Raw genomic sequence first — 72,089 nt, 5'->3', positions numbered from 1 at the left:
AAAATTTCAAACAGCCAAACAGAACAAGAGTCTTTAAAATGTGTGACCTTGGTCATAAAAAGATGCAAGTGAAGGTTGTGGTTTCTTCTCTCCCAAGAACAAGAGGAATGTTTTGGAGATAGGTGTCACAGAGGCAAGCTTAGCAAAAACCCATGTTTTTTTCTAACATCCTTGACCAAAAACCTGAAGTTAAACATCCCAGAACTTGAGATTGTTTGGAATTTTGATCTAGTCTTGATTTCATTTTAAGTGAGTCATGCCAGTGCCAGGATATGATATTTACTATAAGAGCAGCTTGAAATGTCACTGAGATTCTTTGAAGGCCACTGAGCATTTGTAGCTTGAAATTTTGTAGGGCTGTTACTGTTATCATGGTCCTCTAGGGAAATTCAGTGTCTTCATAGGCTCACACCTCTTTCACTGTGGTGTGCAGACTTCTCACTGTTACATTCCTGTCTGTAATGGTGCAGGTACTGCCTGATCCAGGCTGGATCTTGACTTTTCCCTACATGGACATTATTTCTGTGGAATTGTTTCTTTACATAACTTTTACATTTCAAAAGCATGTTTGGAGAAGGGACATGACAAACCTTGATCACAGGCACTATGATCAGGTTGCTACCAATTCAGCAGTGAGACAGAGACTGACTATTCTTTTTTCCTGTTTACAAATGGTAATGAGGGCAATTTGTAAATTATTTATTTCAAAAGGAACATATGTTTTAGTTTTGATATGCTTATCTCTTGCTTGGAGTGGTATTCAATCCTTTTCATAGAGTTAGTTGCTCCAAGTATCCAAGAAGACTCCCTTGTCCCTCTCTAAAAAGAGAAAATAATGTGTAGTACTGTCCCAGCTTTCCATATGCTTTTGCTCCCACACCTTGTGAGCATGGAGATTAAAATGTGTCCTGTGAGTAGACAAATCAGAGAAATGCTGTACTCAAAGAACAAGAAAATGGGAAAAAAATACTATGAGATCTACCATGCTAGTATCAGCAAGATATCTTGAATTTTGAATCAGATAGATTTTGAATTACTGCATTGCTGCATCAGATCAGAGTCTAAGAAGATGGCTGGTGATGTTCAGACGCTGGAACTAGAGATATATTTGCAGGTAGATCAAGAAGAAAAAAAGAGGGTCAGTTCATGACCAGTTTATTGAAGTGATAAATAATTGTGATTTATCCTTCAGGACATGATACAATTGAAACTATTGTCCTCCCACTTTTTGCTCTTGCCTACACACATGTTCAAAAGTCAGAGAAATTTGATGTACCCATTAGTCTCAGCTTTTGCTTACCACTCTCAATCAGGAGGGTCTGACTAGAAACAGCTGCCCTCTTATCCCTGTGGGCTGTTAGCTTCAGTCTTCATATTGACCTCAGCTCTGAGTAAGCATGAAGAAAGATAAGCCCCAGGTGAGTGCAGTTCTGATGGGATGTCAGGACATCTTTTCACAGGACTGTAGATGAAATCGTAGGACTTTAACAGTGAGAGCTGTGGAGTTGTAGCAGGAGGACCCTTTACTGGGAGGCAGGGGGTCCAGGATAGTATTTGAAGGTGTCTTTTTGCTTGCTGAAACACAGGCAACACATTTTCTCTTGAAATCTGACCTTTTTATGATTAGAGCTGTTGCAGATTAGGACAGTGACAATGAGAAACACAAAGAAAAAGCAAACAGAAACACTGTGCAAATCAGGAGGGACAGATGGGGTATTTCCTTATCTACTGAAAGAAATATGAAAAACAGAAAAGCAAGCAGATTAAGATACTTAAGGTCGTGTTTGGCAAAGGTGGTGATACTACTGGACATAAACAAAAGCAACAATTGATAGATGACATACACAATTGCACCATGACGATGATAAAAGTGAGAGATTTGTGAAAGCTTAGTGTATCTTCGGTGCTTCTTCATCATGCTCTGCTCATTTAAGTGCCACCAAATCTAAATATTGAAAACCCAGATGACATATTATTTTGGATATTAGTTAAATCTGTTTATCCTATTATTACCATGGCATTTGCAAGTGTTATCTTTGGGTACCAGAGCATGGATGAATAACTATGAGTGATTTTTCAGTGCTGTCCTATCACTAATGAAATCCACACTTGTAATTAGTTTCATCTAAAGAATAGGAAGTTTCCTCACTAGGCGTTTATGGTTTTTTATTCCTGATTTATAAGGCACTTACTGATGCAGGAGTTAACAGATCAGATAGCTGAATGCCTGGAGTGATAGCACAGACACTGGAAACAAAGCATCTTCTTAATCAATCATCTGTCTAGTGATTTAGCTGGCTTTGCTCCTAAGAGATCACTGGACAGAGAGGTCATTACTCAAAAATGAAAAGGAACAGAAACAGAGAGAGAAGAAAGTGTGTTCATTATTATTTCCTAACTATGCATCCATGCATAGTCCCAACTGCTTATACAATATGAATGACATTATTTGTTTTTCTTGAAGAGTGGCTAACCAGTTTCTGTACTGCTGAATGTCATTGTCTGGGAGGTAAGCATTTCTCTGAGTTAACCCCTCTAACATTTCTCTGTCCCTCTGTGCTACTCTGTGCCTACTTAATCCTGGGAACTATTCATCTTGGATTCAATTGTCTATTGTCTGAACAAAAGATCAGACATCACTTAAGGCTCTAGGGGTTGACTGGCTATTTACAGCATATCAGAAGTCCTTTGGATTTTCATTTTAAGTTTCAGCAGGGATGTGTGGTGAAACTTGTTCACCTTTTAGCCCTTTCTGCAATGCTGGATATGCTTTTTCTCAAATTCTCTAAATCTATTTAACTGCCTAGGACATTAATGCTCAGCATGAAACAATGAAATTATACAAACTATGTTTTCTTTAACAGTCTGCTTAATTCAGTGTATTAAGATTTCTTTTGGCCCTTTGTAAGCAAGGATGGGATGCTCTTTGTAAGGAGGGATGTATGTTTTGTCCGGAACCCAGAATTGTGCTTTCCAAGTTATTTCCAAAGAAAAACTACCATGCTTCTGGGTTCTATTTTGTCTGAAATCCTATTCACTCTTTCCATTCAGGTTTTCTTCTCTTCATAAATTTAATCCTCAGCCCTGGAATTCTCTTCTTATTTTCTTAGTTCCGATGAGAGTGAACAGCTGGACAGTTTTGCAGACTTTGTTGACAGTGCTTAGTTCTTACTTTCTGCCCCCCCACCTCCTTTATTTCAGACAGTCCCTGGCTTACTTTGTCTGGCTACTGTCTGACATGTCAGCTTACACTATTCCAGCTCCCAGCTGTTCTTTCCTTTCATGCTATGGATTGTTCTTTGCATTACAGTCAAACATGGATTTTTATTTCCAGAGGGCTATTCTGTTTTGCACAGCAACCTATAAAATGGAGAAATCTGATCCCAGAACTTTTCTTTAAAGCTTTTAAGTGTGTACATAAACACACATGTATTTGTCCATCTTAAAGGCAATTGCTGTGGCTATGAAATTGAAGCTGTTATGAAGACCCGGGAATCAGTAAGTTCTCGAACTGCTTAAGCACACCATCACATTTCTGATTCTCATTATAGATATTGGCAGAAAATGACTGGAAATATTTTCTGTCAAACATGGTTGCAGTTCCAAAATAGGATACGTTAAGCTAAATTATTGGGATCTCCCTGTTTACTCAGTGTCAGATATTTCTGTGTAAATTTTGCTAGTTAACTATTACTTGTCATTGTCAAATACCAGTGCTGCAAACTTGCTTGGAACTGAGTGACTGAGCTGTAAATGTGACTCCAGCTGTAAATGTTCTGGGATCCAAATTAAATACTACTATATATGGAAAGCAAGATTGTACATTCTTCTCTTGAAAAGCCAGCCTTTATAGCTACTGAAAGCTATCAACAGCACAAACTTTTTTCCTGTTCTCTACCTATCAGTAGAAAAATAGTGTTAGCAATTTTGAGTGGTAAACGTGTTAAATGAACCAGTCTCCATGTAGAGTCTGTTCAGATGTGATGGCCATATTTCATCACATGGAAATTCAGATAAAGTAGAATTCTTTAATCCTGATCTGAAACCACTGATCCTGAAGAAAATTTGGGCAGCTCCAATTGGTGCTCTTTTGGTGTTATCAACACATTCAAATAATCTCGATCTGGGTGCCACAACTGATTGGTCTTCAACACGTCTGCCTGATACTATTTAATTTTCTCTCATCTGGATTCTTCTCTCTCTCTCCCTGGCTCTTTTCAGAGTAGATTGCTAATCTGAGGTTGCTCAAAATAATTTTTTTAACATCCTGAGAGTTTTGAAACAGGCAAATCTAAACAGGCTGCCCAGGGAGGGTGTAGAGTCTCCTTCCTTGGAGGTCTTCAAGACCCACCTGGACACATTCCTATGTGACCTGATTTAGGTGGACCTGCTTCTGCAGGGGGATTGTACTAGATGATCTCTAAAGGTCCCTTCCAACCCCTACCATTCTATGATTCTATGAAATCTACCATCACTGATTCCAAAGGCATAAGTCCCTGCAGTATTAGGAACAAGCTGAAGAAATACAATTACTCATTTTTTGATGCATGGCCTGTGGTAACGGAGCCCAAAGAGCTGTGCATAGGGAGATTGACAACATATTGCACAAGTGACTGCCCAAGTGACTCTGGCATAATCTGAGCTGGTTAGGCTACTTGTGCTTATTTGTTTTCTGATCACTACCTCTGTGAAACATTAAGCTTCTGTGCATGCTCTGACCTATGCACATGCAGAATCTAAGAGGTTTCAAAAGCATTAACAGTAATTTCACAGGCACTGACCACCTGCAGAAGGTTTATGATTTTTCTGGAAGCATCAGCTTTATCGCACATGTCATAGAGCAAGTTTAACATGCCTCTGGCACTTAGGTAACTTGTTGACATGCAGAGATTTGCAATTCTGTGTTGGAGTGAAATACATACTGTACTGTGCTCTTTCAAGCACACATATGTTTTCTTAGATCTTTCCCCGAATGTCTCACATTCACTCACTTATTTATACTGAATTAAGCTATTTATGCTAATCAGGCCATTTCACTATTTAAGAGGTGAGGGACATGAATTGTAAAGCACAGGGAATCCATAACCTATGCAACAACACATGCATCAGTAGCAACAGAGGAGCCACAGTTCTCCTCCAGCCTGGGCTGGCACCATGACCATTTTGGCACCAATTCTCTTCCTCTTAGGGTGAGTTCTGACTCTATGCCACTGATTTCTTATAACACAAGCTATTACAGAAGTATGGAATAGGAGCTTGTTCTGTCTCTCAGCCACCTGTGTAATTTTCTTTTCTTAAACAACCAATGCAGACAAATTTCAATACTCCTTAACAGACACCGGAAGGACTATTTGAAGTTGAACAAAGGGCTATGTCTTCAAAGTGGTTCTTTGTGACTGTGGAATAAATGTCTCTTCTCTGTACCCTTTGTGGCAACAGCCACTTTTGGACAAAGGGCACAAACTGAGATATATGGGATAGACAACTCAGTAACTTGATGGGCAAAAGTAAGTATCCCACCTCCAATTCTCTTTAACAATTGGACTTTCACACTACAAAGTCTCCTAGAGTCTGGTTTTCTAATTAAAGCAACTTTGAGAAGAAAAGGTCCAAACCTTCACCCTGGTATTCTTTTTCCTCCCAGGCTGTACATCTGTAATAGTAGCCAGTCTGAACTTGTCAGAGCATGTCTCTGATATAATGAGCCAGAGGAATTAACTAATTTACCACAGCTGGCTTCGCTTTTACCCTGAAAAATCCTCCATTTAGGTAATGCAGCTGTGAACTTTCTTCTATCACAGAAAGAGACTTAGAGATTAAAAAATGAGAAAATAAGAAGATTGTAACATCCCTTTCACCTCCCTGTCCAAACCTACTTTTGAGATTTGGACACATGGATTTTGCCTTTGAGGATGCAATCGTGGCAGTCATGAGTATCTTGATGTGTTCTCCTGTTTCAAACACAGTTCTTGTGGTGCACTGGAAAATCTCACCTTTTGCCCAGTCTTCAGACAGTATCTGAGGTCAGTAGTAAAGAGCTTTTAACTCACACAATAACAGCTTGAGTTTAAGCTCCACTTCATGGTGTGGGAATGACAAGTGTGGGAATCACACTTATTTTACTGTATTTCAAGAATTACTCCCTGGTTTACACAAAAGGACTGAAAATGAAGGAGATTAAAACTCCTACAAAATCATAATTTATATATTCTGGTATTTAGCATCAGTCTCCGTTAATATTAGAGTCCATCATGAAAGTTCTCCCCAACAAGGTGTTTGAGCACCTTCTTATTTCGTAGCAGCTGTCCTAGCTGCCACCGTGTTTTGTGGGTCATTCAGGGGAGCCCCAGGAATCAACATTTTTCAAAGCTCCTCTTTGACTACAAGCTATATAAGAAAAAAAAAGGTATCCTAAAATAACAGGAGAAGTGATTGTTTATTAGCTGATTTCCTGACAGCTCGATTTGCTGGACTCCACTGGATATAGGCTTCAGAAGAGCTGTGACTGAGACAGTCTGTTGATGGAGTGAGTACTTTATCTGTTTCCTTTGCTTCGTGAGCCCAGAGACATATTCCTTGTGTAAAGTTGGATGACAGGTGTCTTAAATGACGGCTCAATGTGTCTGGGATCCTCATGGCCACATGGCAATACAGAGTTCTCATGGATATGGCTTTTAATGGGCGAATATGGGCCAACAAGGAAAAACGTGGGAACTCCTGATCCTATATGCCTCTTGTGCAATACATAGTAGGAGGATGTGATAGCCTATATTTTGTGGTGTACATGGCACTCTTCAGCAGGATTTTTTGATAGCAAGAATCAACATTCATCTGGATTTCTGTGTCACAAGACAAGAAACTTCTTTGACTGGAGGAAGGCCAATGTCACTCCAATCTTCAAAAAAGGCAAAGAGGATGCAAAAAAATACATGCCAATCTGACTTACCTCCATCCCTAGAAAGGTGATGGAACAACTCATCCTGGATGCGATCTCAAAACACATGAAGGAAAAAATGGTTATCAGGGGGACTCAACATGGGTTCACCAAGGGAAAATCCTGCTTGACCAACCTGATAGCCTTCTATGATGGCTAGATGAGGAGATAGCACTGTGTGGCATCTACCTTGACATCAGCAAGGCTTTTAACACTGTCTCCCATAACATCTTCATTGAAAAGCTCAGAAAGTGTGACTTGTATGAGTGGATGGTGAAGTGGATCAAAAACTGGATAAATGAAAGAGTCTAGAGGGTGGTGATCAATGGCACACAATTGAGTTGGAGGCCTGTGGCCAGTGGAGTTCCAGAGGGGTCGGTTCTGGGGCCAGTCTTGTTCAACATCTTCATCAAAGACCTGGATGAGGGGACAGAGTGTACCCTCAGCAAGTTCCCTGATGACACCAAACTGGGAGGACTGGCTGATTCCCCAGAAGGCTGAGCTGCCATTCAGCGGGATCTCAACCGGCTTGAGAGTTGGGCAGAGAGGAACCTCATGAGGTTCAACAAGGACAAGTGCAGAGTCCTGCATCTGGAAGGAACAACCCCATGCACCAGTACAGTCTGGGGATTGACCTGCTGCAGAGCAGCTCTGCAGAGAGAGACCTGGGAGTCCTGATTGATAATAAACTAACCATGAGCCAGCAATGTACCCTCTTGGCCAAGAAGGCCAATGGCATCCTGGGATGCATCAAGAAGAGTGTGTCCAGCAGGTCGAAGGAGGTTCTTCTCCCCCTCTCCTCTGCCCTGGTGAGGCCTCATTGGAGTCCTGTGTCCAGTTCTGGGCTCCTCAGCTCAAGAGGGACAGGGAACTTCTGGAGATAGTCCAACACAGGGCCACCAAGATAATCAGGGGACTGGAACATCTTCCTTATGAAGAAATGCTATGATATCTGGGGCTGTTCAGCCTGGAGAAGACTGAGGGATAACCTCATTAATACTTAGAAATATTTCAAAGATTTATGTCAAGAGGATGGGGCAACACTTTTTTCTGTAGTGCCCAGCGACAGGAAAAGGGGTAATGGATTGTCATGGTTTGACATGGGGCTGTAAAGCTGGCTCCTGTAAGAAGGTGCATGAAACTCTCCCCAGCTCTGAGCCAGACCCACTTCTGGGGCTGAGCCAATTAGACGCCTCCACGATCACTTTTTAAGAAGAAGCTGGAAGACAAGGGTTCTTCCTGTTTTTTGGGGTTTTTTTCCTTCCTTTTTTTTTTGGCTGCTGGTGGTGCAAGGAGTAGGAAGAGAGAGAGAAGCAATCATGCAGACTCCAAGGTCAGTGAGGAGGAGGAGGAGGAGTGCTGGAGCAGAGACTCCCCTGCACCCTGAAGAGAGGACTGGTGAAACAGAGATTTGCTTGCACTTTGTTAAAGACTCTGTAGCAGGGGCAGTGACTCATTTTGCTAAGGACCCCATGCTAGGGGCAGTGATTCACTTCATTAAAGACTCCGTGCCAGGGGCAGTGTCTATGGCTGGAGGAGGCTGTGTCCTGTGTGAGAAACCCCATATTCACAGAAGCTGTAACTGTGGGGGAGAACCCCTGCCAAAGGAACTCAGTAAAAATATGTCCAGAAGAGACCACATCCCCCATTCCCTGCCCCCCTGAGCTGTTGAGGGGGGAGGAGGTAGATATGGGGAGCAGGGTGCTGGGCCTGAGAAGAAAGGAGGGATGGGGGAGGGAGATCTTAAAGTACTGGTTGTAATTTTCTCATCATCCTACTCTCTTGTTTGCTTTTTATTCTGTTCTGTTTCTTGAAGGTAGTAGGATAAACTTTCCTTACTTTCCTCTCTAAGTTGAGTAGTGGAATCTGTTTTGCCCAGAACTGTAATTGGCAGTGGGTCCTCCTCGATCCACAACAACCTTGGTTATCTTTTTTTCCTCCCATCTCTCTGGGGCCTCTACCATCCTAAGGAGGGTGGGGGTGGATGGAGGGCAGTGAGCAAGAGACTGTTGTGGTGCTTCATTGCTGGCTGGGTAAAACCACAACATGGACAAATCTGGAACACAAAATGTCCCACTTAAGGAAAAACTTCTTTACTGTTCAGATGAGAGAGCCCTGAGACAGGGTACCCAGGGAGGGTGTGGAGGAAAACCTTCTCTAAAGTTTTTCAAAACCCACCTGGACATGTTCCTCTGAGACTTGATCTAAGTGGATCTGCTTGAGCAGGGAGTTTGGACTAGATAACCTTTAGAGGTCCTTTCCAAACCCTACCATTCTGTGATTCTTGTGCAAATGATTTGCAGAACTATTTTGTAGACTTGGCAAGAGGAAGTGCTAAGGTGGCCTCTAGCTTCTGGTGTGGACCTATGTTGAAGTTTCTAGGGTCCAGAAAAGGGCACAATTTCAATTATGAGTATTCTCTGTGCTCCTTTTTCTTTAGCTTTTATTCATTAATTGTTTGCATGGTGGCTGTTCTGAGAGTCCATTTCTCATTATGAGATGAATATAACATAGAGTATTTCCGGATGAAGCTGCTCTCAATTTTACTATTTTACTTTGTATATAATACATAAAACTTAAAGGAAATAAAGAGAGCATGGCTCACTATGTGGCATAAGAAAATTCCAAGCACAAACCGACTGTGATTCAGAGTACCAACCTCCAATGCAGTTGTCTGCCTTTCAGAAAGTGCTAAGTTTAGTAGCATTCAAGAATAGGAATGTCATGTCTTGTTTCACCTTTAGAAAACCTCTAATTCCTCTGTGAGATATGAATTAGAAGTTTGATTTTCTCCATACATTCCCTAAGTAACAAGCTTTCCTACAATCAGTCTTTCTGCCTGTCTACCCTCAAAAGCTAAATATATTATGTAGAATTATTCAGCTTCAAGATAAGTGAGCATCCCACTCAGAATTTCCTGTTTTATGTAGATTAAATCATTTTTCAGCTGTTGATGTGTTCATATTGTCTGAGAAGAGGAGGAATCTTAACCATTTCCCCCATTTCTGAGGAGATGCTCTTAAGGAATGCTCCAGGGATGATGTTCTGTAAGAGACTCACCACTTAATTCATTTTGTTCCACTTTTATGCCAGAAGCATTGAGGAAACTCAGTCTGAAGTCTCAAATTATTCAGATTTTTTTTCTACCAAGAATATAACCATGCAAACACATACAGGGAAGGAAGGAAGGAAGGAAGGAAAGAAACTTCAAGTATTAATATCAAATAATTGCAGAGATATTCTCGTGTCTTTAACACTATAGTTTTCTATTTGCCCACAGCTTGATATGTCCAGAACAGATCCTTGCCACGAACATCTTATCTGACTCTGTAAATGACCGTTGAACGCAAAACTGGTTCATTAAGAAGGATCTTAGACAGGGATGGGCAAACTTTCTCCCTGCTTGGTGGGATATTGGGAATGAGTGCTTCAGGACAATGCAAATTCCTGAGATAGAAGGGTGAGTCCCTACATAGGACAGTTGCAGCCCACATAAACCACAAAAAAGAAAGTTTCCCACGTAAGAGAAATATCTTCCCTCATGAAGGAATTTGCAAAAAAAATAAATGCAAGATCTACTTAATAAGATACAATCTATGAACTGTAAAGTTTCACAGCTTGCTAACCGGAATCTTCAAAATATTTAATCCAATTTTGGCCAGATTTCTCTACTTTTCTATCCTCCCTGATATAATAATCTTAATATTTGGAGATTTTTTATTATAAAACATTTTTCCAGACTTTCTAATACAAAATCCATAAGTGATCCATGCTTACTCACACTGATTCGAACTGTAATTAACTTAAACTTTATTATTAAATGGCACCTTTTCCTGGACACTGTGTTGTACTGCTAGGACTTGGCACAAACAAGGATTAATAGTGATTTTTCTTCGAGATAATGAGTACCTCAGGCAATAGATAAGAGAGTATGAGAACCATGCAGATAGTTAATAAAAAGAATCAAGCTTCATTTCAACTGTGGCAATCAATGAGAAATATAATTTCTCTTCATTTTTATAAGGCTCTTAATTGTGAATGGTGCCTTCTGGATAAGTGACATGACAGGTTCCTGTGATACTAAACTTGATTTAACTTAGTAAAGACTACAACATAAAGAAATTTGTATTGGTGCAGAGATGAAGAGGCAATGCTCTATATTTGCTAACTTATGGATCATGTTGACTCCTCCTTCAGTCTTACATATAATTTATCAAGTAACATATGGGGAAATAGGAGTGTGGACTGATGCCCAGGAAAGACTTAATCTCTGGAAAGTGATAAGAAGAAAATCTCTGAGCTAGGATCTAGACTGTAGCTTGTGGTGATTGGCATGAATGTGCATTACGACATGTCTTGTAGATAAACCATGAGCTCACTGGTTAGGACTTCATTTCACTTCTGGTCACGGAGTACCAGCTACTGGGAAATCCAGAGATAATATCCATTGACTGACAAGATATGTCCTTTTTATGCAAGGGATGAGTGTGTCAGCAGGAGAAATCTGCAATAACTGGGAAAGTTCATGGTGTAGAAACGAAAGCATGAGAATGGGAAGATTTCCTTAGTAGTAGTCCAGACAGAGCCAATGGCCTTTTGCTTAGTGTTTTTTTTTCAGATTTGTGTTCAGAGTAAAAGTGTGCTTTGGAAGAGACTCAGTTTTGGCCATGAACCTAAGGCTGGGAAACCTAGCATGCTGTTGCTTGCTCACATTAAACTATTAAGGTCAGTATTTTTTTTTTTAGCTGGGAAAGCTCAGTTTTCTACATGTAGTTCTTGAATAATAAAATGAGTTTTCTTACACTGTTGAAAATGCTCATAGCTGTCAGGATGAAGAGTGTAGGGGAAGGTCCTTTTGATATATGGCAGGGCTAAAAAAGTGAACATTTATCTATTTAACAACACTTCACAGTTGCCAGATTTACACACACATTGTATTTAGCCCAGTAGTACAATTTATAACTCTGCTTTTGGACAACATAATTCTTTTCCTCTGCTAGGAGAAAACCATATCCAGGGGAAAAGGCAAGCTTCCTTTAAAGATCAGTTAGTTGTTATGTGAAATGTCTAATGTAAATTTAGGAACATTATTGATTGTGTTATTAATATTTGTTTGTCACTAAACTTGCATAGAGAATTATTCTGCAGCTGACTTTTTTATTTCATGTAGGATATTTGGGACTATATTATGAAAAAGTGCTTACATGTCTTGCATGAGACAGACATCCAGTGAGGTTCTCAATACCAATCAACGATTTGGAAGTACAGCTATAGGAACCAGCATGCTTTTGTGGTTTTAAATGAGTGCTAGCAGCTTCTCTGAGTTGTTAGGCAGCTAAGGATCTTCCAGAGCTCTTCCTGTGGTCCTTTATCTGGTACTCCAAAAGCAGCTGTTGTAAGCCGTGCTTCATGAGGGGCGTAGACAGCTGTATGTCTGAGCTGTTTTGGAGGAGAAAAAACATGGGAAGAGGTATAGGAAAGAAATTTCTAGAACCAAGGGAAAATGATAGAACCATCTGAGGGCACACAGGTCGATTCCTAAGAGGAAAGAGAAAGGGAAAAAAGCAATTAAATTAAAGCGTTTTTCAATTTTCTCAATCTGAGAGAGCTAAATCCAGCAAGTGTCTTGGATACATTGAAACAAGTAGTACTTGTGCAGAGGTAGGCCAGGACCTCAGATCCTACTTGGATCCTCCTGAAGTAGGGTAGGAGAGGGTGAGACAGTGGTAACAATTGATTGTATTGTAAATTTTATGTACTACTCCAAAATACTCTTGTAGTTTTTTTTGTGCCGGGGTTTGGTAGCAGAAAGCTACAGGGGTGTCTTTTTTGAACAAAGAGCTGCCAGAAGCTTCCCCTGTAGCTGACAGGGCTTGTGTCAGTCAATTCTAAGATGGACTCACACCTGACCAAGGCCTGGCCAATTAGTGATAACGCCTCTGTGATTAACGTATCCGCGAAGGGGAGGAAGTTGCTTCTCCGTTGCTAAACTGCAGCAGTGACAGGAATGAGAATGTGAAAACATCTCCACAGACACCAAAGTCAGTGGAGAAGAAGGGGGAGGAAGATGCTTAGGCCCTGAAAGGAAGACTCCCTTGTGACCTGTGGTGAGGACTATGGTGAGGCAGCTGTGCCCCTGCAGTCCATGGAGGCCACCAGGGAGCAGAGATCCACTCTCAGCCCATGGGGTGAATGCCTGAAGGAGGCTGTGACTCCATGGGAAGCCCACCCCAGAGCAAGTTCCTGGCAGTACCTGCGAGCCTGTAAGGGAGAGAGGAGCCTAGGCCAGAGCAGGTTTGCTGGCAGGACTTGTGACCCTGTGAGGGACTCAGGCTGGAGCAGTTGGTACCTGAAGGACTGTTCTCCCAGTGGGTGACCCACGTTGGGGCAGGGTGTGAGGAGCTGCCTCTGTGAGAGGCCCCATGCTGGAGCAGTTCATGAGGGACTATCTCCCGTGGGAGGGACCCCACAGTGTAGCAGTGGGAAGTATGAGGAGGCCTCCCCCTGAGAAGAAGCAGCGGCAAAGTCCATCTGTAACAAACTGACTGTAACCTCCATCTTCTGCGCTGCTGCGGAGGAAGGAAGAAGAGTCCTGGGAGGAAGGAAGGGTGGAGGGAAGTGTTTTAAGATTTTATTTTATTTCTCATCTCCCTGTTTGATTTATTCATTAATAAATCAAACCATTGCTTCCCAATTTGAGTCTGTTTTGCCCATGACACTAATTGCTGAGGGATCTCCCTGTCCTTATCTCAACTCACAAACCTCTCATTATTTTTTTCTCTCCCCTGTCCAGTTCAGGAGGGAAAGTAATAGAATGACTTGGTGGGTACCTGGCACTCATTACCATGAGAATGGGATTGCTGTGAAGAGTCAGTTGGTACTGAGAGTATGTGGGGCATGCTCTAAGACGCAGAATCTACCTGGTCTCAACATTCTGCTCAGTAAACGTGACGAATGGAGAGGTACTGGTCTCAGTGGTTTCTGATTCTTGTCAGCTTTCCAACAGACTTGCTGAAGAATTGGTGGCTGAGCTGTCAGGAAATAAGGTAGCTCTCTGATGTCTGGAGATTCACTAGATCAAGCTATTTCTTCTTGGTGTTTCATTTTCAGTTAGCCTTGTCATCTGATGAAAACAAAGCTCCTAAATGGCATAGACAGGCGTGCTTTTGTAGAAAAGTTCAAGAAAATACTGCACTCAGAGGCATGGTATATCATAATCTGCTCCTTTTCAGTGCAGAGGAGAACAAATTTGCTTCAGACAGTCTCTGGCCTAAGTCAATTTCCTAAATAGTGTCTCAGAACTTTGTACAGAAAATGATATAAAAATGAGTACAGAAAATCATATCCCTTTGTAGGAACAAAGTTTCTAAGGGCCAGGTTTGTGAAGGTGGTTAGACAATGATGTAAAAGCATCTAGATATCTAGAGAGATTTTCAAGAGCTTCTAGTAGTGTAAGTTTAATTTAGAGTTAGAGAACCTGTGCACTTTGAAAGTCTCAGCAGATGCCTTTTTGTGTCTTAAGGGACCTTTGTAATTCTAGCTCTCCAGGGCTAGAGACATTTCACTCCATTCTGCTTTGTCTAAGTGTAGTTCTTCTGCTGTTACACTGGACTAAATGTTTGTGGAGCCAACTGTATGCTGTTCTATCAGGAAATACAGTAGTGCAGTTGCCTTTCTTAAAGATACGCTTCACACAAATGATAGCTATGACTTAAATGCACATCCAGGTACCACTCAACACCTGAGTTTCTGTACAGTCATATCTAACACTGCTGAATTCACTCTTTTGATAACTGATTTAATAAAGAGGCAAAACAGAAAAGCCCCTTCAGGCTGTGAAGATTCTTTAAGGCTAAAATTACTTGGGTGGTTTCCTCAGAAAGAGAAGATCTCAAATGAAAACTAAATGACAGGTTTACTTTGATCTTGCATTTTGTCTGAGGCATTCTGAATCAACCCCACAAAATGAGACTTAAATGGGATTCCTCTAAACAGTCATCATAGCCTCTTAATTCCAGCACTAAGCTACTAAATGTGAAATGGTACAGATCGTATAATTGCAGCCAGACATTATAAGCAATAATTATCTGTAGTCTGTTACCATACTTCTGTTGTAACTTTATACCTCATTGTAGACCTTCTGTCTACTTTACCTTCCACAAATGAGCAGCTGTGGTAGTAAACTACTCTGAAGCCTTTATTTCCACACCCCGTATTGACATGATTAGTTAGGCAAACTTACTTAATACTTAACCTGCCTGGATAGTTGAGTGAACAGAAATGTTAATACTGGCATCATGTTTACTGTGATTAATCCAGTCTTTCCTTCAGTATCAGTATTTGCCTTGGGTTTGCAGTTTTCTCTGGAATCCTTCAAAGATGTATGCCCTATGCTAAGTGTATGTATCAAGTCTTGTTGATTATTATTCAGTGTGACGGTAGGATGACTGATAAAATAAATGAGGAGAATAAATACCAGAATTAGTTTTTAATTTCTTTTTCCCTTGATTGCTCTCACTGTGTGTTTGAAGAGGCATGAAATTATGGTAGCTCTCCTGTATAAAAAATTGCCAGGAATTTGCATGGATTCACTTGTAGAAGAGCTGTTCTCACAAGACCTATTACAAAGAGAGAGGAAGGCAGGCAAACACTTCAGAAGCAAAAGTAGAAAATGGCCTCATTCTTCATTATTTTGTCTCTAAGCATTCACGTCAAATGCTTTTCTGGCAGCATAGAATCACAAAATCGCAGAATCTCAAGGGCTGGAAGGGACTTGAAATATCATCTAGTCTATCCCCCCTGCCAGAGCAGGACCACCTAGAGTAGGTCACAGAGAAACTCATTCAGGTGGGCTTTGAATGTCCCCAGAGAAGGAGATTCAACAACCCATCATAGCAGACTTCCAGTGCTCCCTCACCCTCATAGGTAAGAAATTCTTCCTTGTGTTTCTTTGGAGTCTCTTATGTTCCAGCTTGAACCCATTGCCCCTTGTCCTATCTTTATCTGTCATTGAGAAGAGCCTGGCTCCTTCCTCCTGACACCCACCTTTTACGTATTTGTAAACATTAATGAGGTCATCCATCAGTCTTCTCTAATCTAAAGGGCCCCAGCTCTCTCAGCCTTTCATCGTAAGGGAGATGCTCCACTGCATAATCTTTGTGGTCCTGTGCTGAACTCTCTCCATCAACTCCCTGTTCCTATTGAACTGAGAGGCCCAGAACTGGACACAATATTCCAGGTGTGGTCTCACAAGGTCAGAGTAGAGGGGGAGAAGAACCTCTCTTGATCTACTAATGACAGCCCTTCTAATCCATCTCAGGATGCCACTGGACTTCTTGGATATGAGGGCACATTGCTGGCTCATGCTCATCCTACCATCCACCAAGACGCCCAGATCCTTTTCCCCTACACTACTCTCTAAGGGTTCATTCCCCAATCTGTACTGGTACATGGGGTTATTCTTTCCCAGATGCAAGACTCTACACTTATCCTTGTTGAATTTCCTTAGATTTCTCCCCGCCAAACCCTTCAGCATAGTTCTAGCAACATTTATAACATGTAAACTTTTCATACAGATCATAGAATCACAGAATGGTAGGGGTTGAAAGGGACCTTTATAGATCATCTAGTCCAACCCCTCTGCAAAAGCAGGTACATCTAGACCAGGTTGCACAGGAACATGCCTAGGCAGATCTTGAAGACCTCCAAGGAAGGAGATTCCACATCCTCCCTGGGCAGCCTGTGCCAGGGCTCCCTCACCTGAACAGTAAAATAGTTTTTTCTTATGTTTAGATGATTTTTTTTGTGTTCCAGCTTAATCCCATTACCCCTTGTCCTGTTGCTAGATACCATAGAAAAAAGTGCTGCCCCAACCTCCTGACACTCACCCTTTAGATATTTGTAAATATTAATGAGATCCCTCCTCAATCTCCTCTTTTCTAGACTAAACAGCCCCAGTTCCCACAGCCTTTCCTCATATGAAAGATGTTCCAGTCCCCTGTTTATCTTGGTGGCCCTGTACTGGGCTCTCTCCTGTTCTCTGTCCCTCTTGAGCTGAGGAGCCCAGAGCTGGACAATACTCCAGAGGAGGCCTCACCAGGGCAGAGTAGAGGGGGAGAAGAACCTCCCTTGTCCTGCTGGCCACACTCTTCTTGATGCATCCCAGGATGCCATTGGCCTTCTTGGCCAAGAGGGCACATTGCTGGCTTGTGTTCAGTTTATTATCAACCAGGACTCCCAGGTCCCTCTGCAGAGCTGCGCTTTAGCAGGTCAATCCCCAGACTGTACTGCTGCAGGGGTTTGTTCCTCCCCAGATGCAGGACTCTGCACTTGTCTTCATTGAACCTCATGAGGTTCCTCTCTGCCCAACTCTCAAGCTGGTTGAGATCCCGCTGAATGGCAGCACAGCCTCTGGGGAATCAGCCAGTCCTCCCAGTTTGGTGTCATCAGGGAACTTGCTGAGGGTACACTCTGTCCCCTCATCCAGGTCTTTGGTGAAGATGTGAAACAAGACTGGCCCCAGAACCAGTCCCTGTTCATTAAATTCCATGTTTTGTGTGCTTGACTCCTACAATGTTCACAGTTTTATAGGCATGACAGGAATTGTGGGTGTATTTATCACTTGATATAGTCAACCACTCAGAGGTTTGCATTTATCTGCATTGGTAATCTCTTTTCTCTAAAGACAAACTGAATCACACAGGGCCAGGTCATGGAGTTTTCAATACTCATATGATGAACATTTAACAAGTACCTATATTCATCAGACGAGTTTGTGAGGTGATCCACAGCTGAATATCTTGCTTTATCTAGGCCACAGGACAGCATGGTTGTGCATACATATATATGCTCATCAGATCCTGTGTTCTCTTGAGTGTGCTGGTCTGACATTTTACTCTAAGAAGCCACTGTTGCTTTTGGGCAGCTCTTACACATATAAGTCAGTGCTCACTATTTATTTTCTCATGTGTATGATGAATAAGATTATAATACAATTCTTTACTTTTATTTTTTAAAAGGCACTGGTAACAGTTTCTAAAAATAGAATAAAACCACCATTTTTTTCACATTGAATGGAAGAAATTTGGTCACTTTTGGGTAAAACTACTCTAGCTTTCAACTCCTTTTAATTACTTTGTTCTGAAAGCCATGGCCCACATCCCTGCTAATCTCTTGTGCTACGTATTAGCCAGCATGTGCTTAATTTAAAACACAATATGAATCCAAGACACCATACTAGCTTCTTTGGCCCTGATGCAGCCTATGAAGTAATCTAGGTAAAGAAAATACTTTTACCATCACTTAGTCTTTCCTCATGCTTGTATATAATATTCATGTTTGTGAGAGATATATTCACACAGAGAAGAATACTTAAAAAATGTGGCTAAGTAAAAAAAATTGAAAAAAACATTTTGTAGTCAGGGTTAGAAGCTGATTTGTAAACATTTAATCTTGCTTATATGTCTTGATTTAATAAAATATAATAAGCCTAAATTCAGCTTGGCTGTGTTGTTTAGCTATTACATGCCCCTTGAATTTTAAGCCAAATACAGCTTCTGTTTCCTGTGCAGAGATTTACAATGAACAAAGAGACTTCCAAACACTTGCATAGACATTAATTTATACCTGGAGCCGAACTTTTTACAGTGAAATGGTTGATGTTTTTACAGTGACTTGTATGGAAGCAGTACCATGCCCTAACTTCAGCTTTCTCCATCAATGTTTGTGCATAGAAGTCCATACTGCTCTTGACTGCCATCTTCTATCCCAGGCCTTTCAACTTTTAATCCTAAAATATTTATTGACTGTAGATTCCTCATTCCTTTCCTTAGGAAAGGCTGTGGGAATTGGGACTGTTTAGTCTAAAAAAAAGAGACTGAGGAGGGATCTTATTTATATTTACAGATATCTAAATGGTGGATATCAGGAGGTTGAGGCGTCCCTTTTTTCTATTGTAGCTAGCAACAGGACAAGGGGTTAAGGGATGAGGCTGGAACACAAAACATTTAAACATAAGAAAAACCTATTTTACTGTTCAGGTGATGGAACCCTGGCACAGGTTGCCCAGGGAGGATGTGGAGTCTCCTTCCTTGGAAGCCTTCAAGACTCACCTGGACACGTTCCTATGTGACCTGATCTAGGTGGACCTGCTTCTGAAGGGGAGTTGGACTAGATGATCTCTAAAAGTCCTTTCCAACCCTACCTTTCTATGATTCTATGATGAAATAATAGGAGGCTTTGTTGAAACAACAGTAGGCGTGTGGTTGAAGACATGAGGGTAAAAATGCATGTTAGGTTTCATCACAACATGGAAAAGAGATGTGGCTGAGATGTGTGTCCATACCTGAGGGCTCAGCAGGGTAAATCACATGGGTAGTAACTGTAGAGAAGTATATATTGTTTTACATCTCTAAGAAGAATATTTGTACTTCTTCAGATTCTGATAAAAGACAGCAGCATCACAAAGTGGAGAATGAGTGCCCCACATTTGATCCTGTGATAGGTCTTGTTGCAGTAGATTAGCAATGGAGGATGACAGTAGGCAGTGAGTATGTTATCTCCCTTAGAACTCATTGAAGAGATGTGGTCTGACAGAGCAGAGAGGCAGCACTGTGAGAGAAGCCCTGGCAGTGAGGGATTGTGAGGACTCTAAATACCATCCTCAGTGCATAAGGGCTTGCAAAATCTAAATATTTCTTTTTTGTGGTTTATAATATTTAGGAGACAGGAAAGGTAGGAACTGCAGGAGGTACATACCTACCCAATGTGAAACCACATCTTCTGGATTCAGATAGGGGGAAGATGAATCCCATGTGACACACATGGGTTAAGCAATAGATTTACTATGGAGATATTCCAGTGTGTGCCTACATTAATTTTTTAAAGGGAGTATATTTGGTCAGATTCCAGTAAGTTTGCTCATTTGCTGTAAATCATAAGAACTGTCTTTTAAGGTATAGGTTATGTGTTCTCTCTTGTTCTTGTCAATTCCACAGTTCATACATATACATCACTTACATTTTTGATATGCATTTAGTCTCATTTTTCTGGCAGTGACAAATGCTTTTACAGTTAATAAAGAAAAAAATGTTGATTTGCATTACGGACGAAGGAGAAGAGACAATTTTTTAACAGTGATTTGCAATCACTAGCTCTTCCAGGGCAATATTTAGATACTTACCAAAGAAAATATTTTACCAGTGACTTGGCATAAGCTTCTCCTAAAAAGATAATCATGTGAACTTGTGATTTCTGGGCCTGAGAGGCCAGCCCTGAATTCCACAGTAGTTCAATGCATGTGTTTACTATTACTTCATCACATGTTTGTTTAATCATATTAGTTAATATTACATTGCAAGACCACTGCAGGTTCATTTTATTTGGGCTTTGCTATAGTTTGTTTTTCCACATGTTCCATTATTAATGAGCCTCTGAGTACTTTTCAATATATACTGCATCATGTAAGTATTAATTTATGTTTATTTTTCCTGTCTGTTTCCATATATGTTCAGCATGTGTACACAAATTCCAACCTTTTACTGGAGCTGTAACGGAGATTATGTTGCAGATTGTGTTAAGCATTTCTCTGTATGTTATTTTAAAGAGACATGTAGAACTTCAGCCCTAGTTCTCTCTATAGCTTCCAGCTGCAGTCTTCATGAGCAGTAAAGTTGTTTCTTTCCTAGTTGTAGTCTCCCAGATTGTCCTCATTTATGTTTATTTCCTCTTGGACCAACTTTTTTGATCCTTCTTTGTCAAATTTGTTTTCCTGATTCTCCTGCAGACACTGAGAACCAGCAGAAACAGCTGCTTGAAGGTCAAGGGCATATGCTGAAGCACAGAAACTGCCCTTCACAGAACAATTCTAGCTAGTATGACTTTGAATGTGTTAGTCATGTGCAACGTCCAATATCAAATAAGAGCTGTGACAGGCTATAGAACACACTCAGGGAGGATGATGTCCTTCACTGAGAACTCCTCCAGTCCCTCAGAAGTGAGTTTCTGTGAATCCAGATTCAGTAGATGTTCTGAACTTCTATTTACCTCCATGGGAATGTTGAAAGACATGTTCTGGATAGAAATTTTATTTCTTGGTGTGTTCTTAGCTCAATCAGAGCTGTTGTTTCACAGTGAAAGCAGATGTAGACTGTCTTCTGTCATGGCAAATTAGTACTGTCCAAGCCGGCAGCGGTTCAAGCAGTTGCTTGCAACTTGGCTCCTTTAGGGTCTCCTGGGTCAGCCTGCTTTCCACAACAAACAGAAACTATATCATCAGCAGCTCATTTGAGCTGTCACAGCCATTGGCAATATGGCATTCTCATGCAGGAGCAACGGTGTGGTGCTGTTCAATGTAGAAACTGGCAGTTTGGCACTCTTGCATAGACATTCCATCTCAGGCTCAAATATCTATTAAATATCTCTGAATTCACAGTGCTGCATAGCATCAGAACCAGTTACTGGCAAACTGCTCTCAATATCATGACAGATGGAGAAAAAAAAAAAGAGAAAAAATATTCAGTAACATTTCTCAGCTTGTAAAAAGCAAAAAAAAAATCTCCGTTTCTCTCAGAGAAACCTAAATCCATCACACAATTCAGTCCTCCCAATATATGCTTTTGTCTGCCAATTCAGAACAATCACAGACCAAAACACCAGATCTACACAGGCAATCCTGAGGAAATATGGCCACATTTGACATTGGCCTAAGGCATGATTTATACCCCCTGATGCTCTCATCCAGAGTACCTTAGCTTTTATGTGCTAACCTTGTCGGGAGGATAAGCAGAATGCTGAACTGTCTGTCAGTATCTCTTCTGCAGTTGCTGTACAAGGTTACAATAAATTAGATTATAAGATCTTTCTGAAACTAGAGTTTTTGTTTCATTTTAAACTTTATCCAATATCTAATGTACTTCCTCTTCTTTCCAAGCAATGAACAATACATCTCTGTATAACATCTTAAGTTTTTGAAATGAGAGATAACAGGATATCCATTAGGAAAAAAATCTCTAAACCATCCTAAAGTTTATCCTTATTTGAATGGTCAATGTTCTCAAACAATTTTCCCTGACTGGATATTTAATAGGAGGAATACATTTCATTTTATTTGTATAGCATTATGACCCGTGCCACATTAAAGACTGTGCTGAGATGTGCAGCCAGGGAGTTGCCTGCAACAAGAAATTGTGGGCAGAGATGGGGAACTGGTTTCAGTCTTTAGAAGATGAAGTAGAGGTTGTAATGGTTGTAGAGGGAGATGTTATAGCTCACAGCTTGGAAAAGCAATTGCAATTTCAGGAAAGAAAAAAGCTACTCACTGTGTTAGAGAAAGATAAAAAAATCTGCAGAATTATTTGGATTTGTGAAGAGAAATGAATTTATTGCTGAATTTTATCTACTAGTGTAGATAAAAACTATTAACTAAAGTAGAGAATGATAGAAGATTCTCTGTGTCAAAAATGGGATAACACAGAGACATATGAAAGGAAATGTTACCAATAGATGTGAGAACGAAGGACAGAGGGAATCTGAAATGGAGAGAGCTTACAGAGTTGTCAGCAAAGAGATAAAAATTAAAACTAGATGAGAGAGTAAGATTACTCAGAGGCTGGAGTTAGATCACTCCAGCCAACTAATCACAAATTCCTGCTGGGATCTGTCTCTCTCTTTCCTGACCCATGAAAAAAAGCTCTTCAAATTGTAGGTTATCTCTTCTCACAGTGAGGGTATAAAAGCTCCGCCTGCAGGGATTCATGCAAGGATTCATGAACATAGAGGTCATGCAAGATCCTTTCTTGGAAGAATTGTCAACATTTATGCTCTTCAGATGTTATATTCTCTGTGAGATTCATATGCATGCATCTGTGGCTAGGATTATTGCATGGTTTTCTGAAATACAAGTGAATTTTGTGATATTCAAGTGTAGCACAAAGTGACTGTTTTCTTGATGCTAGCTGAGAAGAAAAATATTCAAAAATAGAATTTTTTATGTTACTTATATATCCATTGTAATGAAAATATTCTAGTTTAATATGATGGGAACTTAGCGATGCTATGATTATTCTGCTGAGCAGAACTGAACAGCTGTGGCAAAACATAAAGTCAGCAGTATTCCAGCTGACTGTTTTTACTGGAAGACCCTGTGACAGGAACACCCAGCAGACTGAGAAGAGATTCTAGATGAAAGAAGGAATGATAATGTCTTTAAAAACAAGAGCAGAAAAGTGTGTATGTGGGAAAATAGGTGTCATTTAGAAGAACTAAATGCCCTTCTCATAGTTTGCATAATCCACATGCTTTCCCTTTTAAGACTTTGATTTCTACATCTTTGAGTCAACACACACTCACCTTGCTTACAAGGGTTGATGTGAGGTAAAGTTGGGCAAAGGAGTAGGATGGACACTTTCTCAGCTGAATAACTCAACAACTAGATTGGAGATCTGGTACCTGTTGTATCTATCTTGATGGATGCCCTAAACCTTCATTTCTGCCTTCAGAAAGGACTGAGAAGATGGAGAAACTGCATACCACAGTGGCCAGGGTTTTCTCCTTGATGATGAGGGTGGTATATCTAAACTGTTTCAGACTGACAAGCTTTAGAATCTACTGATCTATTTCTGAGACCAGTAGTTTCACCAGCATTTTAAAATGTATTGAAAACAGTCCAACAGTTTGGATATGTTCTGATGATGTCCAGTTGTCAAAGGGACTTAGAACCAAAGGCTTCTGGGGTTTGGGTTCCGGGTGGCCTGAGTACCTAGGTGGTCAGTTCATGTAATACAGAAAACTTTTAAGGATTTGACTTAATGAGCCTACAGAAAGTTTGCACTTCTGAGATGCCTCGGCAGCATATTTGGAGCTTTCCTTCATTTTGTCTTCAATGTGTCTAAATTTTGCCTGAGGCTCCTATATGCTTCTCAGGATGTGATCCATAAGCTTCAGATATGCAGAAGATATAGGAGAAGCAACTACATAAGAAAAAAAATATTGTCAGAATGGTCCATGTAATTTATTACAATAACCATTTCTGTTTTCTATGTTCAGCAGCCACCTTAACCATTTTCACAGGGCAAAAGCCTCAATAATGAAATCACCTCAGGCTTTGTTTCACACACCAGTTTTGCAGAACAGCTATAGATTTCAATGCCCTGACTGCTAAATCTTCTTATGAGAAACAGCCAAAGAATAAATTATATGTGCTTATTTAACTGTGATAAGAATTGACCCCAGACCCCAAGTTAATAGAAAGCTGAAGCTTTGACATGCTATTAAGAAGACAGCAATGATTCCTCATGGAGGAAAACAGTGGGTTAATAGCTCTTTGTGACTGGAAAAGTCCTTTGGTATATTCCATGTAAAGACAGTTACCAGGGGTACATTCCAGCTGCTGTAGTTGTAGTTTGCCTGTTTTCAATGAATACCTCTGATAACTTCAATGCAAGACAACTTTTTAAAATTTATCTTTCTCTGTTAAAGGATAATGCTGCTGTAAGAGCCTTTAAGAGGAGTTCTGCATTCCTCTGCAGAGATACAGATATGTCAATGGTTTATTTATTAACTCCTGCAGTAAGTGACCACAGCAAAAAAAAAATCCCGAAGGTCATTAGACCAGATCTATAATTTCTAAATCCAGTAGAAGAGTATGTAAAACACTCTGGGAAACCAAAGGATTAAACCCACCACAGAAATGAAAGATCCCCATTATTAACCTTAGGAAAAAAGCTGTTATTTATACCAAAGTATTAGAGTGGAGTGCAAGCAGTTGTCCATTACCTACTGAATGCTAGTAAAGTGTGTTCTGCCAGAAAATAATATTTCTTTTATCAACACTTTCTACCTAATAACTGACCTTTCATTCCAGTAGAAATAATTAGGATCACTGATGAGAGTTATTTGTGTTTTCAGACTCCTGTGAATAACACGATGATGTGATTTCCTGACTAGATGTAACCCAGGAGCATTCATGCACTGAAGAGTAGCTGATAGTGATTAAATGTCATTTTATGTATGCTTTTATTTCCTACAATGCTCAAGCAACCTCCTCTGTTACAGCAGTTACTTTCCTGTAGACCTTTAGATATCCAGGTTATAGGGGGTTCAGCTGTTCACACTGAATAGTGGGTAAAACTATAATAATTTCAGAACTTTTTAAGGAAAAATCTTTCTGTGTGCCCAGTAATTCTCTGTTGGAATTCCCCGAGAGGATGCTCCCTGATCATAAAACACCATGCAGAGAGGACAGATCTAGGTTATGTTGTCCATACAAGGCAACCTCCTTCCTCAGAGGACATGAGTAATCATTTCTTTTAATATTATTATACATTAAATGAGCTGTTAATTTGCTATTCTGTTTAAAATCCATACGTTTTATAGAAACAATATTTTACCTTTGCATTAAAACATATCTTCATAGCCATAGCAGTTCCAAAATTAATATTAAGAAGCTGTTTCAAACTCTCTGCATTGTTAAATACTACTTGTATTTTTGCCATAGTTCTCTTCACACGTCCCTTTCCTCTGGACTCCCTCCAGACTGAAACACTCCCAATCTCTCAGCAATATAGAGAGGGTTAATTTTGCACAGGAAGGGCTGGATTGGTTTAGTGGAATGAGTTCAAGACATGGATATACATCTGTGCAGATATTAATGTCTGTGTGGATATACTATTCTGACACCTTTGTTCCAACAATTCTTCAACACAAAACTAGCTTTGCATGCATATGTGTGTGGATGTCTACCGTCATACTTCTATTACAAACTTCATTAAAATTCTAGAGCTGCTGGAATTCTGCCACCTCATGGGTGTAAGGCAATGACTCTTTAACAATGTAGCATGAAAGCAAAAATTTTTGACAGAACTTGAGAAATTATTTTTTTATTTGACGTGTTTATTCATTTCTGCAATTCTAAAAATTCACTCATCTCCTTTTCCTCTAGGTATAAGCAAAAAATAGATACCTGTCATAACAAACTCAACTACAAATAAACTTCTTAGAAATATTTCTAGCAAAATCTGAGCTATTTTTGCTCTATAATTGGGTTATTTCACTTTGATAGCAGAAATTATTTTCAGAGCTCTGTTGGTTTAACCCTGGCTGGGTGCCAGGTAGCCACAAAAGCTGTTCTATCACTTCCCCTCTTTCTAAACTGGACAGAGAGAGAAAACTAATGAAGTGATTGTGAGTTGAGATAAGGACAGGGACATCGCTCAGCAATTACTGTCACTGGCAAAACAGATTCAGCTTGGGGAGAAATGGTTTGATTTATTAAAAATCAATCAAAATAGAGCAGGGAACTGAAAAATGAAAAGTGAATCTTAGAACACCTAACCCCACCTCTCCCCTCTTCATGGGTTTTTACCTCCTCCCCCGCAGAGATGCAGGGAGATGGGGAATGAAGGTTATGGTCAGTTCATCACAGATGATCTTTGCCACTGTTTTCTCTCAAGGAGAAGACTCCTCACATTACCCTTGCTCCAGTATGGGGTCCCTCCCATGGGAGACTTCTCCAATGTGAGTCCTTCCCATGGGCTATAGTTCTCAACAAACGACTCCAACATGCATCTCATCCATAGGGGAAACAGTCCTTCAGGAATCACAGAATCATAGAATCATAGAATGGTAGGGGTTGGAAGGGACCTTTAGAGATCACCTAGTCCAACCCCCCTGCAGAAGCAGGGTCACCTAGATGCAGAGAATGAGTTGCAGATTATTTGCTGCAAATAGAGAATGCCAGATATGCTCCCCTCCTGTAACTATCAGGTATATTTTGGCAAACATAGGTGATTAACTGAATGAAGATCCCCTACCACAGTTCCTGGGAGTGAGAGATGAAAGAAAGTATTGCCATCTCTGAGTATGTGGGCTATACCTTTGACATGAAAACATGAAGAGCTTGCCACTTAATGTGTCAGGGCACATGAACCACCCATCTTCTGATTGTCTATGGGGTTGAAACTCAGACCTGTCATAACCATCATCTTACTCTCAATTTCTGGAGAAAAAGTGTAGATTTGTGGGCCAGAACTGAGTTACAGTGTGTCTAACACATAAGTCTAGACACAGCCATGACACATAGATCATCATATGCCTCATTTCATTGAAGTGTGCCACACACAGGGAACCAAAATTTCATGCAGTAAATCATGGGCACAGACTTAACAGAATAACTTGATGCAAAAGAGAATTATTAAGTAGTGATGTATTCAGAGGCATTATATTTGTTTTGGGGGCTGAACTTACAAGACTGTGTAGTGTCAGCACTACTTGAACTTCTTAGTCTTCTTGCTTATCCATGTAATCCAATGTGCTGATAAACATTTATCTTGCCCACCTCTATTCCAAATTGTCCCTTCAAAATTGAACTCAGAAAGTCTAAGAGTGAATGACAGTGCAATCAGGCAACTTGCTCTTACATTTGACAGTGTTGTCACAGAACTATGGATGAAGGGGAATGTACCTAGAAGGACAGTATATCGTATAGAAGCAGAAAGCAATTATTCAGCTCAAAATTAATGAGTTGCCAGCCACAGCCATTCCTTCATCACCAAGCTGTGCTTCTTTACTGACAGCAAATGGTGAGGCCTTGGGTTTATGTCATGTCTCAAAGAAGCTGCCATGTGTTTTTAATGACCATAAATGGTAAAACCTTGGGTTTATGTCTCAAGGTTGATGTCCACTCTCTATACATGATTAATGTGCTTTACAAATATTACTTTGGCCACAGAGGCCACCTAGAAATGGAAGACTAATGGGTAAAAAACACTTCTGAAGAGCATAGATGAAAGAATGGATATGACTAAAATTTGGGAGCAGGTATTGCATCTTCCTGTGAGTGTCTTGTTCTGTCTTTCGTATGTGTGAAGGCTAGTGTAAAACAGATCAGGAATAAAAATAAAGGTGTTTACCAACTTGTAGATATAGAGGTCCGTGGGAGTATGTTGCTTCAGACTGACATAATTTTTTGTGCTTTGTTCCAAGTAAATTAAAAAACATGCCTTTGAGCATGTTCATTAGTTTGTATACCTCTTGTTGTGTAATGTTTACTCATCGATCTGTCAAATCAAACAAAAGTGGATTATGGCTTGGCCAGATGGCTTGCAAAGATTATCTTTGAATATTAGGTGTCAGAAAGAAAAAAATGGGAATCAATTTGTTGAATGCTTAACAGAGCTCATGTTCAAAATTACGGAATTAAGTCCTAGTCACTTGTCTCGACTGACTGAAGTAATGGTGCCTTCTGAACTGAGTCTAGGAAATGTCTCTTTTTTAGCCACTCATCTTCAGCTGTCAACATGTACAGAAACAATTGTCGTTACTGTCAGAACTGACATGAAACATCAAGCACAATCCTGGATTAACTTCCCTGTGGATGTCTCAGACTACTTTCACAGTGATCCAGTACCTTTCTTATTTTCACAGGCTAAGTTGTTTTTTGTTGTTGTTTTAAAGTTGTTTGTGCATTTTTTGTTATAGATTTTGGTCTTTATTTATGTGTATTGTTATTTGCCCTTCACTCTATAATATTGACTAGATTGCATGGCATACATAAATTCCTCTTTGAGCCTTGTAGAAGAGGAGAGGAGCTGTGACATTTATCAGGTAAATCTCAGATAGCCAACGCATTGCTCTGAGTCACTGTGAACAGGAGGAAGGAATTGAAGCAGAATCTGTGTTTTTGTAAAGCAAGCATTAATGTCATCCTTCTTTGCTGTCTGAATTTCCAGTGAGCTCCTCACTGATGGTCTCATACATGACTTTTCCTACATTTGGATAAAGCCAGAAATGTTTCTGAACGTTTCATCCCACAGATGAGCCATAAGAAAAACCCATGTGAAGTGATGCAATCTGCGTCAGACAGGTTTCCTTGAAAAGTTTACACCAAAACAATCAACACATGTGGCTATGGACAGCAAATCTTATTTCCTTTGCTAATCTTGCTCTTAAAAGAAGTTATGACCAAATGTAGTTGAGCAACATGTGGCCAATGAATCTTCACCTCTTGTTGGGATGAGATATGATATGCAGCCCCTCTCCATTCCCCTGTATCTGGGACTTGGAAACTGGCAATCCAGATGCAGGTAGAAAAGAGTGGTACAATCCCTGGAATGGAGGCAGCATGGAAGAATATACTTAAAAACTTAAATATTGCTGGAATGATCAATTTAATTAAAATTAAATTAAAATTGACAAGGATTAAAATACCCTTGTGTTAGATTTTCTAATGATAACTTCAAGCTATCAACTCAAATGAGGTCATAACTGTATCCTTGAATCCATATACTGCAAGACCAGAGACTCATTTTTTTACGGCAAATCATATCTAAGCATGATTGCCAAGATGTTTCTTTTTAGCTTGGATAGAGTGACAGATACACAACTTGTTGAGTTTAGTGGAAGCTTTCCATAGATTTCAGTGGGTTTTGGATTAAGAATGTGATATTTACTGAGCTGAGTTCTGTTATTTTAGAAGGAAATATTCACATTTAAATACCAGCGAAAACCCAAAATAAATTGTTGTATTTCTCAGCCTTCTTCTTATGCCCTGAGTGTTAAAGTAGAACATATACATGTATATAAACTGCTTCTGTAATTTGTCTGCCAGACCAAATACGTTTTGCTCCTGAGAGAAACCCACGTGCACCTCAAACAAGAGACTAAATACCTCCATTACCTGAGATGGCAAAGGAACTGGGGGAAGATTTCATTCCATTCAGGTGTAGCACTTTGCGGGTTTTGTCCATGTCTTCACCTCTGGTGATGGAAATTGGGCTCATGCTCACTGAAAGCAAAGGGCTAGAGTTTCATCTGGTGATGCTTTAATAGCTCTCAGATGAGGTACCTTTAGAAGAACATCAAGCCTGATGGAGCAACTGCTGTAAGCTTCAGTGAGTGAGAGGAGAGTCAGAGCCATTCATGATGGTTAATACAAGTTTGCTGGCAGATATTCATTACATATATATTACATAAACATATATAAAATCAGAGTTTGCGTGATTTTTATATATATATCCCACTTTAAATTAAACACGTACAAATCATAGGTCAAGTCATAAGAGGCAACACTGAAGTCAGCAGATGAGAACTTTAAAACTTTTAAAACTTACTTCTGCTTTATCCTTCTGGGATGTTGCTTGGAACATAATTTGCTTCAGTAAAAACAGTTAGGTAAGTAATGACTGCTTTCCTAAAGAAAAAGTTTGAGATAGACTGTTTGAATCCATAACAGAACAATGTAGCTTTCTGAGTGTATAAACAGAGAATAAATGAAGAAACTATAATTTCTCAGGCACTGCATTTTTGTTTTTTGTTTGGATGAACAAGCACACATACTTAAAGAATTCTTTGCCAACAGCAATAAAACACTTTGTGCCAGACAGCTATTGCTTATATTATAATATTGCATTGTGACTTGAGCTGTATTTTTTACATTAGGTACTTTTTGTTTGCGCATTGTTAGGTTTGGCCAGCTACAGTACTAGTGTACCAGGGGCTGGCAGATTCAGACATCATTTTACAGTGTAGTAAATATTCATTTTCACAAAGAAGTGATTTTTTTTTTTTTTTCCCACAATCAATTCAAATTCTTGGTTATGCCTTATATACAATGGTTTCAGGAGAGAAAAAAAGGAGGAGGCTCCTAAGACATTTTTGTACCTATAGTTACTGGATAAAATGAATGAGCTTAGTTTGAGACAGACATTCTTGTAAGTATAATCCAGACACTATTATGGGAAGAATAATACTGAATATAATGCTAATATAATAATAATACTGAATATCTAATAATGCTTAATACTATAATACTGAATATCTAAAGGGTGGGTGTCAGGAGGTTGGGACATCCCTTTTTTCTATAGTAGATAGTAACAGGACAAGGGGTAATGGGATGAAGCTGGAACACAAAAAGTTCCACTTAAATATAAGAAAAAAATATTTCGCTGTGAGGATGAGGGAGCCCTGGCACAGGCTGCCCAGAGCGGTTGTGGAGTCTCCTTCCTTGGAGGTCTTCAAGACCCACCTGGACATGTTCCTATTTGACCTGATCTAGATGACCCTGCTTCTTCAGGGGGGTTGGACTAGATGATCTCTAAAAGTCCCTTCCAACTCCTACCATTCTATGATTCTATGAATAAGCAAGATCTATCTTTCCTTGTCCCTTTCCTTTCCTTTCCTTTCCTTTCCTTTCCTTTCCTTTCCTTTCCTTTCCTTTCCTTTCCTTTCCTTTCCTTTCCTTTCCTTTCCTTTCCTTTCCTTTCCTTTCCTTTCCTTTCCTTTCCTTTCCTTTCCTTTCCTTCCCTTCCCTTCCCTTCCCTTCCCTTCCCTTCCCTTCCCTTCCCTTCCCTTCCCTTCCCTTTCCTTTGTAAAGGGATTTCAGTTGGCAGAAAACAACAGTTTTGACAGTCTCTGAAATTTCTCTGGCTAATAGAGTTTACAGCTGAGAATTCTATCCAGAACTTAAATTTCTATTGTCTTTTCTTTTTTTTTCCATGTGGAAGAGGAGTGGATTTGTCCCTTTTGAAGAACAGAGGAAAACCACGAGAACAATAAATCCTTAGCAGTCTTTTCCCTAATCACCTAGATTAGGGTGTGTTGTCTGATATCTATTTCACTTCAAATACACCTAAAAGCCCTGAGCACCACATCTGGGAGAGCCGTTTGTACTTCTGGAGCACAGATATCAGCATTTCTTTTAATTTGAGGTACATTTGAGAAGTAACATTGGACTCTCATCTATCAGAAGGTTCCACCTCCTTGCAGAGTGCCTGCCTTGAAATATACAAAAGTCTGTGTTTCCTATGGTAGTTTGTTATCTTTCAGAAAGTTTCTTTACTAATAGGTTGTACCATCTGTTGGGCAATTTGCCTAGATGCCACCTTGCCAGCAGCACTCCTGTATTTAGTCATATTGTAATGTGTTCTAATAGAGTAGATAGGCATCTGTCTCCCTTTTCCTTCTATTTGATGGGGTGAGGGGAAAGAGACTTGGGTGTCTCTTTAGTCTTTTAATAATTTCAATCTCTGTTTTTTGCTTCCTCTTTGTAAAACACAAAAAAAGGTTCTGAGCCTAAGTATCTAAACATACACTTTAGAAAGCATTAATTTTTTTTTCTTCCTAAACTTCTTTTTCAGGGAGGTCAGAGGGAAGAGGATGATAACTGGAATTTTGAAGTCTTTTTTTTTTTGTTTAAAACCATGTCAATATATTTAGACAATTTTCTGATCCAATGCCATTCTTTTTAGAGTTTTTTTTTTTTTCAAAAGTTAATGTTTCCATTGTTTCCAACTACTTCTATCTAAATCCACAAGTATCAGTCAAAGTAGCCTCACAGAGAATAAAATGACACCAGAAGTTTCCCAGTGTAACATTCAATCAGAGGGTCAGCTACTGGCAGTAGGACATAGTAAACACACTCCTAGATTCACTGAAGCCCTGTACATTTGCAGGTCATAGGACTGTCTGTGCAGTTTCCATGCCACATGGGTGAGAGTCTTCTTCTAGATCAGTAATACTGAGAGTATCCTCTGAGGCTAATCCAGTAATCAGCTTTGAATTGGCAATAACCTGCTATGAAATACAAGATACCTCTGGATAGCAACATTCATCATGCCTGCAGAGGAACATGCCACGATGACAGTCCTGTGTCCTTGCTGAGTACCTGAAATTCCCAATATCTACTTGCCCTTATCCATAGCTGGGAAAAGGGCACTATATAGTAATGGCAGGAAAGACCTTGTGGGAAATTCATCCCCTTTGGTCTTTCTGGATAGTTTGTATGACACTATGCTCCTTTCATCTGGAGAGTGGAAAAAGAATAAAATATAATTAAACACTCCATAGGAAATAAAGCTTGGAGTTAGTAGAGTGAAACAAAAGAATAGCAGGACTCTAAGGTTGTTTTGAGGAAAGACAGAAACCAGTGGGGCAAATACAAGACTGAGGAACACAAGCTTATTCTAATCTGCTCAGGAGAATTGTTCCAATCATTGTTTCTTCCCCTGTCTCTTCCTTTAACCAAAATGCCACTTTAAGTAGCAGTGTAAATTGTGGTTTTTATAAACATACTACTGTTCTCAACTTTGAAGGTCGAGATGGGTCAGAAGGAGAGCTCAGTACTTGCAGCTGACCTTTCAGAGCACTGTCTGGAAAATGATTGACAGTTCTTGTTTGGCTTAAATCTTCCAGGGCTATGAGATAGTGTAACACAAAGTCATTTCTCATTCAGTCCCTATAGGCACATTAAATGTTTCATATTCTTTCAAAAGTCACCGAAGTTACAAAACTCATTACATTCTATTTTAATTATATCTACTTTTTTCCTTTTCTTCACTAGGTAGCAATTATTGGTGAATATATATATTCAAGAGAATCTGCATTTTCTTTCTAGCCTGAAATCAAATATGCAGTTGCATTAAAATTAGTCTGTTACCAAGAGAATATTCCAATAAAAGCTGGTAATGAAATAACTCTGTTTGGATTTAATATGATTCCATATTAAATACGTTAAGGATTTTCCCATAATCTCTTTCGTCTTTTGATTCTTTTTATCTTTTTTTACTGAAACACATCTGTGTTGACAAGTCGTGACCAATAAACCTCTCAAATGGAAGAAGAGTTGAAGGACATGAGTAAGTGTGATGAGTCCATGAAGCTCAGAGAATAATGAAGGGTATGACTGACCACAGGTGTTGCAAAGAATCTCAATTTTATCTCAACTCAAAAAGGAGACCAGGGAGTGGCATTTGTTTTAGATAAATAGCTATCAACAGCTGAGTGGGTCCACTGGTGGTGCAAATATTTCTCCTTGAGTTTATTAGAGCAGAGTGAATGTCTTCCTGAGTTCGCCAGACCAACAGGGGCAGAGTGAATATGTGGCTCGAGTATAAAAACTAAACAACTAACAAAAAAATTACAGAGAGAGGAATGGGCTTGAGCCCATTCCTTTGTGGAAATTGGGGAAGCTCAGTGTCATGACAGTGAGTATATTATAGGGACCAGTAATGGGAATCACATTGGTATGATGATTGAACAGTATATTGTAATTGCTATATGTTTTGCAAAGTGTGACTTATATTTGTATTCTGTTATGCAATGTATTTTTAGTCACTGTTAAATCAGAAACCTGGCCTTTAAACCAGGAAATTTAATATTACACCTTACTCTCTCCACCTGTGGAAAATCTGAAAGAACCTGATATTGGACTCTGACAATGCTGTACAGAAATTCTGGGATCAATCTAAGGCTGCTGAAGTGCAATTACTTTGTAAATGAGGCAGCAATAATAGGGAGAAAACTAAGCCAGAAAGTAAATTCTTGCAAAATTTAGATCAACAGAATAAAATTACCCATGGTAGAGTTGGATTGGAATGTAGTGATAAACTACATTATTTCTCAAAAAGGATGGCTAAGTTTGCGAAGATCAGGTTGCTCAGAAATTTTTCTTTAGGATAGATTGGACTGGTAGAGATATCTATTACCAGGATTGACTTAAGGCAAAGAGGAATATCTTCAGAACTGTGAACCACCTCCTTTAGTTGTTTGGTGTTGCTGGGATTTGGATAGTTAATTAGTTACTTGGCTAGTTAGTTTGATTTTTAAACTCCCCTTCAAGGATTTTAGTCCTCCATTTCTTCGTTTCTTTTCTATAGTATTGTTAAAGGACCATTGAAATTTGCTTGTCCAGTCCTTGCTGACATGAATTATCATGGCAAGACCAGTGCCACCAGTTTGTCCTGTAATGGGACAGTGTAGCCTGGATCGTTGGCCAAAACACTGAAGCTGTCTTCCAGTTTCTACTGTGGGCTATATCATCTCTCACCTATTGCAAGCAGCTGGATAAGGCTGCAGAGCCTGTAGACAGTTTGCATTTTGGACTGCTGGTCAACAGACTTAAAAGATGTAAAAGTTGCAATTGAATATCACATTCTGATGTTTCATTTCTTGATTTAAACAGGCTGTAAATGAAATTATATAATTTTTAATCTTAAACATTTAGTATTTTAATAAGAACAAGACAACCCTACCTTTCTGTCACTCCTCAAATGCCAAAGGTTTGTTACCGTTCCTTGGGACCATGTCTTGTAACAGTATAATTTAAATAAAAGATTGTATTCACAGTGAGAACAGCTCAGAAAAAATCCCAACCAAATAAAACTATTATGCCAGACAGAACAAGTGAATGTAACCCCATACCTATGAGGAAGGCTGAAATGAGAAAGGTTCAAAACCTTCTTTCCTTTCACATACATCTCCTTTACCATTCTCTGTCTTTGAAAACTGCCAGGTCATGGCAGATATTTGTTGCTTTGCCTGGGCCTGTGGTGTGACTTCTCACTGAATGAGATACGTGTTTTAAGACCTCACATGAATTCTCACTGGCCTATTACCACTCTTTCTCTTGAAATTCAAGCTTCAGAGGAGTAGTTTTGAGGCTGGGCCTAGAAAAACAATTGGAAATTGAAAAGAGAAACCGATTATACCATTTTTCTGTAAATGTATTCATTTTCATCAGAGTGAAAATGCTTCATTATTCTTTATATATTAGTGTATTAGACTAATAATATGCTATATTATATATTTGTAAACATTGTACAAATTTTATGATGTAGTTTTAAAAAGTGAAAAAAGCAAAATATTTTTATGCAAAATATAATTTCAGCGATGTTAGAATTGTCTTTGCAGATTTTGGAAAGTCCTCCACAAAAGTGGAATTTCTGTGCTCTGTGTTTCTCCTTTTACAGACACATCTGGGGATCTCGATCAAAGTTGTTCAGAGTAGCTTAAGTAGATGAATGGAAATAAATTACATTTAAAATACCATTAGGATTATACTGATATTTTAGGTCTCTGTTATACCTGGTGACATGATACATCAGAGCATCCTGAAAGACCATTGAGATTTTAAAGTGAAGAATATATCTGTGAGAAATGGAACATTGTATGATGCTCTTTTATTAAACCTTTTGCTGAGCTTCATTTCTTTGCTTGCTTCCCAGCAGTGAAGAACATCTGAGTCCACTTGTCCCCCTGCCTCCTATTTTGACTGTAAGCTGTCTGAGACGGTTTGAGCTTTGACTTGCTTTACCAGAGAGTCTAGAATGACTTGGGGCATATCAACATCAGCACAGGCTTGGTTAGCATTGCCTTGGGTTGATGAATCTGGTGGAGTGATCTAGGTCTCCTGAACCTAGTCACTTAGGTGTTAGGGCTTGATAGATCCAGGCTTAGTCCACAGTGTAGAGATACTTGAAGTACTCATGCTTGGGTGAATAGGACTATGCAAATACTGGAAGGGTTCTTTGGCTTAAGTGCAAGCAAATGTTTTTTACTGCAAAAGACATATGATCCCACCTCTTACATGGCTATAGAAAGATGCCAATGAAATAAGTGTCTTTCTGAATATTTACATCTTTACCTTCATCAAAGGAATACAATTACTCTTATGACCTTGGTAGATCTCATTTTTAGAGTTCCTTGGAGCATACTTGGAGCTGCCATCCTTGACCCTTTTCATGGAAAGACGTGGTAACAAAACACCTGGGTCAGAATCTCACCCCAGTCTAACCTGACAGAGTAAAATCTTGCCAGAGACACAGGAACCTCAAACATTGACTTCTAGTTTTATTCCTTGACCATGGAAATGTTTTAACAAGCAAGCCCTTTATTACCAAAAATGGTAGAGATAGCTTTGACATCATTCTCACCCAATGTAACCCAGAGTTAGGTTTATAACTCCACAGATACTCTGATATAGTGATACAGGTACTATCAGCTTTAATTATGTCTAAGTGCTGGGTGACATTTTAAATGGCTATCTCCATTTGTGGTGAGGTTTAAAATAGAGATATTATGTCTTTAAATATATTACCTACTTTTTTTTCTTATTTTTTTTAAATTAAAGCCCCATGAAATCATAAAATTTTCAAATCAGGTATAATTGTTTTTCCTTTAGGAAAGTAGTTTGAATGACCCCACAATTATACTGATGAAAAGAAACGAGTTAAGACTGTGGAAACTGTAATGAAAGTACAGCCTTAAAAGAGTTGGAAGTTAATACCTCTGAATCAGAGACAATCTTTTAACCTGTAGCCTCTGCAGACTTGTCTTTACTTTACAGCCATTAACCCTGAGAAGTAATGTTAATAACGATAAGTAGACTATGTTTTTATTCTAATACACCTACATCTAAATACTGAGTACATGGCAGAGGTGCCACTGTAACTAAACCCTGCAGTTTCCTCACCAGAGACTGTGACCCCTATCCACATGTTGCTGTTAGTAGATGCATTCATTGCAAAACTCCCTTCTTTCTAAATTACACATCCACATGGTGACCAAAATGCTACCCCCTAAGCAATGAAGTATGACCTCTAACTTGTGAAACCTCATCTTGATAACTCAGTCCCTCTTATTTCCTAGCACTGGAATAATGGTGCTTATTCACACAGAACAGAAAGACAGAATTTTGAGGGGCAGTAGGAAAAAAGGTACAAGAAATCTTTTTAGTTGTGCTCTCTCACTCAAAGAACAGGTGTCAGGAGTGAATCTGGGGAAGGGGATTTGTGATTGAGAAAGAGACAGAGGAATAGACTTTTAAAGCATGCAGAGTGACTATATATGGTTGCTTGTTAATTTGCCTTTCCTTTCTCCTCTAGTCTTTCTTTGTGAATGTCCACTTTCAGTGTAATGCTTCTCTATTAAACTCTTTCAAAGTGGCTCCTGCAAGACACTAATCACGTTTTAAATGCTGGATACTCAGTACTTTTGTTTTTAAAGCACCAAAAAACTTTATTAAGATAGAGTTTTCATCCAGGATCTTCTCCACTGTCCTGGTGGTATGGTGAGGGCCCCTTTTACACTCTGAAACACAGCCTCAGAGACTGCTCCTTATAAACTGCAAATACCAGGGGAATTTTTGCTGTACTGTACAACAATGTTGATGTCTCCATGTGCTTTTTGCATTATCAGGTCCTTTTAAATTTTTTCCAGCATTTAGTGGCTACTAGCTCTGATCCCTGATCGTAGCCTTGGCTATGGTGCACAAGAGAAAACCTGTCTGAGAAGTTGCAGCATTTGAAGGGTGGGCCAGAATCATACACAGTTGAAAATATATTATTTTGGCCACTGGAGGGCTCACAATGTGTTCATCAGCTCAGTAGGGAAACATGGAGAATGAGGAGGGAAATGCTCAGTTCCACAGAGCTGTTGCCTCTGCACATAGACTCCAGAGTCCCTATGGAAACCTTTTAAAAAGTCAGACTTTACTTCCCATGTTGTACTCCTGCATCTAACACATCAGGAAATCAAGAAGGAGATAGAGGTCATCTTAAGTTTATGTGCAGTTTTAACAAACTTCTGTAGGAAATTATCTGTTGATAAATGAATCCTTCTGTGCCTTGTTTTCTCATGGCTATATTGCTTCCAGACCAGGACCTTGATCTAGTTTCTGTATTACACTGTGTAGACATGCTTTGGGCAAATAAAGTGTTACTCAAATCTTGAATCACTTGACAATAAAGTTATGGATAATTGGCTTATTTTCTCAGAATTGCCTCAGGAAAGCTCTTTTGCTCTTGTGGTATAATTTTTGCAAAGAAGGATTGCAATTTATTATTATTTGTCCGGAGGGCACTTGTTTTGGCTGTAGTCCTTCACTCTGGGATTCTTATTCTATCACTCACCAGTAGAAGAATGTTTTATGATTATCTGTCAGGCCATCTTGGTTTTGCTTTGCTGTTTTGCATTGCATTCCTGGAGCAGTCAAAGCTTGGATTTGGCTCCATCATGTTCTTATGGACTCAAAGTAGAAATTCTAGAGTAATATCCAGCAGCTTGTGTAGTGGAGAACATCCAACTAGATGCTGAAAATTACCATGAGTAGCTACAAACACACCACAAGATAGTAGGATGGATAAAGCCTGCTATATCCAGGATAGTATGTTTCTCTACCAGTCAGCTTTTCTTTCTGTTTTTTGAGATGTACAGCTGCCAAAAGCAGTGAAACAGTCTCCTAGTAAGATTATTTTAAGGCTAATTGCTGCCATAAATTGTATTTTATGATTCCAGTCCTCTTGGAGTCAACTCTCATTTTTCCCCTGACGTCAAGAAAAACAAACTTTGATTGCAATGGTTACCATATCAACTTCCCCTTAATTTGAGCTATGCTCCCTAAATAATTTTTCTCCTTTTATGATAATTTAGATATAGATGTTCATCTGTTCATGTAAGAAGCTATTAAAATATCTCCATATTCATTTCTGTCTATCAATGACAAGTATAGATGCATTAATACTAAGAGAGTTACAGTTGAATTCAATTAACTTATTAATAAGACATCAGGATGTTTTAAAGCCTGTTAGTGCTGTGCTTTGGGATACGATCCACACTCTGATAAGTCTTCTGGGGTGTGTAGGCAGCGAGCAAAACGCATCTCCTTGTCAGTAACTTTGTGACCACGAACAGAGAAATGCCTCTAAATTAATTGCAAATGCCTGTTGCTGTAGTTCTTGCGTTGTCAAGATTTCCAGTGCAATCAAAGCTCACATCTTTTTGCATAGATGACATGACACAATACTCGTGTTATCTACCCTCAGGCATTTAATGTAAATTCTTTCAGTTGTCCTTTGGAGACATCTACCTCTCTCCAGTGTTTTATGAGACTACTGAGTTACGTGTAATAGGCTTCAAATTGGCTGAGCTCTGTCTCAGCTACACTCTGGGGTGTCACTGTACCTACCTGGATATGCTGAAGTCAATCAGATAAACCAGATCAGTCCTATTGTCTAGTGTGGAAAGAAATGGGTGAAACACAGCTTCTATGAAAGCTACCTCCCTAAAGTTAACTTCACCTTATCCATGGACACACCTGGAAAGAGTTTCTTGCCTTGGCCATGTCCTGAGCCGTACCTCGATGTTGACTGGAAGACTGCAAGGTGAATAAGACTGTTTCAGGAGCATGTTAATTATGGAAAATTAGGCTGTCATTGGAGTTTCCTTCAGCGTTGTCTCATTTATCCATGTAGATGTAGCTCCTCAAAGCAGTGTGTACATCAGTCCTTAGAACCATTTCTCTGCATAATATCTGCTAGTTTACCTTCTTAATAGAAATGTTGTGAACTGCTTTAAAAGTGGAGAAATATACAGTTCAGAGACTGCGAGTTTCGATCAAGAGTTCAAACTCTGAAAGAGAGAAACATCACTTTTGTGAAGAATACAGAGTCCTATATCCTTCCTCTAAACCAGCAGAGAAAGGTAAGCGTATCCAAATTAAATCAAGTACAAAAAAGCTTTTCCTTCAGGTATACACTCTTATGTACTTTAAAATAAGCACTGGAATATATTCCCACAGACAGAATGCTATCATAATTCTAATTAAATTTTAATTCCTTATGGGGCACTGACTTTTACATCAGAAAGAATTTGTTTCTCTTTAAAAATAATTAATTTTATCCATCTCACTTCTGAAGGAAGTTATTTCATAAACTTTACTTATGAAAGGAGTTGTTCTCAGAAGTTAAATCAGAACTGATTTATGTCATACAAGGAACTTATCCAGGGTATTGTTGTACAAGGACACAAATCACTTACACTTTTCACAGACGTAACTTGATTTGACCGCTTGCTTTTCAGGTTAGTCCCAGGGGTGAATGTGAGATATAAATTGAAGGGAAAATGTAGTGAAAATAAAAAACACCTACCTGGGTGGATCAGGTACTATTTAGTCATTCTCAAATGGTTCTTTTTGCTGAAGAGGGAATAAATTAATACAGAATGACATTTCTAAGCATTTGAGAAGAGAAACACCCAACGAGAATTTGTATCTGTATGTCCAGTTTCCAAGCAAATGCTCCATAGTTACAGTCATTAATTTCTGTGAATATTATTTACAATTACCTATAAAAATGGAGAATCAGGAGCTCAATTTTACAGAACTAGCAGTTCTGCATCTTGTAATATTTCTAATGACTTAAGCTTATAATATAACTTCAGATGAACTGGCCCCAAAAGATAAACAAATCATACTCAATAACAAGTTAGCTGTTTAGGTTATTTTTATTGTATCTGATCAGAGTGGTAAGTTTTTTTTAGCAAGTTCACTAGCTAAGCAGCAGGGGACTAGCAGCTTTCTTTCTATAATATGAGAATAATGAAAAACAGTGTGATACATTGTAAGCAGAGAATGTACATCCTGGTGCTGCAAATAGGGTGGGGTTTATTTTTGTCTTCTCTAACATAGTGCTTGCCAGCCTCTATAGGCACTTAGAAAATAAGTAACTCTCCTGAGTTAAATCAATATTTCTTGTGCATTGGACATCAGTTTTATTTTACAAACCTTTGCTTCACTGAAGCTGCAGTTTGAGGACGTTGCTGAATTCCCAAATTTAGACATAGAAGATAATTACACTACAAATGTCTCAACTCTCCCTTGTAATTATGCAGGCAAAACCAAGGTTAGATTTAATTCAGTTATACAGAAGGATTCAGTGTTGTCTGGAACAGTACTTGCTTAGAATGGAAGATGAATTAGTCTCACTGCCTTTATTAAGAGAGACTCTGTTACTAATATAGACTGAGGGAAAGCAGGGAATCAGAAGGGTTGTTTTATTAGCCACTCTTTCATGCTGTTTGGAAAACAAGCTGGAAGATACACAGAAGAAGCCAAGACAATTAGTTTGCTTTAGCTGGTTAAATTAGCATTGCCAAAATGGCCAATCCACCTCAGGGTGCTGTGCATGTGTGTGTGTATTTGTTTTCTCTTGAAATATCACACAGTACATTTTAAACTAACTGTTCCTCCAGATATGAACTGTGAATCCGTACCCTGTGCCCTGGGAAAAGGAGTTTCACTAGGGATGCCCTGAGCAGCTTAAAGCCATCGTGCTCTACTGCTCTTTTTTCTCCCCAGTCTTTTTTGCTAGATGGAACTGAGTGTTTGAGACTCTCTCCACAATATTCTTCTGATATCACTCAGTCCCTAACGATCTTTCTGCAAGATACGAGATTTGTCCTTCCTTTTTTGTCACCTCTTGATGACAAAAGGCACAGTTGAGTTTTAGGAATGATGAGGCAGAGGACATCTTGTGCTGTGAGAGCGTGACAAAGACTAAAACACAAGGTGTACCAACATAGCAATGGAAAAACCCTGCACCTGCCCATCATCCTGACAGTAAAGGGAGGTTTGTCAGATATGGTATGATCAGAAGAATGTTTGGGTTACTGTTCTGATTCCAGCTGTGTTGACTGGGTGCAGAGCTGCCAGACAGGTACCTCCATGATTTGCATGTCCTATTCTGTTTCTTGACCCTCTTTTTTGCTGCCCTTGTACCTGCAGGCCTCTTCCCAAATAATCAACTCAGATCCCTTATCAGTTTTCTCCACTGATCCCAACTTTGACATGTCTGTATCCTAATGAGGTATTTCCTTATTAAATCACTGCCTGTGATTTTGTCAGGTTCTCACATGGCTTTCTGTCACATCTGTCAATTTCTCATTGTGCCCCATAGTTTTCCACATGCTGTTGAATTAATTTAACCTCAGGCTAAAATCTGGATATCAGCCTACTCATTACTTGCTCCAACAATTTCTATATGTTTTCAGAACATTTCGTTTTCTGAGACATTTCCCCTTGGACTGTGAGCTGGCTGCTCTTTAATGTAAGTATCGTTTCCTGGAGGTATACTATCTTCTCACTAATGGTGACAGCTAAAATGTATAGCTGAGTGCTCTTGGGAACTGTGCTTATAATGAATCCTACAGGTGTTGTAGAAAGCAGGGATGACGTGGCAGTCAGGTTGATGCCTTCAATACTCTCTAACACTGATAAGAAGAACAATTTGAGATGTTAAACCACCTAGTCCTCTTTTCAGTTTGCAATGTCCTGTGTGTGCTATGTTAGCAGTGGCAGACAAATGCAATTTAAAAAAAAGATGGAAACCATCATTAACTACACAGAGGTCATGACACTGATGTATAGTGTGTGTACTTGAACAAAAACTGACATGTTTCGCCATGCTGGGGGCCTGTGAATGAAGGGAACATCTTGATACAATCTTTAGGACATCTGGATCTGAAAGTAGTTCAAAGGCAATTATGGACCATATATGCAGCAGTAGCTGTTAGTGAGCTGTCCTGGATGCAACTGACATCTTCTTGGTGTCACATCCTTCTCATGTAAACAAAACTGTCTCAAGAATTGTCCAAAGTTTTGGAAACTCAGGTCTTGGGACCAGATAAGGATAAAATGAGAAAATCCCTTGTAAGAACAGAAAATTCCTCTCTCTGTTTCATAATGGAGGTTTCGGTTTGAGTCAAAAAGAATTTTCAGAGTATTCAAATGAGATTTTGTTCATGTTTTTGGGAATGCAATGGGTCCTTTCTGCCTCAGGACAGCTATAAAGGCATAACTCATTGATATGTTAGTGCAGAGGTGGTGAGTAGGACTGATCCCCACACAAGCTTTGGAAGCTTTGATGTGCCTTTCATACTACTCAAGCTCTGAAAAACTAAAATTATGGATTATAAATCATCTACTTTGAAATTAAATGTGTGAGTCACTCAGCAACCACATGATTTAGTTATAGTTGGCTTTGATGGACTTTGTTCTGATATTTATCTCATTTTATTACAATTTTCTTGACTTCTGGGAAAAAATGCGGTCATTCTTAACTCGAAATATCATTGAATCTGTAGGCAGAATTCCTTTTGCTGCCAGCAGAAACAGGATTAGGTTTGCAGTGGTTACTACATCAAATTTCCTAATGAAAGATTATTACAGTCCTTTATTAACTATTCGTCTCTCATGGTAATTCAGATATAGCACTTCATCTGCTTGCGAAACTCTTAAATATCTTCAAATTCATCTCTGTCAATCAATGACAAAGTGAGTCACATGAATACTATGAAAATTACAATGAATTCAATTAACTTATTAAGAAGACATTGGAATATTTTATAGCCCAGTAGTAGTGTGCTTTGGGACATCATGCATTCACTGATAAATCTCATGGACTGCTGAGCAGAAAATGGATTCCTTCTCAGTAATTCTGAAGTCAAACTTAATTGGACAAAATCAGATATATATTTTGCAACTGCTGCCTTATGGCATAGTGATGGTGGAAGCTGCAGAGTAGCAGAGATGAGATGTTTTGAAGGACTGGACACTTTCAGCTGGAAATTTGGCTTGATAAGAAGAGAATTTGATTCTAAATCCTCCAAGATACAGACTCCATTTTGTTTTGTGCATGTATGTATTGGTGTCAGTAGAGATGCTCTTAAGGATGTTTGAGAGGCAGAGTTACTTAGACTCATGTGAATCTTTGACAGTACATAAATGTTTATAATTAATCAATCTAGTAATACACTAGTAATTCAGACAGCTAAGTATCTCACAGATGAGAAAGGTAAGATTCATAATGTGCAAATTCGGAGGAAAGACGAATGTTAATCTCTGTTAATCTGTAAGTAACGACAGAACCAGTAGTTTTGTGTAACATGCACTGGTTTTAAATGCACAAGAAATTCATTAATATTATAGAATACTGATAACCAGCATCTTATTTTCTCTTTTACAGTTCAAGATCCTGGGCTTGCCTTCAAAATTCTACCAAGCTGGAGCTGGAAGAACTATTGCTAGTCTTCCTGCAACCATGTTTGCTGTTGTTTGAGAGACTGAGAAGAGTGTTTTGGCCTAAGGAGGATTTCTTCAGTTACCCACAGCAGAGATGGTGAAATTCAGGAAAAACATTAATCTGGAGGACTGAGGTAGGTGGGAGATTGGGGAAGGCTACTTATACATACACAGATAGATGTAGTATATATAAGTTCTATTAGTAGTACCACTGTCTGGTTAATTAGAAATGGGCAAGCATTTCCTTAGTTTGATCTGCTTAATCTGCAAGTTCCGAGGGTGGTAAGTACGCTTCTCTTTGCAATCATACATTAACTCTTGCTCCCCATCTGTTGCAAAGTATCTATAGCTGCCTGTACATTTGCTGTAAAAGGAGACAAGGCCTATTCTTTGCCAGTGGGACAGTTAGCACATTATGGTTTATGTCCGTATGATTAAACTTGTTCTTAGAGCAGGCCGGCCCTGATCCTAATGCTTTTTGGGAATAGTCTCTCACTTGAGCTATCCTTGAATTGTGCTTGCATGGTGTCTGGGAGTATGCTAGTTAACATGGGCAGTTGCATGCCTTTATTCTAGCTGAGTCTCTGACTGTATCAGAGTGATCCGTGATTTTATATAAACTGTTCCAACCTTTCTATTTTGTGTAGTTTTTATACTGTCTCATGACTTTTGAGAGAAATTGTTGCCATTAAGAATGAAAATAAGGATTTTTACATGTGTTATAAAAAACCCCTTACAGTTAGTCATTATTAAGGGAAGCTAATTAAAAGATATCAACAAAGATTTTTTTTTTCTTTTGTGTATTTCAAGAAGTTAATTTGTTAAAAAATAAGTTCTGTTGACTCTTTAAAGAAAAAAACATACAAGAAGACTTTTCAGAATTTCAGATGCAACCATAAAGACCCTATACTGAAGAATTCAGTGGACCTTGCAAAGATACAATCCATAGGATCAGCTCTTGATTTTACAAAAGTTGTAGCAACTTGTACAAACACTTAAATTGTTCTCATAGTCTGAAAAACACCCACCCATGTGAGCTGACCCTAGGTCAGGAAATCTCAGAGAGAACAATTTTTGACACTATGATTTACTGTTTTCCTGACAGAAAGACTAGAGGGAAGGGATTGCAAGCATTGTACGCTCCAAAGCTCAGAGATCTTGCAGGTATATGAAAGAACCTTGTTGTTTTGATTAGAAAAGACCTCCAAGATCAGCAAGTCCAACCACTAATGTCACACTGGCAGACCCAACACTAAATTGTGTCCATTGCATCTCACATATCTTTAAATATCTCCAGAAATGGTGACTCCACCAACTACCTAGGGAGCGTATTCCAATGCCTGATAACCCTCTCAGTGAAAAATTTCTCCCCCATATCCAATCTAAACCTCCTCTGGTGAAACTTGACACTGCTCTTGTCCTGTCATTTGTTGTTTGGGGGAAGAGACCAACCCTCACTTTACTACAACCTCCTTTTAGCTAGTTGTAGAGAGTGACCATGTCTCCTTCTCAACCTCCTCCTACCTAATTTAACACCCTCAGGTCCCTCAGCTGCTCCTCAACAGACCTATTCTCTAGACCTTTCACCATCTTCGTTTCCCATCTCTGGACACACTCCAGCACCTCAAATGTCCCTCTTGGAGTGAAGGTCCCAGAACTGAACATAGCACTTGAGGTGCAGCCTCACCAGTGCAAAATACATGGAGACAATCACTTTCTTGGTCCTGCTGATCACATTATTTCTAATACAAGCCAGGATTCCACTGGCCTTCTTGGCCACCTGTGCTCAGCTCCATATCTGCATGAGAACCTGCCTGGGTCTACCTGTTACCACAGAACAACACTGACATGTAGTTGCTGAATCCAGTAGCCTGATGGAGAAAAGGCTGCTGCAGCCCCATGTCTCCAGGACCAACCAGTAGTGAGGTTGAGCATGGGCTCCCAGCAGACACATGCATAGAGAGCACACCTACACAACATACATCAACACACATGGTTAACCACAAAGGCAGTATGGACAGAAAACATAGTACTCGCAGAAATGTAAACACAGATGCCTTAAACTGTTACCTTCTCTGTCTGTTAGTAGGGAATAAGTATATGTGTATAGAAATGCATATAAATAAGTGTATTTAAAATACATATATATGCATGTATACATACGTATGCATATATATGCATATATATGTGTGTGTTTATATATATATACACACACACACACATATATACCATATGGAACTCTCCAGCAGCTGCACTCAGATATGTAGTTTTTTCTGAACTTTAAGTCTTTTAACACTGTCCCTCACAGCAACCTTCTAGACAAGTTGTCCAACTGTGAGATGAGAAAGCTCATGGTGCACTGAGTGAAGGTCTGAAGGGCAATGCTCACCAGTGTCATTCCTCAGGGTTCCATTCTAGGGCTAGTGCTGTTCAACATATTTATCGATAACCTGGATGCAGGCATTGAATGCACTATCAGCAAGTTTGTTAATGATACCAGATTAAGAAGCGCAGTTGACTCTTGAGGAACAAGAGTCCTTGTGGAGGGATCTAGATCTATCTGAGCATTGGTCCATGACTAATGAGATGAAATGTAACAAGTTAAAATACCATATTCTGCATTTCAGTCTCAGTAACACTGGGCACAAGGATGAATTTGGAGAGAAGTGGCTGGAGACCAGCCCTGCAGGAAGGGATCTGGGAATGCAGGTCAACAGCAGGCTCAGTATGAACCAGCAGTGTGCCCTGGCAGCCAAGAGGGCAATAGCACAGTTTAACCAACCAGTCAAAACAGGGGCTATCCCACTTTAATCTTCAATAGTAAAACCAGCTCTTCTCTGGGCACTTGTCCACCTGAGTTGGAAGATAGTGATGGGGAACAGAATGAGACCCTCTTAGTCCAAGGGGAAATGATGTTTTACCTCCTGCTCCACCTTGACACACACATCTGTGGGGCTAGATGGAATCCAGCTGAGGGAGCTGGCAGAAGTGCTGGCCACGACACTCTCCATCACCTACCAGCAGTCCTGGCTCACCGGGGACATCCCAGAGAACTGGAGGATGGCAAATGTGACAAGAAGGACCAGAAGGAGGATTCTGGGAACTACAGACCTGTCAACCAGACCTTGGTGACAGGGAAAGTTATAGAACAGATCATCCTGAGCACCATCCTGAGGTACATACAGGACAACCAAGGATTAAGGTCCAGTCAACATGGATTTATGAAAGGTAGCTCCTATTTGAGCAGTGTGATCTCCTTCTATGACAAAGTGACCCACTTAGTGGATGAGGGAAAGGCTGTGGATGTGGTCTACCTGGACTTTATTAAAGCCTTTGACACAGTCTCTCACAGCATCCTCAGAGAAACTGACTGCCCATGGCTTGGAGAGATCTACTCTGAGATGGGTGGAAAACTGGCTGGATGTCTGAGCCCACAGAGTTGTAGTGAGTGGAGTTAAATCCAGTTGTTGGCCAGTCATCACTGGTGTTCCCCAAGCCCAGTGTTGGAACCCGTTTCATCAGTGATCTGGATGAGGGGACTCATTCCTATGTGACCTGATCTAGGTGGACCTGCTTCGGCAGGGGGGTTGGACTAGGTGATCTCTAAAGTTTCCTTCCAATCCCTACCATTCTATGAATCTATGATTCAAGAATGAGTACACCCTCACTAAATTTGTTGATGACACCAAGCTAGACAGGAGCATGAGGGCAGGAAGGCTCTTCAGAGGGACCTGGCCAGGCTGGAGCAAGGGGCTGGGGCCATTTGTATGAGGGTCAACAAAGCCAAGTGCCTGGTCCTGCACCTGGGCCAAAACAACCCCATGCTCGGGGCAGAGTGGCTGGAAAGCTGCTTGAAGGAGAAGTATCTGGAGGTATTAATCGACAGTGGCTGAACTGAGCCAGCAGTGTGCCCACATGACCAAGAAGGCCAATGGCATCCCCTGTTGTATCCTGCAGGACCAAGAAAGTGATTGTCACTGGTGAGGCCACACCTCAAATACTGTGTCTAGTTCTGGGCCCCTCACTACAAAAAGGACATTGAGGTGCTGGAGCATGTCCAGAGACAGGCAACGAAACTGGTGAAGGGTCTTGAGCACAAGTCTGATGAGGAGTGGCTGGGGATGTTTAGCCTACAGAAGAGAAGGTTGAGAGGAGATATGATCACTCTAAAACAACTGTCTGAAGAGGAGTTGTAGTGAGACGGAAGCCAATCTCTTCTCTCTAGTAATAAGTGACTGGACACGAGGAAATGGGCTCAAGTTGTGCCAGGGGAGGTTTAGATTAGACATTAGGTAGAACTTTTTCACTGAGAGGGCTATTAAGCATTGGAATGTGCTGTCCAGGCAGGTGGTGGAGTTATCATCCCTGGAGATATGTAAAAGATGCATAGATGAGGTGCTGAGGGACATTGGTTTAGTTTAGTGATGGGCTTGCCAATGTGAGATTAATGGTTGAACTCAATGATCTTAAGGGTCTTTTTAAAGCATAATGATTCTTTGATTCTATGTATTCAGCATAGGTGTGGCCTTACCCTGAGTACTGTGTGTAGTTCTGGGCCCCACCATTTGAGAAGGGTGTTCAGGTCCTTGACTGTGCCCAGAGGAAAATAAAGGTGGTGAAAGGGATAGAAGGAATGTCCTATGAGGAGTAGGTAAGGACTTTGAGCTTGTTCAGTTTGGAAAAAAGAAAGCTGAAGGGTGACCTCATTGCTCTCTATAGCTTCTTGAGGGGAATGGGAGAGGGAGTTGCTAATCTCTTCTCCCTGGTATCTGGTGACAGGATGCATGAGAATGGTTCCAAACTGTACTAGGGAAGGATTAGACTGGACATTAGTACACATTTCTTTACTAAGAGAGTGGTCAAATATTGGAACAGGCTTCCTAGAGAGGTGGTCGATGTCCCAAGCCTGTCAAAGTTTAAGAGACATTTGGACAATGCTACTAATAGCATACTTTAGTTTGGTCGTCCCTGAAGTGGTTAGGCAGACTAGATGATCACTGTAGATCCTTTTCAACTGAAACAATCTATTCCATTCTATTTGTCTTCCCAGAAGCCAACCCTGCATCCCAGTTTCCCCAGTTGCTGTAACCTAGCCTTTAAGGCTACAGCCTCACTCCAGCTGCTGGTATTCAGACTGCATCTCTTACACACACACATACAAATAGGTCTCTGAGTCCAGTCCCAGACCCTATAATCTCTTCAGCAACTGTCCTGGACTCCCTTGTCCCTCTAGTAACCAGCATCGATTCAGTCAGATCTCTGCTCCTTTGTACCTGTCATGCTCAGACATGGAAAACAGTTTGCTGAGGATAGAAAGGAAACAAGAAATGCATTCCAAAAAACCAAAATAATTTAATGCTTGGCCTTGTTTTTCTGGTAGATGTTAACTGTTGTCTTTTTTTTTTCCCTTAAACTTGTTTTGGTGAAGTAATTAGACAGGAGAATACACATGAGATTCCCACTCTTCTAAATTCAATGGCAAGATTTTCAAGGAGGAAATATTCAAACATCGAGCTTTCCAGGTTTTCCATGTGCATTTTCTTTTGTAATAAAGGTGAATCAGTGCCAGAACTTCAGGCAGCACAAGCTGGATTAACTGCATTTAATCAATGTATCTGTTTCAATTTTCTTCAACAGAAGACCTGGCTCTCAGTTTCAAAGGCACGAGTGATAATTTAAAAAACATAAAGTTTTATGTGAATCCATTCAACTGTTATTAAGGAAGGTGAAAGTGCTACACAAGAGGGAGTGAAATTATCTTTGAAATGATTTTGCATATAGCTACTTAGTGGTTTTTTTTCTCCTCTGGCTTTCTCTTAGCAGTAGGAAATGTTTTCTGTGTCTGTTTTGGAAAGGATCGATCTGAAGAAGACCAAAACTTGCTGTTGCACTCTGACAACAATGATGTACTCCCTGGATGCTTGATTCAAACACCACAAAGTGCTTTCATTACGTAGCCCCATTCCTGTCTTTTTCAGCTTCCATTACTTTAAACATGGGAGCAGTGCTTGGTCACTTTTGAACTGAAGCTGTGTGCTTATTACCGGTTTCATAGCCACAGCTGGGTAACTGTTTTCCAGAAGGAAATTAAATCTGCGTGGAAGAAAGGGAAAAATTAAGGTCTTTGACATTAATAAGGTATGTTTTTTCTATTTGATAGTCTTAGGTATACAGAAATTATCAGACTGGATTGTGCTCCAGGTCTGTCCAGCCCAGCATCCTGCCTCTAACAACAACCAGGACAGGCTGCCTCAGAGGAAGACACATGAACCCCAGCATATGCAGACATGGTATAATGTGTTCCTCTGTGAAGTCTCATTTTTACTCTTTGGAGACTTGTATTGGGGTAATGATTATAGTTCTGGCTCTTGTGTTACTGTGTAAACTTCCTTTTCTTTAAATAGAGCCTTTTTCTCTTTTATTTTTCTCCTTTGTCTGGGACAAAATTAGATGCAGTGATATTCACATATAACCACAACTGAAGGGGAAATACTATTAAAATGCTTAACTGACTGCTATGGACATTTCAGATACATGAACTGTAAGTTTCTCAGGGACAATTTTGTAGCTCCTGAGACACGAGTCAAGTGCAGGTGTTCTGTCACATGTCTGGTGACATGACTGTACTGGTATGGGGACTTCAGGGTGGTATCATCATTTGGAGGAGGTGAGCCAGCAGCCCTACATTGGCCTGCTCCTAAAGCAGCCTCCTTTCTAAATCCTGCATCATCCTGCCATGCACACCTAATATGTCCCTGCTCCTTGCCATGAGGAACCTGCAATATGTCTCATGGCTCACAGGGTATTTTGCACAACTTACGGAAAGGCTGGCCAACCCTGTCATATGGAGTCACGTTTTGCAGCATAGTGGTTTTTCCTTCTAAAAGTCAAAGAAATATATATACTTGGTGACTTTTAGCATGTTTGATAATTTCAGCTGTTCAGAGTAATCTGTAAGAGGCAGCCACAACCAGCATCCCTATATGATGAATGAAGAAGTCATAGTTCTCTAACTACTATTTGCAAATTAACCAAAGTGATCAGTTGTTTTGATAAGTTCTGCCAGAGAAGATTGAATAAAACTCCAAGCCATCGAGACAGACTGGATGTAAGAAGCACATGGGATTTTATTTCCTTTATTACAGGCTGTGAAGACATTTTTTTCATCGATGAACTGAGATGCAAATGTGTGTCTTAAGCTATCTAAAGCCCTCAAAAGCCAGTGCTCAGTTGCTGATTAACTCAAGAGGGTTAAATGACTAAATTTCCACTGTTGCCCATATACAAAGCTTATGTGCTGATCCTGCTCCATATTTTATGAGCTCCTGGATATCTCACTGCAGCCCCAAACCTGGAGTTAATTCCTCTTGTCAGTCTCCCATAGTCCTTCTCAGAACACTTCTCAACTGTAGATTGTTCACAGCATGCCAGCTCCTTGGACTACTGAAATCTTGCTTCCTCTTCAGATCTCCGATGAATCTCTCCTTGAACAGCCTTCTAAAAACAAGAGACTTAAATTATAATAGTTAATGGAAAAGTAAGCTCCTTTTTAAACTCCAGTCAAATCCACACTCTGTTCTCTGATCTGCTTTCAGATGAGCTAGGCCAGTATGTGGAAGAGTTACTCTGCCTTGCATATCTACTGGGGCCCTGGCTCCCAGTAACGAGTTGGTGAGAGAAAGCCAGAAATATGTTCTTGGTTGCACAAGGAGCAAAACAAAGAAAACATATTGATTGTCTTGAAGAAAAGCCATGTAATAAAACTCTATATGGAACTGAATGCAGCTGACTTCATCTGCAGAATAATATTTTTTGGACAACTAACTTTTGGGAAAATCCTACTTTGAAATGTTTAAAATTCTGTTTATTTTCTTTTTCCAGTTTTCCATAGGTGATTTTTTTTCACAGATGTCAGTATAGTAAAAAAAGAGTCTCTACCAAATATTTCTGGCTTTACTGTACATTTAATAGCTTCCAAGGACTCCTATCTGTACTGAGAAATGAAAAATGAGATGACTCCTCTATAGATAGTGCAGCCATCCATGCATACAAACATCACCTTCTTTTGTAAGCTTGCATGATCATTGCAGAGGGTAAGAATTACTCCATGATCTGTATCCCATCCATTTCAAAACAGATGTCACCCTAGAGCTATCTCTTCATTTTCTCAGGGAGTCTTATGAGCTTACAATAGAAGTTAATCTATTAAAAAGCTCTGCACTGTTCATTCTGATTCAATTCCAGTGTCCAAAGACTAAGAGCTCCTGGCCATGATAATTTCTAATACATGCTTTTTTCTGTATTACCAATTTACATGCATATAACCTGTGGGTTATCTGTAAAGAAAACCGGTGTTTCAGCAGCAGTGTGGATTACATTCAAGTGCAAGAGGCAAAAGGAATATTTGGGAAACTTCCCTAATAGTCTCCCTGCTTCTGATTTCCCATAGACTAATCTCTTCCCCTCCTTTCTTCTCTTATTTGCCTCTTATTTTTTTTATTTTTTGCTGGTCAACCAGGGAAAAAGTTTAGCTGAGATTTTACATTCAGGTGCTTCTAATGGGGTAACAATTATTGTGAGTAGACATAGTACTTAACAATACATGGTTATATAATCTATGCTCGTGTAAAATTCAGCCTTTTCAATTAAAACTGTCTATTTAAATTAACACTTTCCACTTTCAAGAGATATGGCTACAGAGATGATCAAGGGACTGGAGCATCTTATGAGGAAAAGCTGAGAGACCTGGGATTGTTTAGCCTTGAAAAGAGGAGACTAAGGCAGCGTCAATAACACTTACAAGTACTTAGGAGGTGTTTTTCAAGTAGATGAGGTGAACTTTTTTCTGTTGTCTTAGGAACAGGACAAAGGGTAATGGAAAGAAGTTGGAACACAAAGTTTCACTTAAAGGAAAACTTTACTGAAAGGGTGAGGGAGCACAGGCAGGCCAGAGAGCTTGTAGAGTCTCCTTCTCTGGAGGTTTCCAAACTCTCCTGGATGTGTTCCTGTGTGACCTGATGTAGGTGAATCTGCTTTATCAGGAGATTGGACTGGATGATCTGTAGAGGTCCCTTCAGATCCCTACCATTCTATGAAACAATATCTATATACAATATCTTTGACTAGATATTAATGATGACACACTTGAGAGCAACCATGTCTATCAACATTTAACCTCTTTCCAAGGAAGGACTTTTGGAAAGCTGTGAAATTGCCTACATGAATCAGTCTTTGACACTGACTTTATAAACTTATCACCTCTCTGAAACAGGGACAGCTCGAGTGCTTCTTAGCTGTATGCTGCTCACTGATGAGGAGAAGCTTGCTTGGTGAGGATGTCATTGGATTAGACTTTCAAACTCAATTAGTACCCTTGCAGTGTTGTGCTGCTTGTTTCCCAAGGTATATCCTGGCATCCAGGAATATGCTGGCACTATCAGCTGTGAATTAAGTAAATTTGATATAGAGCAAGAATGAGGCTTGCTGGGAAGCCAGTTTAGTCAGAACATTATCAATGCTGGAAGTGTTGCTTGATGGATCAAAATAGTGAGAATAGGATTGATGGAATGACATTTAGCAGCAGTGACATCAGGTAAACAGGATTATTATTTGGATTTTTTTAACATTTGAAGTCTGGAATATTTCATCATCTTTCACCCAAAAATCACTATTCTGTGGCAAGATCAATATTTAACTCTGAAAATGTATGAGCAGAGTAACAGCACTAGGTCTTTAGAATCTGATATGTCATCATCAGAAGGCCATGTAAATCCTGAAAACCACAGTTACTCTGAGATTTGCAGTCCTGAGCTTACCAGTGGAGTAGTCACAAAAGTAACTTATTTTAAATATTAGAATTATGACTAGAATCCTTAAGGGGGTTTCGGTGAGGGTGAGTTTTTTGAGGTTTAGTTTTCATCAGCTGGAGAGAGAAAACAAAATTCAAAATTATTCCCAAATTCTGATCACCAGATCCTGAAATAATTTCAAGGTAGAGTTTTTGAGAATATTTCAGAGCTTCCAAAGTAAAAACTCAGGTGAAACTGAAATATTTAACCTAAGAAAAAAATACATATGTTGGTGTGAAAAATAATATTTTATATTAATAGAACCTCACATGCCTTTGAAGGACTTCCTAACACACATGAAATCTGGTCTGGGTGGCATAGCACCATTTAAGTTTTCTTAATGTTATGTGTTCAAGACAGGTTCTTAACTGTGTCCTCAACTGAGGTTTAATAGCTGCCACTGTTAGCACAATGTTTGAGTCCTCTACCTCAGTGTTGTTCCAGTGCACAGAGGTGCCATGTTAACAGTGGATTTTATGCCTGGAACTAGTTAGCATAGCCAGCCTTCTGTTTGTCTTCAAGATAAACTGATAGCAGTTAATCTATTCCCCATTAATAGAAGAACGGATAAATAGTTGTTAGCATTTGATTGCAATTTAATCTGTTTATATTAAGAAGTTCTTTGTCCACAGTCTTATATTGTAGGGAAATGTCTCTGTAGATTTTATCCTGGTTTTATTCTGTTTCTCTATAACATTTCTTGTTGACCACTGTCAGAGGGAGGTTAATGGGCTAATTAGATCAAAGATTTGATACTGTACTGCTTCTATGATCCCAGAATTCCTGTACATGACTTATTATCAGTGTCTTCTAAATACACTGTTCATAATCCTTTGTTTCTTGCACACTCTGTGTTTCACAACAGGGAGGATAAAATTTTATTGCCTAAACGTAGGAGATAGCATCATTTTAAGTGCAGAGGGATATCCTTTCAGGCTTCCAGCTGCTATTCCTAAAGGCTACAGGTCTTCCAGATCTGTCCCTTTGAACCTGTTTAGGACACTCTTGGGTGTCCCACATTGCACTAAGAACCTGTAAAAAGGCAGCTTAATCCTGTCCAGACAGTTTTACACTGTTCTACACATTACACGTTGTCTAGCACAGTGAATCTCATATCCTGACAAGTTACTCTGGGTGCTATAAGCAATACGACACACTTCGTGCGACAGCCATAAATGTGAACTTAGAAAAGAACATGGATAGATCAAATCTGTGCTATAAAATGTCTTCAGAGTGGAAACATTTCTTTTTCTTTTCAGAATTTGGCAGAAGCAAATACTTCATAGGAACAAATACATTTTAATTTAATTTAATTTTGAAAACAGGATTAAAATGATCTCAATAAAGGACATTTTGATTGTCTGCCTCCAAATGGTTTTGTTTCCACTTTAAAATGTTATTTTAGATGTATATACACAAAATGACATATGTCCATATGTCTACACTACGTCTAAGAGTAATGTATGCCCATAATGCAAGAGGTGAAGTTGGAAGGGAAACTTTGATTTGTGTTCTCATGGAACATTTACATCACTCTGGAATTAATTTCCTTGCATTTCATTTTTGGGAAATTTAACAAAAAAAAAAATCCCTTTTGTAACACAAAGAATTCTGTGGAAGGCTGTTACTTGAGAAAAAAAGTGAACTCCAACTCACCAACTCCATGGCTGTAGAATCTCCATAACCTGAGATCAACATGAACCAAGTAATGAGCATCTGTCACGGTGCTTAGATGTGATGTATCCTTCTTTGCAGCAAGTGTTAGATAAGGAAGCATCTTGGGCTCAATGTGTGTTGAACCATAAAAATCTGGATTTAACCACGTGATTTTTGGTACAAAACTGAAGAATCTAAGTTAGGAGCACAGTAATTTAGCCTCCTTATTTAAGCCATATGAAAAAATGAAGAAGGTGATTTTGGTCTAAATTGGGTTGAAATGGGCTCAGAGCTGGAAATGGAAACATAAATGTTTTTTTTCTGTCACTGCTATCTTTGATTAGGATCTATTAATCTAATTTTATGCTGTGAGTATGAGTTCATAGAATCATAAAACTGTAAGGGTTGGAAGGGACCTTTAGAGACTATCTAGTCCAACACCCCTGTAGAAGCAGGTTCACCTAGATCAGGTCGCATAGGAACATGTCCAGGCAGGTCTTGAAGACCTCCAAGGAAGGAGACTCCACAACCCCTCTGGGCAGCCTGTGCCAGGGCTCCCTCACCTCAACAGTGAAATAGTTTTTTCTTATGTTTAAATGGAACTTTTTGTGTTCCAGCTTCATCCCATTACCTCTTATCCTGTTGCTAGATACTATAGAAAAGAGGGATGTCCCAACCTCCTGACACTCACCCTTTAGATATTTATAAATGTTAAAAAGATCTCCCCTCACTCTCCTCTTCTCCAGACTAAACAGCCCCAGTTCCTGCAGTCTTTCCTTGTATGAAAGATGTTCTATACCCCTGACCATCTTGGTGGCCCTGTGCTGGACCCTCTCCAGCACTTCCCTGTCCCTCTTGAGCTGAGGAGCCCAGAACTGGACACAGGACTCCAGATGAGACCTCACCAGGGCAGAGGAGAGGGGGAGAAGAACCTCCCTTGACCTGCTGGCCACACTCTTCTTGATGCATCCCAGGCTGCCATTGGCCTTCTTGGCCATGAGGGCACATTGCTGGCTCATGTTTAGTTTATTATCAACCAGCACTCCCAGGTCTCTCTCTGCAGAGCTGCTCTCCAGCAGTTTGACCCGCAGCCTGTACTGGTGCGTGGGATTGTTTCTTCTCAGATGCAGGACTCTGCACTTGTCCTTGTTGGACTTCATGAGGTTCCTCTTTGCCCAACTCTCAAGCCAGCTGAGATCCCATTGAATGGCAGCATAGTCTTCTGGGGAATCAGCCAGTCCTCCCAGTTTGGTGTCATCAGGGAACTTGCTGAGGGTACACTCTGTCTCCTCATCCAGGTTGTTGATGAAGATGTTGAACAAGACTGGCCCCAGAATCAATCCCTGTGGAACTCCACTGGCCACAGGCCTCCAACTCTATTCTGTGTCATTGGTCACCACCCTCTGGGCTCTGTCATTCAGCCAGCTCTCCATCCACCTCACTGCCCACTCATCCAAGCCATACTGCTTGAGCTTTCTGATGAGGATGTTATGGGAGACAGTGTCAAAAGCCTCACTGAATTCAAGGTAGATGACATTCTCTGGTTTCCCCTCATCTATCCAGCCAGTTATGCACTCACAGGATATCAGATTTGTCAAACAGGATTTCCCCATGGTGAATTCTTAAAGATACTTCAGTGAAATTTTCCCAACCAACAAATTTACAGTGAGGAGCTGTCTCTTCTGATATTTGTATTCTTAATACCAGGTAGAAATCTCCCTAAAAGCTTAGGTCTTTCCTCCATTTAGGGAAAGCTGGTTATTAAAAAACTTAGGAAGTATCAGTTACTAAAATAAAAAATAAAAAGGAAACAGATTTGTATACGATTAAGTTTTGAGTAACTTCTAAATATGCCCTGAATACATTCCACAGAAAATACTAAATTAAAATCATATGCGAAAAATCGTCTCAGTGACCCCATTGGCTCAACAAAGCATGAACAAATGGAGATAGGCTCATTTGTTGGATGCTTAACAGACAGGAGATTTTCTGGACCCTACATATTGAATACCACTAATTAAAGACTACACTGAATTGGACTTTGAAAGAATAGGATTATTCCTTCTTTCCACTAAAGTAAAACTGGTCTTAGTAAAAACCCTTTCCTATAAGCTCATCTCCTTTACTTAGCACAGCTGAGGAGAAAGTATGTCACAAATTTTAAGTGATGTCAACACTCTCCACTGAGTTATAATTTTCTCTGCTTTGGGAATTACAGATCTTTCAAGAACCACCATCCAAATCATTATTTTCAGTACTATGAGATTGTGTACTTACTTTTAAAAGCTTTAAAGTCAGTGACCATAAACACATCAGTAGAGCAGAGCATTCTAGTTGTAATGCAGAACTCATTAAACTATTTGCCCCATTTTTTGAGTGCAACTAATCTGTGATACAGTTGGGAATATATATGCATATATATGTCTGAAGTGATTCCCTAAATATTTCACACAGACAGCTTTCAGTTGATGAATTAGCTTCAAATTAGTATTTTTGAGCTGCTGGTTTTGAATGTCTTTTTTCAACTAATGTTGATTATCAAAGTGACATGTTGGTATTTCTCCTCTTTATGTGGTTCTATGAAACATATATAAACAGGACAGAGGTTTATTTGGGTTGCCTGTGGTGTAAATATTCAAAGAAATATTGTGGGAACTATCACTACCATCAGGCTTTCATGGGTCGCAGAAAGAAAGCAGAAGAGGATAACCTTGTGATTAACCTAGTGAACTGTAACTCAGGGTATCGGAGCTCAGTTCCTGCATCTGGATGTATTGTAATGCAAATCATCTAAGCTATATCCTTTAGTTTCAATTTATGTTTTTCTTTCCCCATCTTCCCGTTACTTGGTTCCATCCCTTTGTGCTGCATGAAGGAGGATACTACAGGTTAACAGTGAAAGGTTAACGCATTAGGGAACATGCTTTGAAATCAAATGACCTGAATTATTGTTGCATTCATTAGTATGCAAGAGATATTGTGTGTGAGTCAGCATCATCCTGAACCAGCCACAGCTAAGTGAAAGGGCATAAAAATATTCACCCCTTGGGCATTTTGAAAATATTTTTAGCTTCATTGGTATGGAACCAATATCCTCAGGAGCTGGAATTGAATGTTCTTAGCGCAAGGCAGAAGAAGCAAGTGCAGTACAATAACATAATGTGACATGCCATTAACAGAGTGCCCGTGATTGTTGCCCTTCCTCGTTCCACATATAAATGTGCATTAGTCAATAACAGAAATCTTACTTTTAAGACCAGAGAATTGAAAAGCACAGATTATTAGGCCTTGATAGCACTGATTTCAAGTGCAGTAATGAATAACCTTCCAAAGCTGAGAAAAACCCCATGTGTGCAGAAGTCGTAGATACCCCCAGTTGTAGGGTGTCAGTGTTTTTTCCTACAGGTTGGTGAAAAACAGAGAGAATAGTCTGCCAGGGAATAGACATGTTTGATGACAGAGGAAGGGAAAGTCATAACTGAGGGAATAGGTTGAATGCCAGATCACAAGATAGGAAAGAGAAAAGAAGGGAAAAACCTGTGAAGGATGTTAGTTGTAATGCCTATCCCACTTTTTACATGGACAAGAGTGAATTCCATCTTCACTGGGTAGAACAACAGTGGGCAGTAATGTCAAGGGTGGGGGGAGGGAGGGGAAAGGAAAAAAAAATAGAAAGAAATAGGAAAACTTGGAAAGATTGAAAGCTACATGTCTGATCTGCCCCAAAGACACTCTGTCTCAATCATCCTCTGACATAAATCCTTACTACTTTGTCATGACTTCTATTAATTTGGAACAGAAAAAATGATTATTCATTTACTGTATATCCCCCCAGTTGTTTATCCGGAAGTACTGGTCGGATCAAACACACCATTTCCTCTTCTCCATCATCTCTTTAGACATTTGTGACTGCAGGAATGCCACTTCAGCTTTCCAGAGGTGAAATAAAGCCTTGTGTACCACAGAGAGACAGTGAGCCTATTTCTTTTCTACTACTTTTTACAAGTTAATGAGCCTCAGCAAAGTTCCTTTTGGTGTACCTGTTTTTTCTTTCTGTGCCTTAGCATGCTGAAGAGCACTCTTCTTTCCAAAGATGTAAGGTGAAGTGTCATAAGGGAGCTTACTCTTTACTGGCATTGGTGCAAGACAAAGATTAAAGGGATTTCTTTTCCTACAGTTGCCTCTGGTCAACATGCCATCTACTCTCATATCATATGTCATGAGGACTGATAACCCCATCTCCAGTGTGTACTAGAGCTGCAGTTGGTTCTGTAATAATATACAATTAACATGAAACAAATGAGAATAACAACTTAAGAACAGGACAGGAAGCTAGATAAAATTTATTGAGACTTCTTGTGGAAAAAGTTCTTTAAATCCATTTATTTTTAGGGTTCGTTTCAAAATTCAGCATTTTTTCTTTGTAAGATTTAAACAGAGGAACATGTTCCCTTGGCATTTGTGATCCATGTGGTATTTTAAATGGATAACCCTATTGTGAATATATTTTAAGATTTTTGTAAAATGATTTGAGCAAGCATATATACACTTATATGTGTTGCTTAGTCAAACATACAGCAGTTTTCACTAAGTTAATCAAAAGTGGCACAAAATAATAATTAAATTGAGGTCACAACCAAGAACAAATCAATGAGTTCAAAAGATTAAACTTTCAAAGTAACAGTGCAGGTAATGAAATCAAATTAGGAGTTTGAGACAGTTTACATTAGTTTAAGTCAATTTTTTTTGTTGAAAAAAAAACATTAAGGAGATAGATCTTTCATCTATGGTCTTAGCTATATCTACAAATATTTCTGGGGAAGCAAAAAGTTCCCACAAGATGGAAATGTGCTTAATTTAAGTGCAGCTCCTCTCAACTTTGCTCACCTGAATATTAGACATTAAGTTTAAAGCAGTCGTCCTTGTGGAAGGTGCAAAGAGAAGCACAAAGCAATCTGCTTCTCTAATCTTAAACATTTAAATTAGAACAGGGTGAATCACTCTCTGGAAATCTCTCTTTCTCCCCAGTTTATGCAAAGGGTATGTACATGATTTGGTTGGACTAGACAACTATTTAAGGGATGAAAAATCCTGCTTTAGACATCTAAATTTTATTTGGTTTAAAGTTAGGTAAAATTAATCTTGGCCTGAGCATTTGTTCCAGGCTTAGCCCTTTGACAACACAATTCAGAAATACATGTGATGAAGTCCCTTTGTTCATCTTGGCAGAGTGTGACTAGATGAATGCCATTTGAATGTCTCCTCCTTAAATCTCACTGCTATGCATTATTGTGGTTGTTCTTATTCCACCCCCTAACTTTAGAACAAAAGAACCTTTTCAAAGACTTCACACAGAGGTGATGGATAAATCATACACATTAACTGCTTTTGAATAACACCATTTTAACCTGAAAAATCTATTAATTCTGTGCTGTTTACTTTAAGAAAATTATTTAAGACATTATTTATGCATATGCTGACACCTGCATATAATATAATTGAAAAAAATAATAAGGAAAAAATAAAAGATGAAGGCAATTGTCATCACACACAAAGAGACCGAATTCTACTTCATTTCTTGAGAGCTTACACTCAAGTGGATGTTGTTCTTTGTTATCTTTATGTAGATAGTAGATCTATGGTCAGGATTGGTAACACATTCAGGATCTTATCAGACTGCAGGTGTCTCATTCTGACTTTAATAGTGAGACAAGCCCTTCATCTTTCTCTTTTCTGTTTAGAGAAAGGTGGGCAGCTTTGGCTGTGATTTACAACAAAAAAGAAAGACCCATCATTCTTGTGCAAAGGTTTGTCTTTATCAGGATGCTATCCTGTCTGTTATATCCTGTCTGTCTATATCCTGCTATACATCTGTGCTTTTTTGGCCAGTTAAGTGAACATAAATCCTTGTTGTTCAGTCCTGTAGAAGGAAATATTTCATGTATGATAAAGAATCCCATGACTGAGTGGCCCTAATGTTTGCAAAACCAGCAATATTGATTGCAGAGGTAGGTACTCAGAGTGGATTTGTAAGGGGAAGTCATGATGTTGTCCGCCTACCTTAAAATGATGGATGCTACATAGGTAGTTAACAGAAAATCATCCCTGATACAAATACTTAAAATTTTCACCTACTGGAAAACATTTTTACATATTTAACACTTAGGGAGTTGGGTAATTAATATAAAATCAGAAGTGGAAAGGTAGAATGTAATCTTGTTCAGCATTAGCTGTTAAACATTAAGTATTTAAGATACTTATTTGGGTTCCTTCCACAATCTGTAAGGAATGATAGACCTCTCTAGAGGATAATTTGTCCTGTCTAATTTAGACATCTCTCACTGTGCTATAAATTGTCATCTGAAACAAACTATATTTGTATTAATCGTGTAGTGAGTCTTGATAATTAGCTAGGCTTGATAGGTAATTTTTAGATAGAAAATATATTCAAGTTTTTCTGTCTAAAGTTTCTTTTTTGGTTGTGTCTTCCTCACACTATTTTTTCCTAGGTGGAATTCAAGACATCCCACCTTCCTTATCTTAAGCCAACTAGCTCTGTTTAGGCATCTGTATTGCAGCCATGTAGCCACTCAGTAGCCTAGACATAGGTTTCTAGTGCCATCTGAGATGCCCCAGGGGATTCCATGTGGCTATGAGTAGTGCTCCTGTAGCTTGTGTCATATCTGTCAGTCTTTTGTGGATGATTTGGACACTACAAAGCGTTGTAAATTGCACCATATGTTTGGGCAACTGAAGAGAGCCTGTAGGGTGGAAGTCAGCTCCTTATTAAGACATTTAAATTCAGATGCCCACATGTAGGTGTACATATGAGAGTTAAGTGCCTAAGCTCCTGCTTTACTCAATGAAAATTTAATCACTACAGTGGAGTCTGAAAAGCAATGCAGCTGACCTGCTGACTTTAGCCAGACTTGGGATAAATTGAATTGCTCTAGACTCTGCTTCTTATATTGACAAGGGACTCAAGGCCAGTGGCTGTAAGCCAAACAGAGAGCTTAAGGACATCTCAGATAGCACTAAAGGCTTTTGTGAGCAGAAATGAACTGAGTTAGTCTGTGCTGCTATACTAGAAGCTTGGACATTGCCTTACATGTGGACATCTACATGCAGGCATAATAAGTTAGTAGTACCTTTATCTCAAACTGAATGACACCCTGAAGTCAGAGGAGATAAATCCTAAGCTTGATGTCTGGACACCTGGCTAAAAGTACTAGATAAGCCACTTTTTCATGATGAACAGCAAATTGTATGTGTATAAAAGTAATTTCAACAGCTTCAGACACAATGGGCCAGTAAATCACTGGCAGAGTTGGAATTTACATGACTCAAGGAACCTCATACAGACTTCTGAAACAGTAGACCAAAATCTAATAGACATCAACACAAGCAAAAATGACAGTGTAAAGCTGAAGGCAATTACTGACTTAAAAAAAAAGATATGAATTTAGTGACTGCACTTGATGAGGCAGACCCAGCAAAGTCTGTAGCAGCAGATAGATTGATGCAGATGAATGGTGTGATGACTCTGTGTTGCGAGGAAATACTGAACAAAGAGATTAGGAGGCAGAGAAAGAAGCCAAGTAGAAATATACCAGAAAAAGTTATTTTAAAAGGGAGAAAGGTGCCAATTTTGACGTTGTGTGGGCTGAGGCAGCTCTATGGACCAGCCCTATGAAACAAGGAAACATTTCTCATTTATAACCCTTAACTCATGCACTCTAAAAAAACACATTGCCTCTACCCAAATACATAGCTCTCCATATTCATTGCCAATGGTTGTGTTACTAGAGGAAATTTTGGCAAGGGAGACCGACAAACGCAATTAGCAAATATATCATAGACTGATTTATATAAAACATTTTGAGACAATTGCCATTGAGGTTAGTGGGGGAGAGTCTTTTGGCTGTCACTAGCAAAGCTGGCTGGGGAAGAATGAAGGAAGTGCAAATAATGGCAGTTCACGGTAACGACCCATCGGGAGTGCCGTATGCTCCATACCATGAGCTGTCAGGGAACCTTTAATTCTGAAGAAATATGGATATTCATTTATGTCTTGCATGTGTCAGACAAATTGGAGCTAACATTAAAAATCAAGCTAGGCAAGTGCTGTAGTGTTACATCTTACATTTAAATCATTGTGTTGGCAATAATTTTTTATTTGAGTCTCTTGGGGTGTGAAAAATGCCTGGCCAGAAAACTCTTCCATGTCAAGGCTCTATTAATAAAAGAAGATGGTATGGTGACTGAGAGTGAAAACTTTTGTTTTTTGTTCTTTGGTTTGGTTTTTTTTTGAGGGAGGAGTTGGGTACAGTTTTTAAGGTGCACTGATTCATGGTTCTTGCCAAAGAATTTAAGAGAACAAATGTTTTTAACAGGCAAAGAAGGGAATCAGTTCACTGATTTGTGCTGGATGAAAGCATGGATTGTATCTTATTCATGATTTGCTTGAGTTTCCTCTTCTGACAATGCATTCCCGAGAACCCTGCACACCTGTCTAATGCATTTCCCATGAGCAGAACTGGACTAACACAATAAAGGGGTGTGGGGGAAACCCACATTATTATCCAATCCACAGATATACTTTCATATTCACATTTAGAAATCTGATTTTACAGGACTAATTTCAGTTCTAGACTGAAACCTCAAACTCTTTATGCCAAGTTTTGTACAGGTGCCCCTAGTGTGCTGATCCAGCTTGAAAATTAGTAAGAAGGTAGAAGGGTTATTAGAATAACGGTTCAGATAATGTGTGTTTCCAGGTGGTTAAGAAGGCCTGGCTTGTGCCAGAAATAGTGTGACCAGGAGGACCAAGGAAGTGACCATCCCCTTTTACTTGGCACTGGTGAGGCTGCACCTTGAGTGCTGTGACCAGTTGTGGGCCGCTCACTACAAGAAGGACATTGAACTACTGGAGCGTGTCCAAAAATGGGCAATGAAGCTGGTGAAGGATCTGGAGCACAAGTCTGATGAGAAGTGCTGAGGGAGCTGGGAATGTTTAGCCTAGAGAAGAGGAGGCTGAGATGAGATAGGATCACTCTCTAAAACTGCTTGAAGAGCAGCTGTAGTAAGGTGGGAGGTCGATCTCTTCTCTCTGGTAATGAATGATAGGACAAGAGGAAATGGGCTCAAGTTGTGCCAGGAGAGACTTAGATTGGACATAAAAAACTTTTTTTACCAAGAAGGTTATGAAGCATAGGAATGGACTGCCCAGGGAGGTGGAGGAGTCACCATCCCTGGAGATATTTAAGACACACATGGAGGAGGTGCTGAGGAACATTGGTTCAGTTTAATGATGGGCCTGAAAGTGTGAGGTTAGTGGTTGGACTCAACAATCTTAAGAGTCTTTTTCAACTGTAATGATTCTATGATTCTATGTGGTACAGAGAAATAATTCTCTTGCAGCCTGGTCTAAATGTGTGCCAAAAAAAGAAAGAAAAAAAAATGTTATGTCATATATGGGTCTAATCACTGAGATATGCCTTGGCAAATTAGTGTATTGAAGGTATGGGCACTCAAACAGATTATTGGAGGTGTTATCCTGTCCTCACAGGGTGCTGCTACTTAGCTATTAGTTAACACCTCTCCTGTTGTGTGGAAATTAATGGCCATTTGTAGGATACTAGCAGGTAAAAGCCAAAGGGAAACAGGTTAAACCAAGCCACATTCATTACAGAGACATAATGCTACCTTGGTTGTCTAATTGGACTCTTTCAGATTGCTTTTGGCTGGTGGTTTCTCTTTTTGTAACCAGTGAGGAGTGCATGTAGGAACTCATATTTTTTCTGACCACTGCCACGTAGGGAGCTAATAGCCACTTTGGATCCCTGCCAGGGCACTTCTTTGTGTTGGGGTTTTACAGAGCTACAGCATTCTTACTTACTGAAGAAAACCAAGCTGAGATTCATCAGGAGTACGTGAGGGATAGCTTCCCACAAATATCAGCTGTATTCTGCAAGACTTTGCCCGTCTGACAGGAAGAGGCATGAAAATATTGGTCTCTAATGGGCATAATTGTGTTGGCAAGCTTTCCATATACTTAGCTTTCTGCAGTAAGAGAGAACTCTACTTAAATAGCTCACGTCATTGTGAAGAAAGACTTATCTATTCTGGCAAAAGAGCAACATTTATTTTCCTGTACAACTAACTAAGCAACAGCTTTTCTACCTAGAAATCTTCTGTGCTTATATCAACCTAAAGGCTCAGGTGGACAAACTGAAGCTAAAGATCAATGAATATGAAGGACTAAGAGGTTAAAAAAACAAACCTAAACACCCTCCAGACTGTCCTCCAGACCTTGCATAACAACTATGCATTTACACTGGTTCATTCACCTGTTCAATGTTCTTCCCCCTATAGGCCTGCTAACTAGGGAGTCCAGCACATCTCATTAGAATTTACATTCTATTGAGCGCTTCATTATCCTTGGCATTGTATTAATGATAGCTGGGGGACAATAACCAAGAAAGGAAAGCTTTAAAATGGAGACTACTTAGCATGTGATCAATCGAATAAATATATAATTTCAGTTAAAAGACTGGAGGAAAATTTGACCCAAATGTTGCTCCTAATCGATGTAATATATGCAAATAAACAGAAGTATCTTTGATCACTGCTGCCCTTGTTGTTTTGCTGATGAAGTGATGATCACACCCCTACCACCTTTTCATTTCTCTAATGGAGAGGATGTCACACCATTATCCCATTTATTGACAGGATTAACTATTTGCCAACATGTATTCCATCAGCAGGTGCCTGTTCCTACAGTCCTCGCAGAATGTGTGTGTGCTGTCATTGCTGGTAGACTGGGAAAGGCAGGGAAGGGGAGAGGGTTGCACAGGTAGTCCCATGTACAGCCTTGCACATTGACACATGTAAATCCGCATAAGATGCTCCAGAGATGCAAGGGTCCATGTGCCTCCATAATTGCATGGCCATGATCTGCTATCTTGATGTGCTCCAAGAGGAAAAGGAAAGTCTGTGCATGTGTGTATGTCCATTACAAGACATGGTCTCTGCAATGAGAGAATCTAATACATGTTCATGTTTCACTAGTGGTGTAAATGCCTTTGTTTTCAGAGCAAAATCTGAGGTGTTAGTCTCTGCTGCCAGAAATAAAGGAGAGGAGCTGATCTGAAAGCACTAAACAGGCACTTTGAAGACTGCAAGAGACTGAGTCTTTTCATCTCTCTGCAGCAGTTTTTCCCCTCCTCCTGCAGTTCTTTTCCAGAAAGGCCTTTGGGAATCAGAACTGCCTCTTTGTGTGTGTTTGTATCTTTTTTTTTACAATAATGATGGTCTGATCTCGAGTAAAGTTTATAGCCTTGAAATTCTAGTAATGACTAATAATGACATGAATTACAGTGTGCAAACAAGCTGCTGCAAAGACCTACAGTTACTGATTAGTGACCACATATGTTCAAACATGAACATGTTTCCTTGGTTGTTGAATATTTCCTGGAACATACTTATATGTACTTGTATGGGGTTTTTTTTTTACCCTCCTTGGACAGCTCAGCTATATTTCAGCCTGCAGGGACTTCATAGATAGACATACAAGAACCTTTTCAGATGTTTTTTTTTTTTTAATCTACTTTCCTGTGATATATTGCTTAACTGGTTACTGTAAAGGAATGTCTGGGAGTTGCATAGGCTGGTTTTCAAAGAGCATTCCACTAGTCACAGTTATTGACATGAAATGGTGTATGTTTCAACACTTAATTGGTAGCTTAATATGTTTTCAGTGTTCAGCACTCTGCAATTCTGAGATTACTTTCACTCTGCTTGTGTGGAGAAATATGTGAACATTGGGGACCGTGTGTCATTCTTATATCAATAATAGCTGGAAGCTACCACACTCAGGTCTTAAAAAAGCCAATGACACATGAGACCACTTTGTTTTCTCATCATACCATGCCTTGAACTGTCATAAAATCATATATTGCACTGAAGATGTTGAGAAAACAATGAGGTTCCTGATCCATGTACTCCTCTATTGATCTTCCTGACACTGGATACAGGAAAAAAATAGATGCTGTACTTCTCCAAAGTTCCTCTGGAGGAGGAATATAAAAAAGCTCACATCTTTCCCAGTTAAAGCCTTCTGTTTTCTTTGTAAAGATTTAACATTGGATTTTTGCTTCTGTATACTTTATGGAAAGGACCTAGATGAATTCAGAGAGACTGTTCTCCTTGAATGGGATATTCCACGTACAAATTCAATTTGACCCTTGACATATTTTTGCAAGTCAAACAGAAATCACATTAAAATATATCCTCTGAAACTCTGCCCTCTGCATAATGCAATCAATATTGTTTAATTAAAGGATGATACTATTGATTCTAATTAAGCAAAATTGCCTACCTCATTCGTTTACAGTTCATATGTGTTCCTAGAGACAAGATGATTTAGTACGGTGAATACTACTCTCCATATACAAGAGAAAGATGCTTATTTAAAAAAAACCTCAACTCCAGTACTGAGCTTCACATCATTTTCCTCTTGATGAACAGACAATTTGATGTGTATAAACATAATTTAAAAATAATAAATTAAGCAAGTGGGAGATCCAAACGTGGAAACATAGGGCTTCAGAAAACTGAATTTTAAAGTGCTGGAAAAGATTACTGGAAAAGCTCTGCAGCTATTAATGGCACACTTTAATACAACTTGCAGCTAATATTTTTCACTCCAAATAATCTGTCTGGAAATCAGTTATGTGAGATGTGAGCAAGTATCATAGGTCAAGGTGTGCTAAAGAAAAAACCTTATGGGTGTATTTATCATTTCATTTGAAGCGACAAATCTTGGTTATATTGATACAGTGTGAAATTTAATATAAACCATTGAATGATTATTTATATTCTTTTTTCATGATGGGAACTGACATTTAACCAAGATTAAAATAATCTTTGCTTCTTTGAAAAGCTACATTTTAATTCTCATTGGGTGATAATTTAAAGAGGTCACTGTAGATGGGGATATTTCTGCCTTAACCCCCAGAATTGGTATGGCCTTAGGACAGCTTGCTTAATTGCATCTTTTTATGTTTTCTTTTTTTCTAGGAAGAGCCATTAGACAGCAATTAGAATATTATGATATAGGCTGAAAAATATATTGCCCGAGGATTCCATGTATGATTTTGCAGGGGAGGTAAGCTATGTATCATAGAACTGGGAGAGTAATGGATTTGCAAGACATTAGCATAGAGTGTTTATGAGAAAATTTTAAATGAAATAAAAATAAGCAAACGCAATGAAAAGCCTGCTGACATTTAATGAAAGCAGTGAGGTTTGTAAGTGTCAGCTGGTGTTCTTGATTTATTTCTGAGATAGATCTGATCTGATTTATTTTCTTAGTAACACCAGCAGATAGACATATGAGAACGACTGTGTTATCGTCTACATGGAAAATTTCAGCAAAGCAAATATGGAAATTCCCAACAGGGTTTTACTGATACACAATTTAGAGCAATGCAGTTACAGAGGGTGGGCAATGTTGTGACAAATAGAACATCATAGATTGTTTAGGCAGATACTTGGAGTGCTGAAAGCTTGCCAAATATACTGTTGCTGTGCCAGACGAGATGGTATAAACTCTTTTGTACAAGCCTGCTTGATGTACCCATTATTTGAAATAAATTTTGGACTTGAAGCTAATTTTGCAGAGTGGGAAACTAGTGGTAGCCATGTAGTAGTCAACAGACTTGAGGTGAATACTTTTCCTACAGCTGGCCATTCCACAAGGGGAAGTTGGCAATTTTATGATTCATGTCCTCTTATTTAAAAAGAGAAACAAAGCAATTAAAAGCTATGTAATACAGTGTGATGGTTTGGGCTGAGATATGGTTAATTTTCTTCATAGCAGATAGTCCAGGGTTATGTTTTGTATTTGTGCTGGAAACAGTGTTGATAACACATGGATGTTTTAGCTGTTGCTGGGCAGTGCTCACACAGTATCAAGGCCTTTTCTGTTCCTCAACTCACCGGCGAGTGGGCTGGGGGTGCACAAGGAGTTGGAAGGGACATGCGAAGACAGATGACCCCAGCTGACTCAAGGAACATCCCATACCATGAGATGTCATGTCAGCATATAAAGCTGGGGGAAGAAGAACAAAGGGAGAGGTATTTGGAGTGATGACGTCTGTTTCACAAGTAGCTATTACAGATGAAGAAGCCCTGCACTCCTGGAAGTGGCTGAACATCTGCCTGATGATGGGAAGTGGTGAATCAATTCCATGTTTTGCTTTGCTTGCAGATGTGGCTTTGCTTTACTTGTTAAACTTTCCTTATTTCAAGCCACAAGTTTTCTCACTTTTACTTCTCTGATTCTCTCTCCCATCCCACCACAGGGAAGAGAACGAGTGGCTGAGTGGCTGTGTGGGGCTTATTCCAAATCCTTTGTTGCAAAAGTCAACATCAGATGTTGTGTAGTCTCTCTTCAGGCCCTGAACTTACAGGGGTGAATTTTAAATATAGCCCAAAGACACTGGAGGCATGCCAATGTCTTCAAAACCAATCAATCTATTTATATGACTGGTCCTTTCTTTTGGAAAGCTGAAAGTATAAATGCAAGAGGAAAACAAAATTATGAATGATAAAGGCTCCTTGGGCCTAGAAGCTGAAAGTAAAACACCCTTTTCTGTTATCATTATCTCCATTTGAGAGTTCTGACAGAATAGAGAGGGTTTGTTTGCTAACTATGACTAATATTAGTCATCTGCATTGAGTTTAATAAAGAAAACAAGCCAGAGTTGATTCAGCAACAATGGACAACTCGCATTCATATGACTTAATTTTTTCTTGTAGGAGAATGACTTTTTCTGTATATATTTGAGTGGTAACTGTCACCAAGTTGGTCAGTGACATCACTTACTGATCCCAGGGGTGGTCTGGGAGTGTGGATGTTGGCCATGACTGCGCCATGGAATTTGCTAGTAGTTAGCTGGCATGGATGATCATGTACCAGTTCTTGAAGCTGTGTACTCATCCTGCTTACTTTTTTAACATAGGAATAACCAGGGTCATCATCATCTCTTTATAATTTTGTCACTTAGTTAAATCAGGTAGAAAAGTGTTGTTTATGTCTCCTGCAGTACTTTTGGTAGATTCAAAGCACAACAGATAAAGCCAGTGTAGAGATGAAAAACAGAGAGCTATTCTCAAGAGATCAAAATAAAGGGTAAGTACCTTGCTGGGTTGTATCATGTATCTGCAAGTTTCTACTTATACTCAAATTGTGTCCCCACATATAGGTGACCAAGATGAGTCCTTACAAAGGTACAGAGCAGCACAGAGATTAAACTGCTTGGTACATGAAATTCCTGTAGGAAGTGAGAGGATTGATTTGTGAGTGGCAGTGACGTGTAGTAAACTCAAAGCCATTTGGCTGATAGAAAAATTTTGCAACATAATATTTACCTTATCTTTGATTCCTCCTGTTCTTTGTTTGCTGCCCCTATGTTTTCTGCATGCCACAGCCAGCTATCTGATCATGGTGATGGAGAGAGCTGCACAGCACTGAATTTCAGTTGTGCATTGATCTTGCCGGGAATTAGTACAAGAAAAAATCAATTGGAGCATCTTGGTCACCAGACAGGAAAAAAAAAAAAGAAGAGGATGTAAGAGGCTCAGAGTTACTCTATGATGGGTCAGCTTAACAGGTGCTCTGGATAGCTGACATGACAGAACATAATGGTTATTGTGGAGAAGCAGTTACGATATTGACAGGAACACAGAGGTACTTAGAAAAAAAAAGGAAGAAGCAGACTGAGATATCCATGGTGATGCCAGAGCCAAATGACTCTTTTAATACTTTCTGAATGAGGACCACTGCATCTTAGCTACTGGAAGGCTGGACCGTAGACTGAATAGACAATAATATTGCATTTGATAACCTGGATGAAATGCTTATATGTAAGCATATTGAGACAATTAGAAGATAATTTGGGTTGATAAAACAAAATCATCAGTTGAAAAAGTAATAAATCACTTGGGCTAGGAAAGAGCATAT

This window comes from Colius striatus, chromosome 1, assembly GCF_028858725.1.
Source record: "Colius striatus isolate bColStr4 chromosome 1, bColStr4.1.hap1, whole genome shotgun sequence".
NCBI lineage: Eukaryota > Metazoa > Chordata > Aves > Coliiformes > Coliidae > Colius > Colius striatus.
This window is presented reverse-complemented; position numbering follows the sequence as displayed.